At 37.8% G+C, this 72,089-nt stretch overlaps 4 protein-coding genes and 1 pseudogene across 4 annotated transcripts; 2 read left to right on the forward strand and 3 right to left on the reverse strand.

Moving 5' to 3' along the window:
• Positions 1-1,674: 1,674 nt before the first annotated feature.
• On the forward strand, positions 1,675-2,670 carry LOC146723891 (uncharacterized). The gene has a single exon (XM_085480949.1). It carries the CDS (start codon positions 1,675-1,677, stop codon positions 2,668-2,670), a length of 996 nt encoding a protein of 331 aa, XP_085337075.1.
• A 41,064-nt stretch (positions 2,671-43,734) lies between these two features.
• On the forward strand, positions 43,735-44,836 carry LOC146723892 (uncharacterized). The gene has a single exon (XM_085480946.1). The coding sequence runs from the start codon at positions 43,735-43,737 to the stop codon at positions 44,809-44,811; it is 1,077 nt and encodes a 358-aa protein (XP_085337072.1). The 3' UTR covers positions 44,812-44,836.
• A 2,310-nt stretch (positions 44,837-47,146) lies between these two features.
• Positions 47,147-48,694, reverse strand: LOC146723893 (uncharacterized). The gene has a single exon (XM_085480947.1). It carries the CDS (start codon positions 48,536-48,538, stop codon positions 47,147-47,149), a length of 1,392 nt encoding a protein of 463 aa, XP_085337073.1. The 5' UTR covers positions 48,539-48,694.
• Positions 48,695-48,942: 248 nt separating this feature from the next.
• LOC146723894 (uncharacterized) lies at positions 48,943-49,692 on the reverse strand (annotated as a pseudogene).
• A 76-nt stretch (positions 49,693-49,768) lies between these two features.
• Positions 49,769-50,884, reverse strand: LOC146723895 (uncharacterized). Its single transcript, XM_085480950.1, has one exon. It carries the CDS (start codon positions 50,882-50,884, stop codon positions 49,769-49,771), a length of 1,116 nt encoding a protein of 371 aa, XP_085337076.1.
• Between the last annotated feature and the right edge of the window lie 21,205 nt (positions 50,885-72,089).

Here is a 72,089-nt window from a genome sequence, read left to right on the forward strand (position 1 = left end):
GTGGAAAGAACAAGAGTTGGTACAGTAAAGGCAAGTAAGTAAGTACATGTAATGTATCGTATTGGCATAACGCTATATCCGCGGAGCAGATAATGTGGCTGTAGAGGTAGTCTGCAGTGCAGCTAATGTAGACGTAGATGTTGATTGAGATAATTGTCTAATATAAAATAGAATTTAAAAATTTAGTTTAAAAAGCTGTTGCATATATAAATAAAGTTTATTTTTTCTAAATTTGGAATATGTTTAATTAATTAATTTTTTAAGTTTATGTTTAATAAATTTTTTAAGTCTGTATTCAATAATTTTATTCATTTGATAAATACATGTATGTCTTTATTTTGATATGTTTAATATAATTAGAAATTCATTATTAATTAGATATGTAAACTATAAATTCATATATAATATTTGAAAATATATGTGAATATTTAAATTTTTATCTTCTCCTTCCTCTCCTTCAATCTCTTTAATATCAATATGTGTATGTGTGTACACGCGCGCACATTTGTACGTATTTATTTAATTATTGGATAGTTGAGAGTACTTAATTGATAAAAAATTATGACAATAATAATCCTTGTTTTTTTTTCTTATTATTTACTCAGATTTTTTTGTCTATCTTATAAGATAAACACTTTAGAGATTGAATATTTCAAGTAAACTAATTGTAAGTAAATTTCACATTAATGCATATAGATGTTTAATCATGAATGTACTGAATAAGTACACAAGACGAACAGTGAGTGAGTGAGTGAGAATGAGAGAGTGTGTGTGTGTGTGCGTGTGTGTGTGAGAAAGAGAGAGAGAGAGAGAGAGAGAGAGAGAGAGTTAGCCAACATAACCTCGCACGCTGCCGATCATGAATGTACTAAATAAGTACACAAGACGAACAGTGAGTGAGTGAGTGAGAATGAGAGAGTGTGTGTGTGTGTGCGTGTGCGTGTGAGAAAGAGAGAGAGAGAGAGAGAGAGAGAGAGAGAGAGAGAGAGAGAGAGAGAGAGAGAGAGAGAGAGAGAGAGAGAGAGAGAGAGAGAGAGAGAGAGAGAGAGAGAGAGAGAGAGTTAGCCAACATAACCCCGCACGCTGCCGATATGGCGGAGCGCCACTATCGCCATCTGTTGTAAAACGTGCGAGATGGACAAAATTACCACTACATGCATCTTGCATGTGTTGTGTACGTGTGATATATGTGTGCGCATGTGTTGTATACGTGTGAATACGTGTAGCACGATACTACTATGTATGCGTGGTCGATGATGATAATGATGATGATAATGATGATAATGATGATGATAATGATGACGGGGACGTTTCTTAATAGAAATTTTTCATATTTCGACTTTGCATTTATATATCTCTGCTTACAAATCACGTAGAGCAGAAATAAAGACACTTTTATTATATAATTCGAACTCAATCTATCGATTAAGTCTAGTATAAACTCGATTGCTTCAGCCATTATTGAGGATTCGAAATATTATAAAGACTCAAATGTCCGACTCGCGTTAAGATACACGGTGTCTCCGCTACGCCCTTAACTGGTCGCGAGACACTACCGTGTCTCTTGATAGCGGTAAAAAGTGCACGTATACGATATATTTTCATAAACGCCATTATTCTAAATACGTTTATTCGTGACAATAACGTTAATAGAGCGGGCGGCGATAGAAAAGAATGTCATTTCTTCACACACACTCGAGCGAGTGTTTAAAAAGCGAGCTCGATCTCTTCTCTTTACCGCCCACGCAAACTAGCATCAAAAGTTCGCAATGGATTCATTACAAATCCGTGACCTCGCTTTCGGACGACTCCCCGCTTAAATTCGTCATCCCGGGTCACGGAGAAGAATATTTAGATCTCACACACACGTTACTAAGTCTTCGGCTACGCGTAGAAATCGAGCCGTTACCCGGTCTCGCCGCCGTAGCCGCCGTCAACGTGGGCGTAAATCATTTTCTTCATTTCATCTTCAATCAAATCGACGTGTATTTCAATCAAAAGCTCGTGTCGCCTCCAAACAACGCTTATGCGTACCGCGCATACATCGAAGCGTTGTTAAATTATTCATCACCCGCAAAAACTTCCCATCTACCCTCGTGCTTATGGGACGCGGGTACACCCGGGCACATGGACGATACGGTAAGAGCGGAAGGCAATACCGCTATAGCGAGACGCGCTTGTTACATACGCGGAGGGCGAGCGCTAGATTTTATAGGTCACCTCCATTGCGACGTTTTCAATCAGGACAAATTTTTAATTAATGGCGTCGAGGTGTGGTTGAGACTCGTGCGTTCAAAAGATACTTTTTGTTTCATAGAAAGTAATTGCACGTCGAAAATTCATATATTCGATGCAAGCCTATTGATGAGAAGAGCAAAAATAAGCTCCGGAGTATTACTAGCGCATGCTAGAATGCTGAGCAAAGTTACAGCTAAGTATCCGCTTACGAGAGATGAAATTAAAACATTCACGATTCACAGCGTGGTTGTGGGTGAATCGTTAGATAATGTAATACTGGGACAATTACCGAAACAAATAATAGTAGGTTTCCTCGATAATAAAGCGTTTAACGGTAACAGAAAATTGAATCCGTTTAATTTCCAAAATTACGGAATAAATTTCTTCTTGCTATACGTCAACGGTACACAAATACCCAGTAGACTGTTATAACCGGTTTTCTCGTCTCGCGAACCGCTTTACATCGAAGCTTATTATACGTTCTTCTCGGAGACGGGTATCCATTTTTTGAACGAGGAAAATTCCATAAGTAGAGATAATTATTCTCAGGGATATACGTTATTCGCTTTTGATCTTACACCCGATCTATCCGCTAATTGCGCCGGTCATTGGAATCTCGTGAGACACGGTTAGAAGTCTACGGTTAGAAGTAAGATTCGAGAAGGCACTCACCGAAACAATTAATTGTATCGTTTACGCCGAATTCGATAATGTCATAGAAATCGACGCATCGCGTCAAGTTATCGTCGATTTTTCCGGTTAGCTTTTAACGCTCGTTCACCAGCATGTATTCATACACCGTAATGTAATACGCGATTAGAAAATTTTCCTTCTCCTCTTCCTTTGGAAATTTCGATGACGTTTTTCACGAAGTGGAAACTATGTAACGTGCTAGAATAAATTCAGTTTTGTACGAGACACGAACGAACGCGCACGTTTCACTAAAAGCTTGTACCTTACTAACAAAAATCTCGCAATATGGACATAGTCGTCAACATACAAGGTTTCTGCGATGAAGTCAATAAATTTATCGCAAAGGAAGTCGCCGTTGTCGCAATCGATGCTCCGATTGTCGAGCATTGGATTATGATGCCACCATACGCGTTTGGAAAATTACTCGCAAAAGCAAGACGAGAAAACAATTGGCTCTCACGAAATTATCACGGTATTGAGTGGTTCGACGGCTCAGTTAATCCAAAATATTTTACCTCATATCTCCGCGAAATTGCAAGACATGCACGTTGCATTTATGTCAGAGGTAACGAAAAAGCAAACTTGAGGAATTTACTTTCCAGAGATATAAATAATTTGAAGGGTACCTCGCCAGCATTTAAAAATCTACCGGATGAGGAAGATACCGTACAATATTGCCATCACGGAATTTGAAAATTCGGTACCTTTCATTGCGCGTTATACAATGCTTATAAATTAAAATGCTGGCTAAGTGCGCAAAATAATTGCAAAAACGTTTCGACCTCTACTGAAGCTACTTGTAGTTCTGACGAAAGTTGGGAAATTACCTTTGACGACAGTGACGATAAATACGAAGCTACCGTTTCTTGCGATGTAAGTAAGAATATAAGTAAAATACAAATAGAGAAGAAAAATCAGCAAAACAACGAACAGCAAATTGAAAAAGAAGTAGAGAGATTTGTGATTTCTGAATCATCATCGACGTTGACGGATAGAAACAAGAACGAAACAATTTCCATCTCGACGCAAACTGACATTGAAAATCTCTCAAAACAACTCAAGATAGAAGAAAACACATTATCGAAAGAGGCAAAAATCAGCATTGTTCAAATAATACCGTACATTCGTTTGTATTCGGGACAAAAAAATGAACTCTCGCGAAATTCTACAAGCATTGCGTCATCTCGATGCCAGACATGTTGGAATCTATGCAGCCGACAGAGTTCCGAGGGTGTGGACGAGGTCGACGGCTATCGTCGCTAACACCGACAATCACAATCGACCTGGAAAACATTGGACCGCCTTCTACCTCGATGAACACGGCACAGCCACTTACTTCGACAGCTACGAATTGCTCCCTTTGTATCTAGGATTTCTCATCCGACTTCGACGAAACTCCATTATCCATCGCTGGAATATTCAGCAATTACAAGGAATTTTTTCTAAGACTTGCGGACAATACAGCTGTGTATTTTTATATTATATGTGCAACGGTTATAATCTTAATCAGTTTCTCGCTCTTTTTTCCGAAGATTGTGAATATAACGATCGTTTAATCCTACACTTATTTCGTAAAATTTTTGCTCACAAAAAACAAGCGAATCATAACAATATATAATATGAAATTTGGTATCAATAAATGAATTTTGTTCTGTAAAAATATTTGAAATATAAAACATATTTGTACTTTTAAAACCATTGTTCGATTTTCTTTCACTTTCTCTTTCCAGAAATTTTCTCAACGTGCATGTTCCTGTTCACCTTTATTAAGCCGCGCGTTATTTTTAAATAAAATTTTATTTGCCATCTTTTCAACAATAAGCATTTTTTCTAATCTATGATGATGTATTATTTTTTACCACGACACGAGTCAGTATGCTCGCCTGAACAGGTATTTCTCGCCTGTTCTTTTTTTTTTATTACATCATTTTTTTTGCATCGTCAGCCACTACCTACCTCCGATACCCGTTCGACCGTATGACGCTTTTCTTGGTCAAACTGTTTTTACCCCACCCCGTCCAATATCGGCCATTTGATTCGACGAGCTATCCTTGCCAAACGTATACCCGAACTCACATACCGTACTCTACGCAACTTTAGCTTAAATGGCTCATCTAATCCTTAGACTAGTAAGATCTCGTTTAGCTCAGCATACTAGGACCCTGCTCGGAAACGCGAAGGTCCCGGGTTCAAATCCAGAGAAAATCAGAAAAAATAATAAAAATTCTCATCCCCCGCCTTTCGGGGCCAGTCGCTATTTTTTTTGCCTCAACACCCGCACTCGGAAAAACCAGACGCTGGTGGTGGGGGAAAGATAAACCACGTCCAGAGGGGCCGGTGGTGGAGGTTTGTTTTGACGGGCCAGAGGGGCCGGTGGTGGAGGTTTGTTTTGACGGGCCATACCTGCCACTATACTACTTATATCAACATTATAGATTTCTAAAAAAATGTGTTTATAAGAGAAATATCTTATTGATAACAAATACCTGCAACACCATTAGTACTTCTAATACTTGTCTGTATGCCACTTATATAGAAATACCTGAAATTCCAATATGTCGGGGTAGTCGAAGATAGAGAAATATGTGTTCTTGAGTAAGTATTACCACGAAAATTGCCCAACCACACATCATATCCTTGATCCGCTAATAGATAAGCTAAAATAAAAGAACAACTTGTAAAATTTATTATACTAGATAACACAAGCGCGCGCTTTGCACGCGCCAAACAAATTTTTTAATTATAACGCATAATAGAAATTCAAGAATACTTATGTACCGTACATAGTAAAAATTTGGCGAATAAATATTTAAAACATAATAGAAATTCAAGAATTAAAATTAGGTATTCAAAAATAAAATTATATACATATAGAATTTCAGCGAATTAAAATTATTTACATAAAAAAAATACGACAAATTAAAATTATATACATAATAGAAAAATTGAGCAAATTAAAATTATTTAGATAAAAGAAATACGGTGAATTATGTATATAATAGAAATTTGGAAATTAAAATTATGTACGTAATAAAAATTTGGAAAGAAAATTTATGTACATAATAGAAATTCGATAAATAAAATTATGAACATAATAGAAATTTACGAATAAAAATTGTGTACATAATAGAAATAAGAGATTTAAAATTATGTACATTACAAAAATTCGGCAAATTAAAATTATGTACATAGTGAAAACAGAATTAAAATTATGTACATAATCAAATTTTGGCGAATTAAAATAAAAATAACGCTTTCCTGTTGCGATAGCCCACAACGGTGCAAAAAATAAGTATTGTATATATTATTATATATATTATTTATTGCCTATATAAACAATAAATAATATATTATTAATAATATATATATTCTGTTTTTCTTTTGTTTATCTTTTGTTTATAAAGCTGTGTAAAGAGGAGAATTCTAACTATCAATGAAAAAAAACTAATTTGGAATAGAGGAATTTTAGTAAATAGCAAAAATCGATAATGATTAAAATATAAGGCTTAATATGCCTAATAATGAATTATAAAGATCAAATGTTTAACTCATATAAGCAATAAATAATTTATTATTAATAATCATTTTCTATTTTCTACAATTCCTCTATTACAAATTAATTTTTTTTCATTTACAATTAGAATTCTTCTTTACACAGTTTTATAAACAAAAAAAATACAGAATAACGTTTTTGTTCTGTACATTTATGCTATTAATATAAAAATATTAGACAAGGGAAATATTTAGTCTTTAAAAAATAATCCTAAAATAAAGTAATCGACTGGCATAATACATAAAATTGGGTAAATCATCATATAAATTATAAAGTTCTGCAAGTATTTTACCCGAGAAGTAAGCTTTTGCATCGCCAGATTCAGAATGCAAACTATTGTTATTTGATTGTGAACAACTAAAACGTTTAATATTAGGTGTTAGTAAACAGCTCATACGTGATTTTAAAGCCAGGTATTTCCTCAAAGGTCTCTCTACTTTCTTGTCTATGCACTTATGTTGAACTTTTATTATGTCTCGACATAAAATTAATTCATCGAATTTTTATTATGTCTCGACATAATAAAAATTCTTGAATTATTATTATGTCTTGATATAATTTTAATTCATGGAAAAATTTGATGATATTTTTACTATTATTGCATATAAGTGCATAAAAGGTTTTAGTGAGAATATTGCACAGTACATTAATAAAAACGGGTGTGATGTAATATACACTATCCCAAAAAAATTAGATACGCTTATTAAAAGAGGCAAAGTTGAGCTTGACATTCTAAAACGAACGGAGGTAGTTTATAAAATTGAATGTGCTGATTGTAATTCTATATACATTGGACAGACTAAGCGTTATTTAGAGACACGACTAAAGAACATCGTAATAACGTAATAATAAAAAAAAATAGTTTATTTTATTCTGTGGTCAGTCTGCATCGAATTCTAATGACCATGATTTTTGTTGGGATCGTCCGAAAATATTATATTATGAAAAACATACAAGAAAAAGAGAAATCGCAGAGATGTTTTACATCAAGAAGCATTTGAATGTTATTAATTTACAAAAAAATACGGAAAATTTCAGTGGGATTTATGATCGCGTTCTTGACTCTATTTGATTGTTATATATTTTTTATGCTATTAATTTTGTTTTTTATTTGACTTTGATTGTTATTTATTTGACTTTGTTACTGTAATTTAACTTTGGTGTTTTTACTGTAAGTACTTAGATCGGTTTCGAGCAGTTAACATTGTTTTAACGCTTTATCTGTAGATTGGTGCTTTCTGCAATGTTCTATGAAACGATTGTTAAAATAAGCCAGTCTGCAATAGTTTTAAATTATTCACGCCCGTCTTATGAATGTGATTCAAATTTTGTACTCTTTTTGGTAACGTAATTTACTTTTATTAATTTATTCTTTGTTCTTATATGAGTAGTGATATAAGGTGGGTTCTAACTCAGGGCCTCTAAGCGGGGTGCGGGGCGAGGGGATATCTTGAGGGCGTGAGGGATGACGTCACGCTGGGCAAGGGTTTATGACTAACTGAATTTAAAAAAGGGGCACTCCAAAATTCATAAAACCCTTTTTTTTGGGACATTTTATTGTTCCGACATACGGAAGGGAATTGAGATTTTAATGCCAACGTTGCGACGAAATGTCAAAATGTTATTTATAGGCGATACGAGTGTAAAAGCGCTGACGTTCGGCAGCTTTGTATTCTCGTGGAAAATCTTCCATAAACGGAAGAGAAACATCTTCCTTTTTTTTTACAACACATCGGCGCCAACGTTCGGCTGCCTTACTCCTCCACACATAAAACGGCAACGCGACATAGGAAACTATTTTTTGGGATACACCAAATGCTAAAAAAAGATACAGAATTAGGTGAAATATATATAAGAAGGATGAGAGCGCGTCAAGCCATAATACGATTTTGAGAATGCATAGATGCAGTGGTGCAAAAGTTTAGTGATTGCTTTCTTGCGTCAGTGGCATAATAGTGATTAAAAAAAAAAAGAACATGGAAAACGCGGAGCATATTGAGCGCAATTTATTGGAGCGGTCCCGCCAAGTCGCCACCTTGGGCAAATTTTTAGAATGGTTGCAACAGTGCGACGAATTTATCGCACAGCTTAAAGAATGCAACCGTGTCAAGCGTTCGCGACTCTCAATCGGACATAGACAATCTATGGTGGCTACAATAGTGCGACTCGAGGGTGTAAAGGTACGCTTGCAGAGACGATATATGTGTATTGGTGGTGAATACAGTGGCGGTGGCAATATCGATGGCAACAATAACGTGCAAAGACTCGTTTGGCGCGAAATTGATACGGTGTTCGAGAGTCGTATACTGACCGGTGCGGTAATTAATACAGGCTACATCAAACCGCGACAATTTTTAAAAAATGCTAAAGACATTGTAATTGAGAACGTGCAAAATATGTTGCAGAGACACATCAGTGTGAAGGTGAACACTATATTTAATGGTGAGTTCGTATCTGGTGATAACCGTGCCAATAAAAGCGTCAATACGAGAAACTTTGAACTCTTTCGCACGTCTGATTTACGCGAGTGGTACGAGCGTCGAGTTATCGAGCCCACGCTAGCATCGCTAGAAGAGTTTCAGGAACGCGATAGCGGTTGGGCATTGTCGCGAATAATCGATTTAACTATAAATATAAATAAGTACAATCCAATGCGCGCGGGATGTCGTATCAAATTACCGCGAGAAATTGTGACAAAGAGAGCGATGGTTAATGTGCAATCAGCGGACAATGCGTGTTTCGCATGGTCAATGGTGGCCGCTTTACCCTGCTGAAAGAAACACGGGTCGAGAATCCTCCTATCCGCATTACACAACAGTGCTGAATCTCCAGAACATTGAGTTTCCAGTGACTGTAAATCAAATTAAAAAGTTTGAACTTGCAAACGACATCTCCGTGAATGTGTACAGCATCGAGAACAACATTGTCCAGCTACGTCTTTTAGAGAAAAAAAAAGACAGACACGTCAATTTGCTGTACGTGCAAGACGAAAACAGCGTTGGACATTTCGCTTGAATAAAGAATTTATCTCGACTTGTCAGTGCGCAACTGAGTAAAAAGAAATGTAGAAGATATATATGTGATCGGTACGTATATATTTATTAAATTGAAAATTAAAAAATAATTTTAATTAAAATTATAATTTTTTATTTTATAGATGTTTACACTATTTCAATTCGGAAGACAAGTTGCAGACGCATACTGTAGACTGTGGAAAATTAAATGACTGCGCTATCCTATTACCGAGCGATACAGACAAGTGGCTCAGCTTCAACAACTACAACAGAAAGGAGCGGCTTCCGTTCGTGGTGTACGCCGATTTGGAATGCGTTTTGAAAAAGATGGAAGAAGAAAAAACTTCATCAACACCATCAAGTATTTAGCCTAGCTTACTATGTACATTGCTCGTACGACAATTCATTATCTATATATAATTCCCGCCGTAGTGTCGATTGCGTGGCGTGGTTTGCCAAAGAACTAAAAAATTTGACAATATGTGTAAAAAATATTTTAAGTACAAACGTCTCCATGGTGAATTTAACATCTGACGAGTGGGCAATACTTCGCAGTGCAACGCATTGTCATATATGCGAAAAACCGTTTGAGCAAGACGATGCACGCGTTCGCGATCATTGCCATCTCACCGGACGGTACAGAGGTCTCGCACACTCAAATTGCAATTTAAATTATAAAGAATCTTTTTGTATTCCGATAGTTTTTCATAATCTGTCCGGTTACGACGCGCATTTCATTATCGAGGACATAGCCACAGCGTTCGAAGGGGGAATCGAATTACTTCCGATAACGAAAGAAAAATACATTTCATTCTCGAAAACTGTTAAATTGACGCAAGACAACAATTCAAAAAATTATATTAAATTACGTTTCATAGACTCATATAAATTTCTCAGTGCTAGTCTTGACAAATTGGCATCTTTTCTGAATAAAGACAAATTCAAAATTTTACAACCACAGTTTCAAAATTTACCTAGTGAAAAATTCGATCTTTTGACACGGAAAGGCGTCTTTCCATATGAATATATAGACTGTATCGACAAATTGCAAGATGTATGTTTACCACCGCGCGAATCATTTTACAGTTCTTTAACCGGTGAAAAAGTATCCGAGAGTGATTATGCGCACGTCGAGAACGTATGGAACCGATTCTCCTTTCGAACGCTAGGCGAATATAGTGATTTATATTTAAAAATTGATATTTTGTTATTGGCAGACATATTTGAAAATTTTCGCGACAGTTGCATAAAAAGTTATGAGCTTGACCCTACGTATTACTATACTCTTCCGGGATATACATGGGACGCCATGTTAAAATATACAAATATAAAATTTGAATTATTAATAGACATTGACATGGTTATGTTTATCGAACGGGGTATACGCGGCGGTCTTAGTCAATGTTCAGGTCGATACGCACATGCTAATAACAAGTACATGCAATCGTACGACCCATCGAAACCGTCATCCTACCTCATGTACTTAGATGTAAATAATTTGTACGGATGTGCAAGCATTGCCGTATGCCGATTTTCGATGGGTCGACGATGTATCGAATTTCGACATCTCATCTATCGCACTCGATTCGCCTACAGGTTATATCCTCGAAGAAGATTTGGAGTATCCGCAACATTTTCATGATGCACACATTGATCTACCGTTTTGTCCGACACGCAACAAGCCGCCCGGCAAACAAGAGTATAAACTCCTCGCAACGCTTTACGATAAGAAGCGTTACGTGATACACTACCGCAATTTGCAGCAGTGCACGCGTCGCGGGCTTCGCGTTACAAAAATATACCGCATACTACAATTTACTCAATCAGCATGGCTTAAAAATTATATCGAACTTAATACAGAGTTTAGAACACAAGCGAAAAATAATTTTGAAAAAAATTTATATAAATTAATGAATAATGCGGTATTTGGCAAAACGATGGAAAATGTGCGTAATTATGTGGATGTAAAATTATTAACAAAGTGGGACGGACGATACGGCGCAGAGGCAATGATCGCGAAACCAAATTTTTATAGTACAAGCATATTTTCGGAAAAGGTTGGTTGCCATAGAATTACGAAAACTCGAGGTAAAACTATATAAACCAATCTATGTCGGCATGTGCATACTCGACATATCGAAAGTATGTCTTTATGAATTTCATCATGAATACATGTCACCGCTCTATCGTGACAAATGCCGGGTAATGTACACCGACACAGACAGTTTAATATACCACATTAAATGTAAAAACGTCTATGAAAATTTGAAGAGTGATATCGCTTGATTCGATACAAGCGATTACGCTATGGACAATGCGTATGGTATACCGCTTGAGAATAAAAAAGTGCCAGGTCTGATGAAAGATGAGAACAACGGCGCGATAATGACCGAATTCGTCGGCCTTAGAGCAAATATGCTTTGCGGGTCGATGGTAAAAAAGACACTAAAAAAAGCAAAAGGTGTCAAAAGTAACGTCGTAGCGCGTAGTATAACATTCGACGATTATACACGCTGCCTTAATGACGAGATTGAAATGATACGACAACAATCTTGCAAGATCGAAATTGCATAAAGTGTATACCATCCGCGAGACGAAAATTGCTCTAAGTCCCTACGATGACAAGCGGTATGTCGTAACTGATTCGACCGACACGTTACCATGGGGACATTACCGAATACCGTTGTAAATAAACTATATTTAATATATGTATTTCATATTTTTTATAAATATTGTAAGGAAAGGATGTATTAAAAATAAAAATTTAGTATATTTCAAATTCTTCATATATTTATTTTTATATATGTTGTACACATTGTATATTTTTTCTTTTTTATTTTGATTAATTAATAAATACAATATGTATGAATTAAATCATATTGTCCTTATGTATCCAAGAATTATGTAAATTGTCAAATCCCAACCATTTCACGTAAACCTCGTTACCTCTCTTGCGCAGTACTTTTTCCACGAGATACACGTTCGGATAATTTGCACAATGCAGCTCGTGCTCATAAAACGCTCCAGCGATAGATTTCTTGCGATAATCCTCGAGTAGATAGCTCACGGGATAAGTACGCTGCACTTTTACAATTTTAAACACCTCGGTTGTCCAATTTGGCGTGTATCCCTTCTCGAAAAGTTGTTTGTACTTGCTAATGCGTACCTGGTCACCTACTTTGAACTTTGCCAGACCCGCGATTTTTACATGATTGTACACGGTAGCCAAAAGTCTTTCAGCAATCGCGGGGGTAACATTGGTAGGTCGCATACCAATCGTTCGATGCTTGCGTGCGTTGTAATCCGATACGAGGCGCGGCAGCATGTCGATCCACTTGTAAGTGCCATTCAGCGTAAACATCTTCCACATATCGTCCTTTAGCGTGCGATTAAGTCGCTCGACGACCGACGCCTTCAATACCGAATATGTAGAATAGTGATTAATGTCATGTTTTCTTATAAGCCGTTGCACATCGGCATTGTAAAATTCTTTTCTGTTATCGGTTTGCATGTTTTTCGGGCATCTCTTGCTATCTCGAATTATCTCGGCGATTGCGTCAGCTGTCTCGCTTCCTTCTTTACTCTTGAGTGGAACAGCCCACGCATACTTGCTCAACACATCGATGACGGTGAGTATGTAGTGGTAACCTCTGTTGAAACGGGAGTACGGACGCATCTCGATAATGTCGGCTTGCCACAGATCATCGTATCCCCGCACTATGACATGTCTTCAAGGGAAATTTTTTCTTGCTGGAGCATGCAACTCGTTTACCAACTGCCGTCTCTCCAAATTATGTTGCTTGTTCTTTTCACTATTCATTTTGGTTTTTTTCGCGTTCTTGTCACGTTCTTTCGGGTTAAATTTTCGTTCTTTCAGGTTAGATTCTCGTTCTTTCGGGTTAGATTCTCGTTTTTTCGGGTTAGATTCTCGTTCTTTCGCGTTCTTGCCTCGTTTTTTCAGGTTAGATTCTCGTTTTTTCGGGTTAGATAGCCGTTTACTCACGTCCTTGACAGTTTCGAAAATCGTTCCTGACTCGATCGCAGCCTCGTCCCACGTCGTTTCTGACCTGTTCGAAGCCCGCCCTGGCCCGTTCGCAGCCGTACCTGAGGCGATCGCAGTCTTTAAGTACTTGTTCGTAGCCTCGTTTGCAACTTTTAGCGAGTTGTGCGTAGCCTCGTTCGCAGCAGCCGATACGCCGTTCACTGTTAGACTTTTGACTGCCGTTTTCAGCGGTCGCATAACTACCGTCGCTGCTCATTGTAGATTAGTAGTACGCTGATAATTCTTCGTAGCTGTTCAACAACTGTTTGCAACTATTCCTTCTAGCCGTTTGTGTGATAGACGTTTCTAAATCAACCGCTCATTAGATGTCTGTTTCTGAGGTAGTGTTTGGTGCACGCAGAAACTCTTTTATCACAGTCTCCAACGCTCGTACATCCTTCTCTAACGCAGCCAGCTTCTCATCTGACTCTTTCTGTTGGGTCATCAATCTTTTAATACAGGATTCCACATACAGTTTGTTGGCGGCATTGGTGGCAGCCTCAGGTTGCGCTACACGGCGAATCTTGCGCGATCTTGCGTCATAGTCCGTAACGACGCGACATAGAGCGTTTTCATGCACGTAACTTTTTACCAATCTATTCCAAGGACCGCTTATGCCGGTTCCATCATTTCTTGGTTCAAATAATCCAAATTTATTGATAGGCATTTTGATGCGAGTGACGCAGATGGACTGATTAGTTTGTCGAGACTTTGTTTAATTTATAATAATGCCCGCTTCCCGAAGTTCCTCGATGATTGACAAGATTTCATTGTCATGCGCGTTGTTGCCGGCTTGGCGCGAAGCGTCGAGCAATCGTAGGCAATTCAATTCAGATTTTGGGTAGTCCGATTCAATTCGTGTCAACGGATTATATATTTGTACTTGTCCCCCTTGCTACTCTTCACACGATCTTGCGCATCAAAATTGCGTTTATGCGCGTTTGTCGCCAATAATATGTGCTTGTATTTTCGTAAATCGTCCTCCTGGTAAACAGGCCTTCTCTTGAAGATCAACTCGTACAATCCTGGCGTTCCAATGTACCGCGTGTCGCCTATGATTATATTGTCATCTTTGTCAATCGCGAATTGCTTGTTTTCGATGCGCATTTCATTCTCGCCGAAATAGACTCTGTATACATTATCAATCTCTTTCTTTTCATCAGCACCGAGGAGAGCGTCCATGTACTCTTGTCCTAATGGCCCCAAATTCTTTCGCATCATTTGTTGGCCTTTCGACGATTTTAACCAGTTTCGAAGGGGTATTTCGGACGGGTTACGCGTGGTTTCAAAAACATTTTGGTCTACGAGTGTTTTGGGTATCACAGGTTGTGCGCTTTTCGGTGTAAAGGTTATTGGCAGTGAAACGTCCAATGGCTTCGAAATATCTTGCAGAATATCTCGATGTGCATTTAATCCTTTTCTCTTTTTCGGTATCTCCTCCTCTTCCGTCTCCTCTTCCTTCTCCTCCTCCTCCTCCTCTTTATATCGCTTAATAGTTTTATGTTTTCTCTTTTTCGATGTTTCCCCCTCATACTGCGTCTCAATATTCACACCGCCATCGTCAGTGTTAGGCTCGTTTTTCACTAAAATCATCACGTTGTCGGCAATCTTTTGTAGCGGTTCGATAAAAGGTTTAAAGTGAGTCTTGACTGCAATATCGTCATCGAGCTGACCGGTTTTTAAAGCACGATGTTTTTTGCGGATCGATTCGCTCGTTTTCGCAATCGCTTTTGCTATCTTTTCACGTTCGCGAATATTATTAGCCATGTCAGCAGAGTAAGCACTTCTCTAGAGTAAGCGTTTTAACCCTAACAGAATACGGGCAACGACTAACTGCTTTGTGGTATCGCAAACACGTTAAATTCTTTTCTATATCGCCCATTCGTAAGCGAGCTATTCTTATCTATCACTAGAAATCCATACTTTTGTTGCCAACAAGTATGATATAATTTACTGAAATCCTCGTATGACATGTCAGTATTCACGTGATCGTTGTATACGTGTTTCAAGTTGGTACCATCCTGTTTAAACAAGATTAGGTTCGCGTTGTCGCGTATAAGATGTTTCGGTATTCTTGCGTATGTTTGGCAGAGATAGAAGCAGTCGACGTTCGAATGGCGTCCCATTGAAAAGTATTCTCTTATAGTATTTTGCTTATCGCACGCAACATCATCAAAAACAAAAATCGAGTTTGGACATGCTTCGCTCGGTGGAATGACGTCGCTATTATTGGAGAATGTAAAGTAGCCGATTTCGTCAATCGACGTCAACAAATTTTCCAAATATTGATATTTTGGCTGTTGCAGTGATTTTGAGTATACGTATACGTTTTTAAAGCGGACACCGTGCGGGCTTTCTATCAAACTAATCAACACATTAGTTTTACCGCAATTCGAGGGGCCGCAAACGATCGCGCGTATAGTATTTGGTAGCATCGTACCGTGTCTACGCATCTCTACGTTGTTTCCCATTGAGCGTAATCTGACGTCGTAATTCGTCACACGTATCACCAAAGGTTGCTGCACAAATTTTATTCTTCAACTTCTGATTCGGATCAAATTCCTGCCTATTTATAGATGCGCGGAACCACAAAGTGGTCAGTAACGAAAAAATGTTTGTTGTGCTATCAAGTGCTTACGATATTCTCGAGCTTACTGTTGAGCAGTTGAAGTTTATTCCTAAGATTGTTTTACTGCAAAATTTTGGTTATTACGTAGAACATTTGTGGGACAAACTTCCAGAACGTATAAAAACGGATTCGGAGGTTCAGATCTATCGACGCTGTCTTGAACATTACAATCAACCGTGGCAGGAAACGCACATTGACGGTCCAACGCCTATGATAAAGGATTGCTGCGAATGTCAACAAAAATAGGTGGAGGTCTATTAAATCACGCGATAAACGCACTTCCGATCAAATTCCATATTCCAGGCTATCAGTTTTGCGGCCCGGGCACGCGACTACAAAAACGATTAGCCAGAGGCGATCGAGGTATCAACCAATTGGACGCGGCGTGCCGTGAACACGATATAGCGTACTCTCGGAGCAACAATCTCGCCGAGAGACACGCAGCAGATAAGATACTCGCCCAGAAAGCGCAAACTTGCATCGTTGCAAGAGATTCAACTTTCGGTGGGAGAGCCGCCGCCACAGCTGTCTGGGCAGCGATGAAGGCCAAAACAAAGTTTGGTATGGGTCTAAAAACAAGGACGAGGACAGAGAAAAAGACGGCGAAGAAACGGATATTTCCCGTAGCGAAACGCGGCGGTGTATTGCTGATTCTACCAGTGTTGGGCGCGCTCGGACCCCTGATCGGTGGAGCAGCTGGCGTAGAAAAGATGGTGAATGATAGAAAAGTTGCACAACGTCAGTTGCAAGAGATGCTACGTCACAATCGCGCCATGGAAGGTCATGGATTGTATCTCGCGCCATACAAATACGGACAAGGAGCCTCAACGAGAAAGAAAGAAAAAAAAACGTCAAAAAGACGCTAAAAATGCCGCAAGGCATAATTACCAATGTGCAATTACTGCAACTGGCAAAACGTATGCGTATTCCATATTTTAGAGGTGTTTTTATGCGTGACTCATTACCGATCGGAGGTATATATCGAAACGAGAGCGGCATCGTAAATTTGGATAACGCTGAAGAATCGGGTACTCATTGAGTAGCGTATGCAAAGAGGGGGGATCGCGCTATATATTTTGACAGTTTTAGTAATCTCCGACCACCCAAGGAATTGGTGCAACATTTAAATGTGACAAAGATAGAGTACAATTGCACTTCTTATCAAACTTACAATCAAAGCAACTGTGGACAATTATGCTTGCAGTTTCTCCGAAAGGTTGACTCATGTGAATTTAAAGACGGACATTGCACTATTTAACTCAGTATTCGTTGAATAGTTTTATCAATATGTCTATGACATTCACGCTGACTGGAAAGAGTAGTATTCTCGCGATAAACTTCTTTCCCACCGTAGATTTGAGCGATGATGAATATGAGCACGGCCTAGCGGATTTTGAGTTATCACACGATATCGAATGTAAATTCCTCGAATAATAAATTTTACTTTGGCAAAGACGACGCGAAAATTACGATTCCTGAGAGATCGTATAAGTTGCAAGCAATACACAAGTTTTTGAAACATACAATTTCATGGAAACGTCCGCCACACGCAGTTCGTGACGACGATAAAAAAACACACTAACGATGACAACTTTGAAGATGGAAAATGGCCGATAATGCTACGCGCTAATTACAATACGATGAGGAGCGAGATCAAATGCATTTACAGAATAAATTTTAGCAAGCCTAACAGTATTGGATCGCTGCTAGGATTCTCGAACCGTATACTGCAGCCGCAAAAATGGTATGAGTCGGACATGCCGATTAACATTATCAACGTGAACATCATTCGCGTAGAATGTAATGTGACCGCGGGTGCATACAGTAACGGCAAACTCGTTCACACGATACATGAATTTTCACCGAGAGTACCACCAGGATATAAGATATCGGAAACACCGGCGCACATCATTTATCTTCCGGTCATCGTTGGAGCATTACGGATTTAACGCTACGCATTGTCAATCAGAACGGGCGATTACTCGATTTTCGAGAAGAAAAAATCACCATTAGATTGCATGTACGACGGCGACAGCAATAACGTACGTGTGCGGCATATGAGATGCTTGTGTTGAACGAAGATGCGAGGAATAACACAATCTTTACAAAGCCAGTGACGACAACGTCGACATTCTCTAATATTCAATCAACTGGTTGCAATAAGAAGAAGAAACTGAATGCATCAAACATTGCGTTTTTACAATCTTTGGGATTTGTGGTACGAAACATTTGAACAATGATAGACATCCTCAACATCGGGGACGAGCCAATCTTTGACGATCACATTCTCAAGATCGAGACTCACACATACAACCCGTTTGCCAACACAACGTTTGGACATAGTGATGAGATAAGAATACCCATACAACAACAGAATTTGTATACATTGCCATACGAGAGTTTCTTATATATCGAGGGAGAACTGAAGATAAACCATCCAATTGAGGGATCCAATGTGACACTGGGAAATAATTGCATCGCATTCATGTTTGATGAGATTCGATATGAACTCGATGGTGTGAAAATTGATCGCAACAGAAATGTAGGAATAACAAGTTTGCTCAAAAACTATGTAACGATGTCATTCGATAGAAGCATAGTTATGAGTAACGCCGGTTGGAGTGATCCGATTTCTGCGAATGGATACTTCAATTTCTGCGTACCGCTCTACATGTTATTGGGATTTTGTGATGACTACAAACGGGTAGTGATTAATGCGCGTCACGAATTGATCTTAATACGATCGCATAACGACAACAATTGTCTGTTTGGAAATTCGGCGTTGGAGCCTGTAATCAACTTATTTAAAATACAATGGCGAATGCTACATGTGTTGTTGAACGAGATCAACAAGCTGTCGATGCTGCGCGCTCTGGAAAGCGGACGTTACCTCAGCATGGGTTTTCGCTCGTGGGATCTGTATGAGTTTCCACTGTTGCAGCTTACAACCAAGCATTCGTGGGCCATTAAGACTGCAACTCAACTGGAGAAGCCACGATACGTTATTTTTGCTCTGCAGACAGGCCAGAAAAATGTCATGTCCGAGGATATCAATCGATTCGACGACTGTAAATTAACCAACGTGAAACTTTTTCTGAATTCGGAAAGTTATCCGTACGACGACATGAATCTAGATTTTGATAAAAATGTACTCTGTTTCATGCGATTTACGTAGCCATAGGAATTTTTTCTTATATATGAGATATAATTTTTGGTTGAACAAAGAAAAGGAGTTGCAATGGTGATTTAAAATCTCCTGCCAGATATAAGATGGTAAAAGATTTTGGAGAATTTGGAATTGCCTTGACCGTTTTTTATTAAGTGAGTTTAATGTTCTATATAAATCAAATATCTCTATGTTAAGAATTTCAGTTCTGATATTATGTCGATATATGCAACATTCTATCAGGGAAAACACTACAAGATTCCGACATAATAGTTTCATTGGACGTTGTTTTATTATTTACTAATGTTTCCGTAGATCTTGCATTAAACGGTATCAATAATAGATGGCATTTTATAGAGTCACACACAAAGATTCCCAAAAATGAATCATAGATATGATAAAATTTATATTAACTTCTACATTTTTCACTTTCAATAACATAACTTACAAACAAATTTATGGGACTCCTATGGGTTCCCCACTTTCTCCGATCATTGCCGATATAGTCATGCAGGACTTGGAAACATTGGTAATTAGTAATTTAAATTGCGAAATGACTTTTTATTTCCGTTATGTAGACGACATTATTTTAGGCACTTCCGCTGACAATATTACATATGTTTTGAACGAATTCAACAATTATAATGATAGACTACAATTTACATGGGAAAAAGAGGATAATCGGTGTATAAGCTTTTTAGACATAATGATCAAAGTAATAGATAATAAAATTTATTTAGATTGGTATCACAAAAAGACATTCTCAGGTAGATTACTTTCATTTTTTTCAAATCATCCGACTTGTCATAAAATAGGAACAATTTATAACTTGGTAGATAGAGCTTTATTACTATCACATCCGCAATTTCACAAAAAAAATATAGAGAAAGCTATTAACATTTTGCTATCCAACGGTTATCCTCTTGATCTAATTTTCATAAAAATAAAACGCAGATTAAAAAATCTCTCAACTAAGAAATTTAACAAGCCTAATAACAACAATATAACAGATACTAATAATACTAATACTAACATTAAATATTTTGTCATACCATATATAGAATCAATATCTGAGAAAGTTGCTTCAGCAATAAGAAGACCTGACGTAGTGGTAGGATATCGTTGCATTAAAAAATTAAATGACTTCATAAAAGTTCAAAAGGACAGAAATAATTGCCCCACGAATTCTAACGTTATTTATAAATTGAATTGCAACGATTGTGACGCCACATATGTCGGACAGACAAAAAGACAGTTAGGAACGAGACTTAAAGAACATAAAAATAATATTAAATTAGACTCTGCTAAACATTCGGTTGTCACGGAACACATTCTAAACGAACAACATACATTTGACTGAGACAATATTAAAATTATGGATCATGAAAAGAATTATCATAAAAGGCTAATATCTGAAATGATCCACATTAAAGAACAGAAAAATGGAATTAATTTAAATAAAGACACCGAATTGTTAGACAGTAGTTATTTTGACATACTTAAAAAATTTGCTGAATCATAGTTTAGAAAAAACATTGGTAATAAATAAATACATCACGCTCTCTACTTTGACATTTGTTATTCAGACTTCGCAACACACACTTGAAATATCGGGAAAAAGGACTTGTTAAAACGATAATGTAAGTTGAAAGATTTTTTAATTTTCTCTGACATTGATTTAATTCGCGTATTATATCCGCAGCATGTTTAAATGTCGCATAACTTGGCATCTCAGACCAATCGCCTTGCACATCTATTGGTCAACAGCGGAGAATTGTTTTAATTTTATATTTTAATATTTAACTAACTTTGTATTTTTAACATTTAACTTCGTATTTTAATATTTAACTTTTATGTATTGATAAAGACTGTAGTGCAGTTGAAACGTTTACGATTTATATTGTTTCTGTAACGGAATGTTAATTTAATTATTTAACTATCAATAAATTTTTACATCTTATTTATTTGCTCGTTCAGTTGGCCTACTATATTTGATTTGTTTAATTTTAAAAATTTTTTATTTCTTATTTACCCTTCCCATTCTTTCCTATTTCTAAGAATTATCTTTAAACGAGCGATGTCTCTCCCTTCTCCTAAATTTCAGAGCGCAAGACGCAATCTCCCCACCACATTTACCCCTACTATCTTTAAGAAATCAATATTCTAAATTTTTTTATTAGATCTTTAATGTTGTCCGAGTGATGTCTCTCTCTCTCTCTCTCTCTCTCTCTCTCTCTCTCTCTCTTCTCCTAAATTTCAAAGCGCTAGAAATACCCCCAATAAGTCTCCCACTACATTTATCCCCACTATCTTTGAGAAAATAAATATATATTCTAAATTTTTGTACGATCAGTTTCACGTTAACCGTTCGAACCATAGTTCACATTTTCGGAACATAGAAAAATGTACTCCAACAAAAGAAGCTGCAGCGGCAGTTGCATGAATTATTATGTGTCGAGTCGTGCTAAAACTCCATCGTTTGAGAACAAATGTGACGAGTATGTTTAACTTTTTTCTATTATATATTATACACTTCTATTTTTTTATATTATTAGAATTGCTTTTATTTTTTTAATATTAGTTTCATTTTTCTACAGCATTTCGCAGGAGCGTTGTGCGGCTCGTATACTAGGAAGACGATACGCATTGACAGCCACGGAATTCAAATTCCTAGAAATTGATATCAAGGTGGCTCCACCGAGTTAGTGGAAATCGTCATAGGAGATCATCGGGGAAAACAACTGATACTATCCATCGAGACTTGGAAGGGACTTTACGAGCAGCGTCACAATATTCTTCGGAACGACTCTACTAAAGATGTATATAATTTTATAAATGTTGTACCGCTAACAGTGCGATTTCACACGATTAACGACACCAAACTCGTAAGTCTCGAATCTGCAGATGTACGCATGATGATGATCGAATCGACGTTACAACGTATGTTTGATCTCGATCTATGCATCGATACAACATTCGATCGATTGACTAGACTTACTGGAACAATCGATATCAAGTATACACAATTCTCCAATATCGCGTCTACTGTAACGAATCCTAAAAAATTAGCAAATGTAATACGCGCTAGCGATGCCTTCAACAAGCATCAACTCATTGATTGCGAGCTGATAGCTTTAGTTTTTTAATCCATAATACACAAGAAAAAAATATGTATAATAAATATATATAAGAAGAATAAAGTTTTGTAAGTCTATATTATGGTGTAATTTCTTCACACGCATTTCCATTCTCCATCCTTTTCCCACCCTTAAACGGCCCCAACTCTTATACATAGCTCCCAATAGTTGTGTAGTCCTGGCGGGAGATGACGTCACGCGAGCAAGGGGATCGTGAAGCTAGGGACTGCGAGAGCTAACGTTTAGAAGGAGAGATGTCATGGTGTAGACACGTAAGAAAGAGATAGCTCGAGATGCATGCCAAGGAAAGAGATGGTGCGGCTAGATATATGAGAGAGAAAAAGAAATAGCTTGAGGCGTATGCAAAGAAAAGAGAGAGATAATGCGGCGAGATAATATTTTAATGTATTTTATAAAATTTTTTTATTAATATTTTTAAAATATTTTTTTTATATTTTTTTATTGGAAAGAGAGAGAGGTTTTTTTTTAAAAATGACAATTTTTTACATGTTAAAAATGTTTTTTATTTATAAAACGTGTGTGCATGTATTTACAAAAGTGTGTGTGTGTGTGTATGTGTATTTACAAAAAGTGTGTGTTTGTGTGTGTGTGTTTAAATTTGAAAATTTAATGAATATAAAAATATAATAAATGTATAAAAATGTAAAGTATAAAAAAAGATAAAAAAATATATATGGCTACACATACATGTATATAATAAATGAATAAGAATACATAAAAAGATAAAATCGATACAACCATACAAATATGAATAGATAATATATATAAAAGAATCAGTGGGGGATGACGGTGCGGTGGTGATGGCACTTGTGAGCAGTGTTGAGGCGGCAAACGGTGGTAACGAGTTTTATGACAGCCGGACGGGACTCCTGCATAACATAGAAAAAACAATATTAATTTTTGTGAATTTTTTTTTTTTAATTAATACTTACAATTTCGTATCTGACTCTTCAATTTCTTGGTCTGAATTTGTATCATATTCCGATGATTGCGATTTACATGACGTCAATGGTGAAGGCATATGCATTCTACCAAAATAAAAGTTATCTACATTAAAATAATCGACACAATTTTTGTAGCGACGCTAAAAACATGTGACTCGCGTGTGTCGTTTAGACGATCTGGTGCATTTATATAAACCACCAGTTGTTCTTAAAATGTTTTCGTGAATTTCCAGGAAATCGGCAACATCTCTTGTATGTGATTTTTTAACACCAAGTTCGCGATTTCTTAAATATTGAATGATCGAAGTCACAGAAATGTTTTTCGATTTTTCCCGAGTCGCCATCCTCACTTTAAACGTTTCAGTCTTTAAAAATTTAATATTTTAGTGTTCACAAATAGGACACAGACTCCACAATTGTAGCATTTATCCCCTATCAGTAAACCGCAAGGTCCTGTCATGTGATCACGCACAGCACGAACACGTGAAAACATATCGTTTACTCGGAGAAAGCAATCCGTGCAAAATTTTTCACCAACATTGTTTTGAAAATAAAAAGAAACACTGCACATTACATGGAGATAGTCAATTGCACGAATTTCTTGCTTTTTCAAAATCTGCACCTTTTTCTTCTTATAACGACTGTGGCCACTACTTAAACCGTTAAAATCCGAATCTGTTGAAATTGCTGATGCTGATGATGATGATTCGTCCATTTCACTTTCCATCACTTCTTCTTCAATCGCTTCTTCATTGTCTACTTCCATATCCTCGCCATCTATTAGAATTTCATCTTTCTCATCTGGGATAATAATAATTTCAGGTTCTTCCTCATCTGGGACAATAATAATTTCAGGTTCTTTCTCCATTTAAGACACTTCTTCACTCCGCAAATATCGTAAATAGACACTTCTTCACTCCGCAAATATCGTAGATTTTATGACATCGTGGACCCGCTCTCCATAAGTTTCAGCATCTCAAAAAATCTCCACAAAGGCCTATCATAGTGATAAAATCGGCCTCTACCTGTGTTTAATTGTTTACACATTCGAGCAGCCCGAACGTTGGCGCCCACGTGTCACAATTAAAAAAAAATAAGGAAGTTGTTTCTCTCCCGTTTATGGGAGATTTTCTCAATTCCCTTCCGTATGTCGGAACAATAAAATGCCCCCAAAAAAAGGGTTTTATGAATTTTGGAGTGCTCCTTTTTTAAATTCGGTTAGTCATAAACCCCTGCCCAGCGTGACGTTATCCCCCGCGCCCTCAAGACATCCCCTCGCCCCGCACCCCGCGAACATTGGCACCAATGTGTTGCAATTAAAAAAATTAGGAAGTTGTTTCTCTCCCGTTTATGGGAACTTTTCCGCGAGGATACAAAGCTGCCGAACGTCAACGCTTTTACATTGCACTATCTATAAATAACATTTTGACAGTTCGTCACCACTTTGGCGCTAAAATCTCAATTTTCTTCCGTATGTCAGAACAATAAAATGCCCCCAAAAAAAGGGGTTTATGAATTTTGGAGTGCCCCTTTTTTAAATTCGGGCAGTCATAAACCCCTGCCCAGCGTGATGTCATAAACCCCTGCCCAGCGTGACGTCATAAACCCCTGCCCAGCGTGATGTCATCCCTCCCACCTTCAAGATATCCCCTCGCCCCGCACCCCGCTCAGAGGCCCTGAGTTAGAACCCGCCTTATATCACTACTTATGTGTTGTAATTATATTTTTTAATTTTTAATTTTTATAGTGATTAATATTCGTAGATTTACTTGAGAAGGACCGCATTGATGGTCGAAACGTCGTATGTAGATTAAACATTAAATAAATCATTGCCAGTCTGGTCGACTTCTTCAGTTATTATTAAACACATTTATTACAAATACCTATAGATATAAAGATGTAAAATATCTACCGTCTCTCTCTCTCTCTCTCTCTCTCTCTCTCTCCCCTCTCTCTCTCTCCCTTCACTCTTCCTCTTCAACGTTTTAACTTCGTTTATCACTAACTCCTTTCTCGTAAAGTTTTACGCCTTCGACTCCTTTTTTGTTGTGCTAATTTCATTTATTATAATATTTTCTATTTTATTTGATCTATTCATTATGACATTTAACGTAATAAAAAGAGCTGGAAGAGGCCGAGAACGCGGACGCGGCCGTGGACGCGAACGTGGTCGCGGACGCGAAAATACAATTATTAATTACATTAACATGTAATAATATACATATATAAATATATTATATATACATAAAAAATGTATTATCTCTCTCTTTAGTCTCCTTTTCTTTTATTATTTATTTATTAGTTTTTAGTTTTATTTTTTGTTATTTTTATTATTTATGATGTTTATTTCTTTTTATTTATTTTTATTAATTAATTTTTGTAAACTATAATTTTTTTATATAATTTATATATAGAATTATATAGAATTTAATTATTGATATTATATTTGGGCATATCTCAAACAAATTTTATATTTATTTTATTAATTTTGAAATAATAATTAGTGTATAAAAATTAAAAAAAAATAGCGAACTTTATTAAATAATTAACTAATAACAATTTTTAATATATAATTTTTATTAAATATCTAAACATATAAAAAATACACATTTAAAGATTAATTAATACATATTTAAAGATTAAATAATTATTTTATATCAAATTATATTTTTTTTATTTTTTTATTCTTTTTTTCATCATTGTCATTATTATCTTCTTTTCGCTTTTTAGTTTTTTTATGAAATTTATCTTTAAATTCATCATTTACACGCTCCTCCTTCTTCTTACATCCTCCTTCCTCCTTCTTTTGCTCCTCTTGTTTTTCAAATTCTTCTAATGCTTTTATCAACAAATTATCTAGCCCATCTTCAAGTACTAAAATTTTTTAATAAAAAAATATATTAAGTTATATATAGATGTGATAATATTAATTTAAATAAAATATATTAGGTTATATGTTATATATTTGATAATATTCATTTAAATAAAACGATTGATATAAATAAAAAATATTATTTTATTTAAATAAATAAATTATTATATTATTTATATTTATCATTTTGAAATTCTTCAATTTCTTTTTCTATTTCCTTCGGTATATTATTTTCTTCCATAATTGTATTTTTAAATTGATTTATATTCGTTTAATCAATGATGACATTTAATATATGAAACCAGCTACTTATATATATAGATAGTCATTTATAAAATGACATGTTAAAAGAACTCATATCACCACCTAAGGGATAATTTTTATAAAAACTCACTAAAAGTAATTTAAAAATTTTTACGATTAAAAAGAAACAATATATTAATAAATGCTCTTACCTAATAATGCCATTTAACAATCACGCCACTACCAAAAGATGATTTTATTAAAAATATAAAATATGTTTCTTTTTCATAACTACATACATTTTTACATAAAATAACATTTTTTAAATACGCGCACGCGTGGGTAGATGCGTGGGTGGGTTAATGTGAGTGTAAAACAAAAAATCAAATTCTCGCCATCCCTAAAAAATTACAACATTTTAATACCAATTTAATAAAAATAGGTCCATTCTCATAAAAATTTATAAAATTTTGGTCCCGATTTCGTGCAAATCAATCCATAAATACGCGCGCGCATGGATGGATGCATGAGTGTAAAATTTAATTAAAGAAAACAGCAGGCTTCTCAGAAAAATTTGTAAAATTTTGGGACCGATTAACACGATCCATAAATTGGATCGCGCGCATGTGGGTGAGTTCATGGGTGGATTAGTTAAAGTGTAAAACTTAAAAAAAAATTACATAATAGTCATTCCAAAAAAAAATTTGCAAAATTTTGATATCGATTTCGTGCAAATCGGTTCATAAATGCACGCGTGCGAGGGTGAATGCGTGGGTGGGTGACGTAGGTGTAAAATTAAAAAAAAATTAATAGCAGACTTCTCATAAAAATTTTCAAAAATTTAGTACCGATTTTATTCAAATCGGTTCATAAATACGCGCGCGCGTGGGTAGATGCGTGGGTGGGATAAAACTTTAAAAAACCACTTAGTAGTAAAAAAAAATTAATAACAGGCTTTTCAGAAAAATTGCAAAATTTTGGTACTGATGTCGTGCAAATTGGTCCATAAATGCGCGCATGCGTGGATAGACAAAACTAAAAAAATCAAATATTATCCCCGAAAAATTAGCGAAATTTTAGTACCGATTTTGAGAGAGTCAATCAATTAAGACATGAATGCATGGGTGGGTGCGTGGGTGAGGCTGTAAAATTAAAAAAACCACCGAGTAGTCATCCTCGGAAAATTTGCAAAATTTTAATAAGTTTTGGTATCGACTTCAAGAAAATCGGTCAATTAAGACGTGAATGCGTGGATGGGTGCATGAGTGGGGATGTAAAATAAAAAAAAAAACACTTAGTAGTCATCCCCAAAAAATTTACGATGTTGTGTGCCTCGGGAGAGACACTTAAGGGTCGCGCCAAATTGGGATGGGAATCCGGGGCGTCAGGACTTGTCGGGTGTTTGTAGAGAAATGCACTACACTTTTTGTATTAAAATTCTTTATTCAACTTCAACCACTTGGTCTTTATTTTATTTCACTATCAATACACTGAAGCTTTACGAGTATGCGGCACTGACTTTAGATTACTCCGCGTATCGCGTACAACTGCGAGTCGATGCTAAGTGCGCGCGCGGTTAGCGAGATCGTGGTTAGAGCGATTATTTGTGTCTGCGACTGAGCGAGCTGTCGCGTCTCTACTCTCTTTTTATATCGTTGTTTTTTGGAGTTTTCCCGATCGGAAGGGGTGCCTGGCAACAGGTTTCCCCGGTCGAGAATCTAGGTGCAAGCGAAGCAGATTCAAAGTCCTTCTGCTTTGCTTGCACGTTGACCAATTTCTGTTCCGCGTATATCTCGCATTGTATGCGTTTTTAACGCGGTCATTATCTGTCGTAATTCTGATTTCGCGTATACCTCGCATCGTATGCGCTTTTTAACGCGGTCATTATCTGTCGTAATTCTGATTCCGCGTATACCTCGCATCGTATGCGTTTTTTAATGCGGTCAGTGTCTGTCGTAATTGCAAATGCAATACGAGTACCCATTTCTTAATATTAGTTAACTTTTAATAGTTATATCTATTGTATATCTTTGGGGAATATAACAACGAAATTTTCGTACCAATTTCGTGAAAATCTGCCAATAAATGTATAAGTGCGTAGGTGGGTGTGCGTGGGTGGATAGTAAATAAAAAAAAACACCTAGTAGTCATCCCCGAAAAATTTGCGAAATTTTTGTACCAATTTCGTGAAAATCTGCCAATAAATGTGTAAACGCGTGGGTGGGTGTGCGTGAGTGGATGGAAACTTGAAAAAACCACACAACAGCCACTCCCGAAAAATTTGCAACATTTCGGTACCAATTTGATGAAAATTGGTCCATAAATGTAAAAGTAGTTCGCGGTCATACAGACAGACAGACGGTACTTACGGTCAATAAATGTATGAGTACGTAAGTGGGTGGGTGATGATGTAAAACTTTAAAAAAAAACCACATATTAGCCATCTCTGACAAATTTTCAAAATTTTGGTTCTATAATAATTTCTAAGGAATCGATCCATTAATGTGAAAGTGCGTGGGTAGCGCGTGGGTGGGTAAGTAAGGGTATAAAAAAAATTATTAAACTTAAAAAAATCTTTTTTTGCAATATTTCTGAACATTCTAAACACATTGGCGTAGAAAGGACCCTGCACATTTCTTATGGAAATTGGCTTTTAGTCGAATTGCTTGAAATTGAAATATGTTGTAGTTTTGAGGTCCCTGATGAAAAGTCTCCATAGGCACAACCGAATCCTATGGCTAGTTTCAGAGATGTGGGCGGTCAAAGTATCCTCCGCCGATGTGCACTACATACGCGTCATTGTCGATTCTTTAGGGCTTTATTTCTATTATATATGAGTTAAATAGTTACAATAACAATAATTGTAATAAATATTATAATAATTATAATAAATATAATTATAATTATAATTAAAATTATAACTATAATTAAAGGACATCGTACGTTTCTTATGGAAAAATTGGCTCTCAGTCGAAATGTTGCTCAGTTGCTTGAAATTGAAATATGTTGTAGGTGATAGTATCCTGAATAAATGTTCTCATGGGTGCAACTTCTAAAAATGGGCAGTTTACGAGCTAGAACCTGCTTAATCTACCATTTTGTAATTAAATAAGATAAATGTAAAACATATGAAATGCGTACGTTTGTAGACTATTTCAAGTAATATAATAAGTATGCACTCTCTTACACTTCCTCCAAGTCACAGTTATTCCCTCTCAAGCCACCCCAAAGGGATCACATACCCAAAACGTCCACGTCGTTGATCCTGGATAACGCAAATCTTGGGTAAAGTATGATAAAGTGCAAGATAATATCATTTAATTATTTAATGGAAAATATTCTGTAACGGTTCACCTTTCCCGACGCCGCGGATCGGCTCGCCGGTTCCAGGATTTGGGAGGAAGGGGGAGATTCAGACTCGCTTATTCCTTATTAACAATGCTTTGGTTTATTCAAAAAGAAACAAGTAAACAAAAAGTTTGTTGGCATAAAGCCTAAATAGAGAAACTTATTGACTACCCGGTATAAACAAAATGTTTGTTGGCATAAAGCCTAAATAGAGAAACTTATTGACTACCCGGTATAAACAAAATACGGAGGCGTATAGCCTGTAGCGGTGTCCGGAAAAGATTTACAAATTACCCGGTATAACTTAGAGATACGGTGTACGGAGGCGTATAGCCTATAGCAGGAAGAAACCGGAAACCGGGAAACCCGGCGTAATGACGAGAAACCCGTCACCCGGTGTATAGCAGGAAGAGACCGGAAACTGGGAAACCCGGCGTAACAACGAGAAACCCGTTGCCCGATACTAAAGGTAGGAGGCCAGAAACCGAGAAACCCGGCGTAACAACGAGAAGCCCGTTGCCTGGCTAGGAGGTCCGGAACAGGACTGGTGCCGGCTCATCCGTCGAGCCGGCTTATATACCCTGCCGGCGATTCCCCCACTCTACATCGAGACTGTGGTGGGGGTAACGCCGGCGTCGTAGTGGGGCGCCTCTGGGGGTTGTAGTGGGGCGCCCCTGGGGTAGTGTGACCCGTGTATCGCTTGTGTTTTTGTGTTTAGGGGCGCCTTAGGCGCCATAGCCTCAAGTGGCGGGCGGGTGATCGGCCCGCGAGGCGTTAGTAACGGCCACGCCGTTACAATTCTTACACGCACACACTTAAACAGTAATATACTCTGCATTCAAATGTATACACGCACGCATGCGCACGCGCACGCGCATACATACACAATTTTTCCATTAGAAACGTACGATGTCTTTTAATTATAGTTATAATTTAATTATAATTATAATTATATTTATTATAATTATAATATTTATTACAATTATTGTTATTGTAACTATTTAACTCATATATAATAGAAATAAAGCCCTAAAGAATCGACAATGACGCGTATGTAGTGCACATCGGCGGAAGATACTTTGACCGCCCACATCTCTGAAACTAGCCATAGGATTCGGTTGTGCCTATGGAGACTTTTCATCAGGGACCTCAGAACTACAACATATTTCAATTTCAAGCAATTCGACTAAAAGCAAATTTCCATAAGAAATGTGCGGGGTCCTTTAAAAAAAAATATTTTTCGCAAAAACATAATCTCCTCTGAGGAAAAAAAAATAAAAATTAAAAAATTAAAAAAAACCCCACAGCAGCCACCTCCGAAAAATTTACAACATTTTTAATTAAATTAAAATTATGTCAAGACATAATAATTCAACAAGTTGTATTATGTCGAAACATAATAAAAATTCGATGAATTAAAATTATGTCAAGACATAATAATTCAAAAATTTTTATTATGTCGAGACATAATAAAAATTCAATGAATTAAAATGATGTCGAGATACAATTAAAATTTGATGAATTACAATTATCTCGAGACATAATAAAAGTACGATGAATTAAAATTATGCCGAGACATAATAAAAATTTGATGAATTAAAACTAAGTCAAGACATAATAAAAATTCGATGAATTAAAATAATGTCAAGATATAATAATAATTCAAGAATTTTTATTATGTTGAGACATAATAAATCAAAAAATTAAAATTATGTTGCGACATAATTTTAATAAAATAAACTATTTATATAATATAAACTAAATAATTACAATAATAAAAAAATTCTTGAATTATTATATCTCGGCATAATTTTAATTTATCTAATTTTAATTGTCTCGACATAATTTTAATTCATCAAATTTTTATTATGTCTCGACATAATTTTAATTCATCGAATTTTTATTATGTCTTGCCTTAATTTTAATTCATCGAATTGTTATTACGTCTCGACAGAATTTTAATTTATCGAATTTTTATTATGTCTTGACTTAATTTTAATTTATCGAATTTTTATTATGTCTCCACATAATTTTAATTCATCGTTATTTATTATGTCTCGAGATAATTGTAGTTTATCGAATTTTTATTATGTCTCGACATAATTTTAATTTATCGAATTTTTATTAGGTATGTCTCAGCATAATTTTAATTCATTGAATTTTTATTATGTCTCAATATAATAAAAATCCTTTATTCTAGACTTTATATTAGTGATATCTAGACTTCAGATTATATGCAAATTGCATATTTGTTACTTTTTGCACATTTTACGACAGCATTGATAATGTAAAAAAATTATAATAGTTTCAACTAATTAATGTTTATTAATTTAAAAAATTATAATTTATTCAAATTATTAATGTTCTTATAGAATATGCAAAAATAACAAATATGCAATTTGCATATAATACGAAATCTAGTGATATCCAACTTATTTTCTAAATTCACGAAGCTATCATTTTCCTTATTACTCTTGAAAGATTGATTTGACATGATGACTGAATTCCAGAATTGTACTTTCCATCTTTTTCTACAAGTTTCGTTAAATAAGTATCAAGCGTTTTATAAACTTCTTTCGGAATATAACTGTCTTCAATATTAATATTATTGCTAATCGTACATAGCGATTTTGTGTTTGAATCATTCATTATTTCTATATTTATTATTTAAATTTTCAATCATTTCCTTCAAAATCTTGTCAGTATTATAGTTATCGGTTTCCTTTGTTGTTATATTTAATATAGATAATAAATTTGTATTGGTAGTAAATATTGATTTCAAATTCGGTATTATATCTTATAATGGAAATACGTACATAATCTAAAAATCTAAATTACCTGAATTTCTACATATACATAATTTTAATTTACCGAATTTCTATTTCTTTTTCTAAGAAACTGAGAAACTGTAATCGAAACCACTCAATCACAAAATTAAAAAACACTTATTTATCAGATTTAAGGGGATGCCGGAGCGTTAGCCGAACTCCGACGGGTTAGCGCCCTCATTTGAGTGGAACTAAAATTGTCGATAATTATCGATAATTTTAATTCCGCTATTATCGATAATAATCCATATATGTCAAAAAGCTATTTTAGTGTGTTCAACATATTGAAATCAGACAATATAATATATTTTTACTGTCGAATCATCTCGCACACGCATCTAAGCGTCAATGACAGTAAAACATACATATATAAATGTGTCTCTTTATGACATAGTTGAACACAATTTCAATATTGCTCTTTTATATATTTTGATGAGATATGCATATTTTCATGTATTTTTCAAAGGAAATATACAATCTACCATATATATATATATATATACAAGGTGGTTCTAAAGTCCGGCAACGGTCAATTATGTCCAAGAAATAGTGGTCTTATGAATAAAATATAAAAATTGCAGGGTTCAACCCGGAAAAAATTTTTTATATATAATTATATCTAAATAATTATAGTAGGAATACTAGGGGGGTTCTAACCCGGGTCCTCTGAGGGGGGTGCGGGGCGGGGGGGTTTTCGGGGGCGAGGGGGTATGACGTCACGCGGGCGGGGGGGTCTTATCAGCAGATAAGCTTATCTATGTTTATAAAAAAAAGATAAACAATATCTATTACAAAGGGCTGCCGACATTCGGGGGGTGGGGGGGGGGGGGGTTGCGTTTCTTCTCTTCATACGTTTATGTTTATAAACAAAAGATAAACAATATCTATTACAAAAGGGCCGCCGACAATCAGGGAAGGGGGGGGGGTGCGTTTCTTTTCCTCATACGTTTATGTTTATAAACAAAAGATAAACAATATCTATTACAAAGGGCTGCCGACAATCAGGGGAGGGGGGGGGGGGTTTGCGTTTCTTCTCCTTATACGTTATCTGTATATTTCTAAGAAATATAATCAAATTCTAAGAAGGGCCACCGCTTGGCATACGCCGACAATCAAGGGGGTTGCGTTTCTTCCCCCATACGTTATCTGTATATTTCTAAGAAATATAATTAAATTCTAAGAAGGGCCGCTTGGAGCCGAGCGCCGACAATCAGTTCTCTGAAAATCTAAGATAATCAAATTCTAAGAAGGGCCACCGCTTGGCATACGCCGACAATCAAGGGGGTTGATACATGATCTATACGTATATTTCTAAGAAATACCAGCGCCGATAACCAGCGGCTGCAGGAATTTATAAACAAAACAAGCGCCGAAAATTTACGTCATCTAAATTTTTCTCGTTCGTACGTTGACGAACAAAGGGTTGATTGGGATATATAACGAGGACCGATGCCGCTGCCGGGCCATAGTACCACTGGCGAGCGCACGCTTTCCTCAAGGAAAAATAGCTGTGAGAAAAAAAAGTTTAGTGTGCAATTAAAGTAGTTATTTCTGTGCAGTACAAGTGAATTTTTACAAAATGGAGAGCGCACCGCAAAATCATGCAGAGTGTCATGAGAAGGGGTGTTATAAGGCTGCCGAGAGATGGTATAGACATCTCGATGAATGCTATTATGATGAAAAAAAAGATGACCCGTTTGATTTTAAACGTGAAGCGGTGACTTCAGTTGTGCAATTCGTAAGAAATCGCGAACTTGGTGTGCAAAAACCGCATACAAGTGATGTTGCCTATTTCCTGGAAATTCACGAAGACATTTTAAGAGTGACTGGTGGGTTATCCAAATGCACCAGATCATCTAAACGACACAAGCGAGTCGCATGTTATCAGCGTCGCTACAAAAATTGCGCAGAATATTTTACTGTGGACAACCTTTATTTTGCCGACATGGATATGCCTTCACCATCGGTATCATGCAAAACACAATCATCTGATTATGATTCGGACCAAGAAATAGAGGAGTCAGATAGGAGAGAACCGTCACCACCGCCATCGTCGTCATCGTCATCATCGCCAGATTTCTTGTCGGCAGCCTATTTATCTTTTCTGTGATAAAATAGGTGTACAATATATGCGAAGAGTATAGCAGTGTTTATGAGATAAGTTTTATCACGCGTGAAAGAGAGGATTGTAGTAAATGTGTCAAGACATATTTTCACGAGGTGTAAACAAAACAATAATCAACTGCTGCAGCGGCTGCTCTTTTACGACCGATCATCTTTCTTTCTGAGATAAGTTCGATCGCATGTGAAGCACAAAGGGCTGAACGAAATATATATATTGAGGACCTATGCGCTCTCAAAAATCATCCAGTCTAGGATTTGACAGCATCCTGATCAGTCCGTGAAAAAAGTCTAGTGGCTATACTTATTTACGGAAGTGCGGAAAAAATTCATTGACTTGTATCATAATTGTGCAAACGCGTGTTGAAAAAAAAAAATGGAAAAAGACATTGCGATCAACGTTTCTGATGACGAGATGGAGGTCATCACGATCTCCGACAGCGACAGCGAGAGCGACGCCGAGATGTACGACCCTGTGTACGACAGGGAGGTGAATATCATCTTAGATGATATAGAAGAAATGGAGGGTGATGTCATACCAATTGTTGAGCAAGAAGAAGCAGAAGAAGAAGAGGAGGAAGAAGATTTGCATGACGATGGGTACGAAAGCGAAAACGCTGTTCGGGAGTCGTGCCACTCGCGTACGTTAGATGTACGAGCAGTTGCATCCCTCGACGAAGATACATGGGTATGCGTTATAACAGCATACGTCTCACCAGGAGGGTCAGTGAAAATCTGCATTCCCTGTTTCATGAGAAACAGGGAAAGATTCGCAGCAACTACACTAACGCACAGGCACGTGACGATGCGGTACAGGGATGTACCGCATCTTTATTGCATCGATTGTTTAGAAAGAGTGTTCGTACTCTTCCTGGCCAACTTGTGCCCAATCTGTCAAGGCTGTAAGTATATATATATTAAAATACCAAAAAATCTATAAAATAGTATAATAATTTATTATATTTTTATGTGCAGATGCCGAGACACAGTCTGACAGCGATGGTTAACGCGACCCCCTCTCTCGCAGTCGCAGCAGGCCCGCTGGCTCTCTCTCGCCGCTACCTCGAGCCGCCGGCTCTCTCTCGCCGCAGGCCCGAGCCGAATTTCTCTCGCCTCCGACGGCTTTTTTTTATATATATATTTTATATAATTTTATATAATTTTATATATTATTTATATGTTTATTTTATATAATTTTGATTTCATATATCTTTTTTATATTTGTATCTTTTTATAATTTTATAAATTTTATATTATAAATAATTACACACACACACACACACACACACACACACAAATTTTGTAAATTTACACATATTTTATAGATTAAAAAAAATATTATTATCAAATGAGTGTATTTATTTTAGATTAAAATGTCTTCCTTACCTCTTGTTCCCTTTTAAATATTAGGAAAATATAAAGAAATTATTAAAAGCTCTCTCTTTTTCTCTCTCTCTCCTTCACATTTCTCTCGCGTCTTATTTCGACGTCTCTCTCTCAAAACTCGTATATCTCTTTTTCTCTCACGCGATGTCTCTCTCTTTTGCATCTTCTCTCACTGTCTCTCTCTCGCGCTGTCGCCGCTGCGGCTCGTTTTCTCTCTCGCATATGCACGGAAGAGCGCGCGCCTCTCCACGTGTCCCTCGCATGGATGCGACCCACCGGCTCTCTCGAACGTGAGATGTAAACATTCGACACTTGGAATGTTTTTTGAAATAGATATAGTTCTTTGTGAAGATTTTTTAAGTGGGGTACAGCCTGTGGAGAGCAGGGCTGTCTCTGCAATCATAAAGTTTCGAACGGTCCTCAACGAAGTGTCGGGACATTACAACGAAAATGGTAGTGCTTTTTAAGTGCGAAAATATTATTTAATAGTGGAGGAAAAAATATATTAATATTAATATTTTTTTGTAGTTTGCCCTCTGTATTATTTGTTGTTGTTGGGTGATTAAGGACCTCGTTTATGATATATTAAGGGATGCAGAATGGGAAAATTATTCAGATGACGACTTTGAAGAATGGATAGGGGATGACGAATGGGACGGTAAGAATAAAATTTATAATATTGTATTATATTTTTTAAATGAATAATGTTATGTTTACATTTCAATAATGGTTCCAGATATGTGTGATTGGGATTGGGACCCATATATAAGAGACGATGACGGCGATTTCTATGATTGGGGTCTGGTGTGGCTGTTCGAGCCGGAACCTGTACCTGTGTATGAAAATTGGGACGGTAAGAATAAAATTTATAATATTGTATTATATATTTAAATTAATAATTGTTATATTTTTAAATTAATAATTGTTATGTTTACAGATGAACCATACGTTCCAATAATGGTTCCAGAGATGTCGGATTGGGACGCATATTTAAGAGACGACGACGAAGCTGATTGGGGTCTGGTGCAGCTTTTCACTCTACCAGACCCGTATGATGTTAGGCCTCAGCCTACACCGCCGCCACGCCGTCGCCGTCACCGCCGCCGTCACCGCCGCAATCACCGCCGCAATCACCGCCGCCGTCACCGTCGCCACCCCAATCGTCCATAATGTAAACTATTTTATTTTTTTATTTTTCATTTATATCCTTATTTTTATATATTTTATATTTTATATTTTTATATTTTCTATTTTTCTATTTTTTAATTTTTTATTTTTATATTTTTTCATTTTTAATTTTACACACACACACACACACAAATGTAAATGTACACATATTTTATAGATTAAAAAAAATATTATTATCAAATGAGTGTATTTATTTTAGATTAAAATGTCTTCCTTACCTCTTGTTCCCTTTTAAATATTAGGAAAATATAAAGAAATTATTAAAAATTATTTTAAAAGCTCTCTCTTTTTCTCTCTCTCTCCTTCACATTTCTCTCGCATCTTATTTCGACGTCTCTCTCTCAAAACTCGTATGTCTCTTTTTCTCTCTCTCGCGTACGTCTCTCGCTGCAGCCCGTCTTCTTTCTCTCTCTCTCGCGTACGTCTCTCGCTGCAGCCCGTCTTCTTTCTCTCTCTCGCGTCTTAATTCGCCGTCTCTCTCTCGCCGCGAGCCGCCGAATCTCTCTCTCTCGCCGCCACATCCGACTTCTCTCTCGCGCGCTGTCTCTTTCTTTTCTAGTGGTTGCTCTCTCGCAAAGTATGTAACGGGTGGCGCGCAAATAAGGTACACCATGATATACATATAAGTATTTATTTGTCTTATATTTAATACATAATTATATATAAAGTTTTATTACATATTAAAAACTAAAGCCACCAGCTCGCAATCGACAAGTTGGTGCATGTCGAAGGCGTTGCTAGCGCGTATCGCATTCGGCAATTCTCTCGCATTCGTTACAGTGGATGCAATATTGGAGAATTGCGTATGTTTGATATCGACCGTTGCGATGAGCATCGTCAATCGATCGAACATTATTTCGATGCATGAATCGAGCTCGAACATACGACGTAACGTCGATTCGACCATCATCATGCGCACGTCCGCCGATTCGAGACTTATGAGCTTGGTGTCGTTTATCTTGTGAAAACGTACTGTTAGTGGCCCGACACTTATGAAGTTATACACATCGTTGTTGAGAGAGTCATTGTTCAAATAATTTTGAATAGTGTGACGTTGCTCGTAGAGTCCTTTCCACGTTTCGAGAGATAGTATTAGCTGTTTTTCCCGATGATCTCCTATGGCGATCTCCACGTAACTCGGCGGATCCACTCTGATGCCGATTTCGAGGAATATGAATTCCGTGGTCGTCAATGCGTATCGTCTTCCAAGTATACGAACCGCACGAGACTCCAGCGAAACGCTGTAAAAAAATTAGGAAAAAAAAATTAAAACTAAATTAGGAAAAAAGAAATTATAACTCATAAAAAAATATAAAAATAGAAAAAATATAAAATATATAAAATAGAAAAAGTTATACTTACTCGTCGCATTTCTTCTCGCACGTTTCATCGCGTCTCGGCATGTAGTAATTCATGCTGCTGCTTTTTTGGTGCAGAATATTCTTCTCGAGGGTATTAAAAAGTGAACCACCAGTCAGAACAGTCGACGAGAGACTGATCGTACAAAAGTACTAATAATCGAGTAACACTTATTTTTAAAATATTAGGAGAAGGGGATTCCTAGAAATATATATCTGGAGGGGAACAAAGAGAAATATTTAAAAATATTAGGAGAAAGGATTTCTTAGAAATATATATCTGGTGAGGGAGAGAAATAACAAAGAAAATAGTATGTAAACAATATGTTTATTCAAAAAAACGGATGATCGTCGGATCCAAGCCTGGATTTTGCGGCCGACCACCAATTGAATAATTTAAATACATTTTGTAACGCACAATTTTTTACATGTTTATTACATCGTAGAGTATATGTGGGATCTAACTTATTTAATGCAGGTACATCTTCATATATGGCATCCAAGGTCTCAATGGTGAAACCGCTGCTCGCATCGTCCATTATTTCGGCCAGCCATTCTCGCTTTTCGAGTCCTTTTACATACACGAGAGAGGACTCTTCATCGTCTTCTTGCTCATTTATGCCAACGATAGCCGCCGTAATTAAGCGCTGAGCCATGCCGTATGGAACATTTCCATCCTCCCATTGTAAGCTGTGATGATGTTGAGTTAGCCACGAGGCCTGATGCCTTTCCGACTTTATAAGCACGCTCCATGGCACAGGGCATGCGAAGAAATAGTGCGACAGGATATATCCTCTTCTCAGGATTGCCGCTTCCTTTACGATAAATCGTTTGTTTAGTATAAATCCTTGCAGGCCGACAAACGTTGGTGCGGACATGATCTCTTCGATGCGAGTCAGTCGAGAGGTATTACTTCACTAACATCAAACATCTCACATCATCTTGATTATGTATCCTCCTCCTCCCCCTCTTTCACACGCGTATTTGTGTAAACATTTTTTAGGTGATTTTGCGCACAACGTTGGTCAACGGGTTGTACTGGATCACACGATCGTGTATAATGAGGCAGTACGCAGTGGTATTATTAGGCACGTTTTCCTTACACTCAAATTCCAATCTCACATCCACCGTTGCGCTCTTGATCGATTCGTTTTGTCGAGAACAATCGATAATCACAAACGGACCGTTTTGTAAAAACCGTGTGATGGTGAGATTGGGCTCGAGGTATTCGTATCCGTAATAGTTCTTGCAGAAACGTGTGTAGGTGTCGTACAGAATTGACCATCTGTTTTTATCAAAATCCAGATTCATGTCGTCGTACGGATAACTTTCCGAGTTCAGAAAGAGTTTCACGTTGGTTAATTTACAGTCGTCGAATCGACTCCTATCCTCGGACATGACATTTTTACGCCCTGTCTGCAGAGCAAAAATTACATATCGCGGCTTCTCCAGTTGAGTCGCGGTCATAATGGCCCACGAATGCTTGGTCGTACGCTGCAATAGCGGAAATTCGTATAGATCCCACGAGCGGAAACCCATGCTGAGGTAACGTCCGCTTTCCAGAACGCGCAGCATCGACAGCTTCTTAATCTCGCTCAACAACACGTGTGGCATTCGCCATTGTATCTTGAATATGTTGATCACAGGCTCCAGTGCAGAATCTCCATACAGGCAATTATTGTCGTTGCGCGATCGTATTAAGATCAACTCATGACGCGCATTAATCACTACTCGTTTGTAGTCATCACAAAATCCCAGCAACATGTAGAGCGGTACGCAGAAATTGAAATGTCCACTCGCAGAAATCGGATCACTCCAGCCAGCTTTACTCATAACCATGCTTCTATCGAATGATATCGTTACATAGTTTTTGAGCAAACTTGTTATTCCTACATTTCTGTTGCGATCAATCTCTACACCATCGAGCTCATAGCGAATTTCGTCAAACATGAATGCGACACAATTATTTCCCAGTGTCACATTGGATCCCTCAATTGGATGGTTTATCTTTAGTTCTCCCTCGATATATAAGAAACTCTCATACGGCAATGTATATAAATCCTGTTGTTGTATGGGTATTCTTATCTCGTCGCTGTATCCAAGTGTTGTGTTGGCAAACGGGTTGTATGTGTGAGTCTCAATCTTGACGATGCGATCGTCAAAGACTGGCTCTTCCTCGATGTTGAGAATCTTAGTCATTGTTCAGATGGTGCGCACCGCAAATCCCAAAGATTGTAAAAACGCAACGTTTGACGAGGTGAGTCTCTTCTTCGTAGTTGATTTGATATTAGCGAATGATGTTGCTGCTGGTCTGATTGTGTTCTTCGTGTCTTTATTCAACACGAGCATCCCGTCGCACGAGGGTGGCCCGCCGTCGTACGTGCAATCTAATTGTTATCTCTTCACCGCGAAAATCGAGCAATCGTCCCTCCTGGTCAGTAACGCGTAACACTAAAGCAGTAATGCTCCGTACGAAGATCGGCAGGTAAATGATCTGCGCCGGCGTTTCCGATATCTTATATCCTGGTGGTACCCTCGGTGAAAATTCGTGTATCGTGTGAACGAGTTTATATTTGCTGTATGCACCCGCGGTCACGTTACACTCTTTGCGGATAATGTTCACGTTGATAATATTAATCGCCATGTTCGATTTGTGCCATTTTCGCGGTTGCAGTATACGATTCGAGAATCCCAGCAGCGATCCAATGTTGTTGGGCATGCTAAAGTTTATTCTGTAGGCACACTTGATCTCGCTTCTCATCGTATTGTAATTAGCGCGGAGCACGATTGGATAATCTTCATCGTCGACACCTTTATCGCTAACAGCATTATGTTTTCGGGAAAGTGCACGTTTCAAAAATTCATGTATCGCTTGCAGCTCGTACGATCCCTCGGGAATCGTAATTTCCGCGTCGTCTGTACCGTAGTAAAATTTATTATTCGAGGAATTCACATTCGATATAGTGTGATAAGTTTCAAAATCCGTCAGACCGAGCTCGTAGTCCGCGTCGCTCAAATCTATGGGCGGAAAGTAGGTCGCCGCGAGGACGCTACTCTTCCCAGTCAATGTTAGTGTTAGCGACATGTTGACAAAACTGAGTTAAATAACGCAATGTCAGTCTTTAAATTTGCGGCGAGAAATCTCGGAGAAACTGCAAGCACAACTGTCCGCAGATACTCTGATCATACGTTTGATAAGAGGTGTAATTGTATTCCAATTTCGGCACATTTAAATATCGCACCAATTCCTCGGGTGGTCGAAGATTGCCAAAACTGTCGAAATAAATTGCGCGATTTTCTCTTTTTGCATACGCCACCCAATGAGTGCCAGGACCGTCTGTACTGTCTAGATTAACGATACCACTCTCATTTTCTCGCGCGCCATTTATCGGTAAATTATTGCGCATAAATACACCTCTAAAGTATGGAATGTGCATACGTTTTGCAAGTTGTAACAATTGCACATTTGTAGTTACACCTTTCGGCATTTTTAACGTTTTTTTGACGTTTTTTTTTTTTCTTCGCTCCTCGTCCATATTTGTAAGGGGCGAGATACAGTCCGCGACCTTCCATGGCGCGATTGTGGCGTAGTATCTCTTGCAACTGACGTTGCGCGGCTTTTCTATCGTTTACCGCTTTTGCTACGCCAGCTGCTCCGCCAACCAGGGATCCGAGCGCGCCCAGCATTGGTAAAATCGGCAAAAATCCGCCTCGTTTCGCTGTCGAAAGTATCCTCCTCTTCTTCGTCCTCTTTTTCGTTTTCAAGCCCATGCCGAGCTTCGTCTTGGCCTTCATCGCTGTCCAGACAACTGCGGCCGCGGCTCTCTCACCGAGACTCGAGTCTTTCGCGACGATGCGAGTTTTCGCTTTCTCGGCGAGTACCTTATCCGCCGCGTGTCTCTCGGTGAGTTCGCTGCTCCGAGAGTACGCTATATCGTGTTCACGGCACGCCACGTCCAATGGGTTGACACCTTGATCACCTCTAGCCAATCGCTTTTCCAAACGAGTTCCCGGGCCGCAAAATTGATAGCCGGGGATATGAAGCTCGACCGGAAGTGCGTTTATCGCACGATTTAATAGACCTGTGCCTATTTTCGTTGACATCCGTTGCAATCTCTAGACATTACTGAGCAAAGCGCGAGTCCGCGCAGCTATAAATAGGCGGACGTTGGAGGTCAAATCGGGAGTGAGAAAATGAAATTCGTGCAACAACCTCTGACGATACGAGTGATGAATTACGACGACAGAGTACGCTGCAGCGTGAACAAAGGTGTGCGCAAACACGGTACGATGCTACCGACAACTATACGCGCGATCGTTTGCGGCCCCTCAAACTGCGGTAAAACCAACGTGTTGATAAGCCTGCTGGAAAGTCCGCACGGTGTGCGTTTCGAGAACGTGTACGTGTACTCTAAATCGCTGCAACAGCCGAAATATCGCTATTTGGAAGATTTATTGACGCCGATTGACGAAATCGGCTACTTTACATTCTCCAATAACAGTGACGTCATTCCACCGAGCGAGGCTTATCCAAATTCAATTTTTGTCTTTGATGACGTGGCATGCGACAAGCAAGATACGATAAGAGAGTACTTCTCAATGGGGCGCCACTCGAACATCGACTGCTTCTATCTCTGTCAGACATACGCGAGAATACCGAAACATCTTATACGCGACAACGCAAACCTGCTAATCCTGTTTAAACAAGACGCCACCAATTTGAAGCACGTGTACAACGATCACGTGAATACCGACATGTCGTATGAGGATTTCAGTGAGTTATGTCGTACTTGTTGGCAGCAAAAGTATGGATTTTTAGTGATAGACAAGGACAGCTCGCTTACGAACGGGCGATACAGAAAAGGATTTAACGAGTTCGCGATACCGCAGAGCCATTAGTCGTCGCCAACAATCCTCCCAGTCGAGAGAAACTCTAGAGAGAGTGCTGCCGACATGGCTGATAATATTCGCGAGCGTGAAAAGGTTGCCAAGAAGATTGCGAAGACGGCCGAATCGATCCGCAAGAAACACCGCGCTCTGAAGACCGGAAAGATCGATGATGATATCGCTGTCAAGACTCACCTTAAACCTATTATCGAGCCGCTACAAAAGATTGTTGACAACGCGACGATTTCGGTGAAAAACGAGCCTAACACCGACGACGACGACGGTGTGAAGATCGAGACACGGTATGAGGGGGAAACACCGAAAAAGAGTAAACATAAAACCATCAAGCGATATAAAGAGGAGGAGGAGGAGACATTGAAAAAAAGAAAATATGATATTTTGAAGCCATTGGACGCTTCATTGCCGACAACATCTACACCGAAAAACGCACAACCTGTGATACCCAAAACACTCGTAGACGAAAATGTTTTCGAAACCGCGCGTAACCCGCCCGAAATATCCCTTCGACACTGGTTAAGATCGTTGGAAGGTCGACAAATGATGCGAAAGGATTGGGGGCCATTAGGACAAAAGTACATGGACGCTCTCCTCGGTGCTGATGAGAAAAAAGAAATTGATAATGTATACGGAGTCTATTTCGACGAGAATAAAATGCGCATCGGAAACAAGCGATTCGCGATTGACAAAGATGACAATATAATCATAGGCGACACGCGGTACATTGGAACGCCCGGATTGTACGAGTTAATCTTCAAGAAAAGACCTGATTACCAGGAGGATGATTTGCAAAAATACAAACATATATTATTGGCGACAAATGCGCATAAACGCAACTTTGATGTGCAAGGCCGTGTGAAGAGTAGCAAGGGGGACAAGTACAAATATATAATCGCACCGTTGACGCGGGTGAAATCGGACGACCCAAAATCTGGCATGGGAATGCCTCGCGCTATGACGCTAACCAACAATAAGATTGATTACGTGCACTGGGACGACCCCAACGAGCTAGTGGATCGCCTACGATTGCTCGATGCTTCGCACCAAGCTGGCAACAACGCGCATGACAACGAGATCTTGTCGATTATCGAGGAACTGCGGGAAGCGGGCATTATTATAAATTAAACAAGGTTCCCGACAATCTATTCAGTTTATCGTGTGACACTTTACAAAGCATTGAAAAAATGTCTATCAATAAATTTGGATTATTCGAGAGGAGAAATGATGCAACCCCTGGCACAAACGATCAATGGTATAGATTGATTAGAAAATGCGTGCGCAAAAACGCTCTGCATCGCGTCGCTACAGATTATGACGCGAGATCGCGCAAGATTCGCCGTGTAGCGCAACCTGAGGCGGATACCGATGTCGTCAACAAATTGTACCTGGAAGAGTGCTTTAAAACATTGATGATCCAACAGAAAGAGTCAGATGAGAAGCTGGCTGCGTTAGAGAAGGATGTACGAGCGTTGGAAACTGCGATAAAAGAGCTTCTGCGTGCGCCAAACACTACCTCAGACACAGGCATCTAATGAGCGGTTGGCTCAGAAACGTCTATCAAACAGTTGTGAAACGTCTAGAAAGGATTTTCGAGTGGTTGCAAACAATTGTTTAACAGCTACGGAGGATTATCAGCGTGCTACCAAACAACAATGAGTGGCATCAGTGACCGACCTGGAAGCAGCAGTGAACGACCCGGAAGCAGCAGTGAACGACCTGGAAACGGTGGTGAACGCGACCGCTACAATCGAGGTTACGATCATGTCAAACAGGGTTGCGAACGAGGCTACGAACAAGTCCTTAAAGGTTACATAAAAGGCTATCAACAACTCAGTAAGGGTTGCGAACAGGTCAGGGACGGCTGCGAACGGGCCAAGGCGGGCTACGAACGTATCAGAAACGACTTGGGACGAGGCTGTGATCGAGTCAGGAACGATTTTCGAATGGGCCAAGGACGTGAGTGAACGAACGTGAAAGAACCCGAAAGAACTCGAAACAACGAGAATTTAACCCGAAAGAACCTGAAAGAACAAGGCACAAACCCGAAACAACGAGGCACGAAACCGAAACAACGAGGCACGAACCCGAAAGAACCCGAAACAACGAGGCACGAACCCGAAACAACGAGGCACGAACCCGAAACAACGAGGCACGAACCCGAAAGAACCCGAAACAACGAGGCACGAACCCGAAAAAACCCGAAAGAACCCAAAAGAACGAGAATTTAACCCAAAAAAAAACAAGGCACGAACCCGAAACAACGAGAATTTAACCCGAAAGAACCCGAAACAACGAGGCGCGAACGCAAAAGAACCCGAAACAACGAGGCACGAACCCGAAAAAACCCGAAACAACGAGGCACGAACCCGAAAGAACCCGAAAGAACGAGAATGAATAGTGAAAATAACAACGAGCAACATAGTTTGGAGAGACGGCAGTTGGTAAACGAATTGCACGCGTCAGCGAGAAAAAATTTCCCTCGAAGACATGTCATAGTGCGAGGATACGATGATTTGTGGCAAGCCGACATTGTCGAGATGCGTCCATACTCCCGTTTCAACAGAGGTTACCACTACATACTCACCATCATCGATGTGTTGAGCAAGTATGCGTGGGCTGTACCACTCAAGAGTAAAGGAGGAAGCGAGACAGCTGACGCAATCGCCAAGATAATTCGGGATAGCAAGAGATGCCCGAAAAACATGCAAACCGATAACGGAAAGGAATTTTACAATGCCGATGTGCAACGACTTATGCGAAGACATGACATTAATCACTATTCTACATATTCGATATTGAAGGCGTCGGTCGTCGAGCGATTCAATCGCACACTAAAGAACGATATGTGGAAGATGTTTACGCTGAATGGTACTTACAAGTGGTTCGACATGCTGCCACGTCTCGTATCAGATTACAACGGACGCAAGCATCGAACGATTGGTATGCGACCCGCCGACGTTACCCCCGCGATTGCCGAAAGACTCTTGGCTACCGTGTACAATCGTGTAAAAATCGCGGGTCCGGCAAAGTTCAAAGTAGGTGATCAGGTACGCGTCAGCAAGTACAAACAACTTTTCGAGAAGGGATATACGCCAAATTGGACAACCGAGGTGTTTAAGATTGTTAAAGTGCAGCATACTAATCCCGTAACATATCTACTCGAGGATTATCACAAGACATCTATCGCTGGAGCGTTTTACGAGCATGAGCTGCATCGTGCAAATTATCCGGATGTGTACCTCGTGGAGAAAATACTGCGCAGGAGGGGTGACGAGGTTTATGTAAAATGGCTGGGATTCGACAGTTCGCACAACTCTTGGATACATAAAAACAATGTTATTTAATGTATTTTATTCAATCATTGTATAACAATATATATATTGTATAACATATGAAATATATGAAATATATAACAAAATATATATAATTCTCATTAATACGTCCTTACAATATAATTTATTTACAACTGTATTCGATAATGTCCCCACGGCAAGGTGTCGGTCAAATCAGGTACGACATACCGCTTGTCGTCGTAGGGACTTAGAGCAATTTTCGTCTCGCTGATGGTATACACTTTATGCAATTTCGATCTTATACATGACTGTTGACGCGTCATTTCAATCTCGTCATTAAGACAGCGTGTATAATCGTCGAATGTTATACTACGCGCTACGACGTTACTTTTGACACCTTTTGCCTTTTTAGTGTCCTTTTTACCATCCACCCGCAAAGCATACATTTTTGCTCTAAGCCCGACGAATTCGGTCATTATCGCGCCGTTATTCTCATCTTTCATCAGACCCGGCACCTTTTTATTCGCGAGCGGTATACCGTACGCATTATTCGCGGCGTAATCGCTGGTATCAAATCGAGCGATGTCGCGTTTCAAATTTTCATAGACATCCTGACATTTAATTTGATATATTAAACTATCCGTGTCGGTGTACATTACTCTACAATAGTCACGATAGAGCGGTGACATGTATTCGTGGTGAAATTCATAAAGACATACTTTTGATACGTCGAGTATGCACATGCCGACGTAGATTGGTTTGTAGAATTTAACTTCGAGTTTGCGTAATTCTATGGCAACTAATTTTTCCGAAAATATGCTTGTACTATGAAAATTTGGTTTAGCGATCATTGCCTCCGCACCGTACCGTCCGTCCCATTTTGTTAATAATTTTACATCCATATGATTGCGCACATTTTCCATCGTCTTGCCGAATACCGCGTTATTCATCAATTTATATAAATTTTTTTCAAAATCGTTTTTCGCTCGTGTTCTAAACTGTGTGTTAAGTTCGATGTATTTTTGAAGCCACGCTGACTGCGTGAATTGTAGTATGCGATATATTTTTGTTATGCGTAGCCCGTGGCGCGTGCACTGCTGCAGATTACGATAGTGTATTACGTAGCGCTTCTTATCGTAAAGCGTTGCTAGGAGTTTATATTCCCGCTTGCCGGGCGGCTTATCGCGCGTCGGGCAAAACGGTAGGTCAATGTGCGCGTCATGAAGATGCTGCGGATACTCTAAATCTACTTCGAGAACATAGCCTATAGGCGAATCGAACGCGATAGATGATACGTCAAAATTCGATATATCGTCGACCCACCGAAAATCAGCATATGGCAATGGTTGACACATTGCCCATCCGTACAAATTATTTACATCGAAATACATGAGGTACGATGAGGGTTTCGATGGGTCGTACGATTGCATGTACTTGTTATTAGCCTGTGCGTATCGGCCTGAACATTGACTAAGGCCACCGCGTATACCTCGTTCGACAAACATAACCATGTCAATGTCTGTTAATAATTCAAATTTTATATTCGTATGTTTTAACATGGCGTCCCATGTATATCCGGGGAGAGTATAATAATACGCGGGATCGAGTCCGTAACTTTTTATACAACTATCGCGAAAATTCTCAAATATATCGGCCAATAACAAGACATCAATTTTTAAATATAAATCGCTATATTCGCCTAGCGTTCGAAGGGAGAATCGGCTCCAGACGTCTCGGCGTGCGCGTAATCACTCTTGGATACTGTGTCGCCGGTTAAGGAACTGTAAAATGAGTCGCGCGGCGGTAAACGTGTGTCTTGTAATCTGTCCACGCAGTCTATGTATTCGTATGGAAAGACACCCTTTCGTGTCAATAAATTGAATTTTTCACTAGTTAAATTTTGATATTCCGAATGTAAAATTTTTAGTTTATCTTTATCCAAAAATGACGTTAATTTGTCGAGACTAGCACTGAGAAACTTATACGAATCGATAAAGCGTAATTTGATATAATTTTTTGCATTTTTGTCTTGTGTCAATCTAACAGTTTTCGAGAATGATATATATTTTTCCTTTGTTATCGGCAGTAATTCGATTTCCCCTTCGAACGCTGTGGCTATGTCCTCGATAATAAAATGTGCGTCGTAGCCGGACAGATTGTGAAAGACTATAGGGATACAAAATGATTCTTTGTAATTTAAGTTACAATTTGAATGCGCAGGACCCCTGTACCGCCCGGTGAGATGGCAATGATCGCGGACGCGTGTATCGTCTTCGTCAAACGGTTTTTCACAAATGTGACAATGCGTCGCGGTGCGAAATTTTAACCACTCGTCAGGCGTTAAATTTACCATGGGGACATTGGTTGTTAAAATATTTTTTACGCGGATTGCTAAATTTTTAAGCTGTTCGGCGAACCATGCGACGCAATCGACACTACGGTGGGAATTGTATGTGGACAACGAACTGTCGTACGAACACTGTACATAGTACGCGATGCTGAACACTTGATGGTGTTGATAATTTTTGGCATCTTCGGTCTTTGCCAAAACACACTCGAGGTCGGCGTACACTACAAACGGCAGCCGCTCCTTCCTCGTGTAGTTGTCGAAGCTGAGCCACTTGTCCTTGTCGCTCGGCAACCGAATAGCACAGTCGTTCAATTTTCCGCAATCTTCCGTATGCGCTTGCAATTTATCCACCGCTCCGAAATAATGTAGGCATCTGTAAAAAATAAAAAATTTAATGAAAATTTAATTAAAATATAATTTACGTGTAATAAATATATACTTACCGATCGCATATAAATTTTTTACATTTCTTTTTGCTCAGCTGTGAGCTCACGAGGCGAGACAGATTTTTTATCAAAACAAAATGCCCGACGCTGTTTTCGTCTTCCACGTACAGCAGATTGACGTGCCTGTCCTTCTTTTTTTCCGAAAGACGCAACGGGACGATGTTCTCGTTCTCGATGATGTACACATTCACGGAGATGTCGTTTGCAAGTTCAAACTTTTTAATTTGATTCACAGTCACTGGAAACTCAATGTTTTGGAGATTCAGCACTGTGGTGTAATGCGGATAGGAGGATTCTCGTTCCATATGTCTTTCAGCGGGGTACAGAGCGGCTACTACTGACCATGCGAAACACGCATTGTCCGCTAATAGCACATTAACAACCGCTCTTTTTACCATAATTTTTTGCGGTAATTTGACATGGCATCCAGCGCGCATAGGATTATACTTGTTGATATTTACTGTCAAATCTATTATCCGCGACAATGCCCAGCCGCTATCGCGTTCCTGGAACTCTTCTAGCGATGCTAGCGTGGGCTCGATTACGCGGCGCTCGTACCACTCGCGTACATCGGACGTGCGAAAGAGTTCAAAGTTTCTCGTATTAATACTTTTATTGGCACGCTTGTCACCGGACACAAATTCGCCGTTGAAAACAGTGTTCACTTTTACACTGATGTGTCTCTGCAGCACATTCTCCATGTTCTCGACTACAATGTCTGCTGCATTTTCCAAAAACTGACGCGGTTCGATATAGTCGACGTTAATTACCGCACCGGTAAGTATACGGCTATCGAACGCCGTATCAATCTCGCGCCAAACGAGTCTTTGCGCGTTATTGCCGCCGCCGCTGCCACTAGGTATGGATCCACCACTAAACATGGATTCACCGACATACTGTCTCTGCAAGCGCACCTTCGCACCCTCGAGTCGCGCTATTCTCGCCACGAGAGATTGCCTATGTCCAATCGAGAGACGCGGACGCTTGGCACGGCTGCGTTCTTCCAGCTTTTCGATAAATTCTTCGCACTCTTGCAGCCATCCGAAATATTCGCCCAAGGTGCCGACTTGGCGGGAACGCTCCAACAGGTCGCGCTCAATGTTCTTCATTTTTTATGTCTGGCACTTTTTCACACTTTTAACCTCAGCCTATTTTCGCTGACATTCGCTGCAATCCCTGATCATCGGTGCTGGACCGTCAATATGCGTTCGCATCCACGGCCGATTGTAATGTTCGAGGCAGCGACGATATGTCTGAACCTCCGGATCCGTCTTGATATGCTCTGGAAGCTTGTCCCACAAATGCTCTACGAAATATCCACACTTTTGTAGTAAAACAATCTTCGGAATATATTGTAACTGTTCGGCACTTAAACTGAGAATGTCGGAAGCACTTGATAGCATGACAAACATCTTGAATGAAGAGAGCGTGCGCTCGCCAGTGGTACTATGGCCCGGCAGCGGCATCGGTCCTCGTTATATATCCCAATCAACCCTTTGTTCGTCAACGTACGAACGAGAAAAATTTAGATGACGTAAATTTTCGGCGCTTGTTTTGTTTATAAATTCCTGCAGCCGCTGGTTATCGGCGCTGGTATTTCTTAGAAATATACGTATAGATCATGTATCAACCCCCTTGATTGTCGGCGTATGCCAAGCGGTGGCCCTTCTTAGAATTTGATTATCTTAGATTTTCAGAGAACTGATTGTCGGCGCTCGGCTCCAAGCGGCCCTTCTTAGAATTTAATTATATTTCTTAGAAATATACAGATAACGTATGGGGGAAGAAACGCAACCCCCTTGATTGTCGGCGTATGCCAAGCGGTGGCCCTTCTTAGAATTTGATTATATTTCTTAGAAATATACAGATAACGTATAAGGAGAAGAAACGCAAACCACCCCCCCCCCCTCCCCTGATTGTCGGCAGCCCTTTGTAATAGATATTGTTTATCTTTTGTTTATAAACATAAACGTATGAGGAAAAGAAACGCACCCCCCCCCCTTCCCTGATTGTCGGCGGCCCTTTTGTAATAGATATTGTTTATCTTTTGTTTATAAACATAAACGTATGAAGAAAAGAAACGCAACCCCCCCCCCCCACCCCCCGAATGTCGGCAGCTCTTTGTAATAGATATTGTTTATCTTTTGTTTATAAACATAAACGTATGAAGAGAAGAAACGCAACCCCCCACCCCCCACCCCCCGAATGTCGGCAGCCCTTTGTAATAGATATTGTTTATCTTTTGTTTATAAACATAGATAAGCTTATCTGCTGATAAGACCCCCCGCCCGCGTGACGTCATACCCCCTCGCCCCCGAAAACCCCCCCGCCCCGCACCCCCCTCAGAGGACCCGTGTTAGAACCCTCCTAGTATTCCTACTAATTATATAATTATACATAATTATATGTGAAATATGTTTATTTTATATATAATTAAATTTATTTATATATAAATTATGAAGTTCATGTATAATCTCATGTCAAGTTATATATGAAACATTAGATATATTTATATATGTGAATACTTATTTATTATATATATATATATATATATATAAATTTATATAAGTATATGTGTATATAAAAAGCTCTTTTATCTAATTATATATAGACATATTTTTTTGCAATTATATGTATAATTTTATATATTTCTATATAATTTTATATTGTTATATATAAAAATTGTTTCTAGGAAAAATAAGATATTTTATGGTGACCTTGACTTTGACGTAGGAGTCAAATTTAGAGGTCATTTCAAGATCAACTTTTATTAAACAAAACCCTCTATTTTTATTAGATATTCTTGTAGCTTATCCCGAGAATTTTCCAGAACACTAATAAAATATTTTTCGATGTACTTATTGAGTTATAAAGGTTTGAAGTGAACAATTCTTTTATAAAATTGACAATATCTTGTAAAACATTCAATTTTCATTATACATTTATACTTTTTATGCACGGAATAATAAGACCAATCAATAGGTGCAAAGAAAACACAGTTGCAAAAGACGTATGTAGTTTGCAAGAAGCAACTGCCCAGCAAACATTATAATTGCTATATAACACGTAAATAACGTGCATGTAACATGTAACATACACGTTAGTTGTAATTTCCCACTTATGGATTCTATTATTTATTGTAATTATAGATAGGATAGTGACTTAGCGAAAGATTATCTTTCGGCATCCTACAATATCGATGCTATCTGGGATGTAATTACAATATATAAATAACATATGTCATATTACAAATGTTACATCTATGAATGAGAAATTACCGTATATGTTACATGTAACATGCACGTTATATAGTATTATATACATGTAACATAGCAGTTATATTTTGTGTTTGCTGGGTGCATTTTCTTTACACCAAATTGGTCTCATTATTATGTGCATAATAATAAAAAGTATGATAACGTAAAACTGAATATTTTACAAAGATATAATTTTATGTCAAACAATTGCTTCGAATCTTTATAATTCAAAAAGTACTTCATAAAAAAATATTTTATTATAATGCTTTGGAAAGCTGTCGAGATAAGCTACAAGAATATCTAATAAAAAATAAAGGTTTTTAAAAAGTTGACCTATAAATGATCTCAAAATTTGACACCTAGGTAAAAGTCAACACCTTTAGTATTTTTTTCATAAGACCACTATTTTCGGAGATAATTGGCCATTGCCAGATTTTTTAATCACCATGTACATATTATATACTATATAAATTAATACAATTGTCGCTCGTATATTGAAAACAAAGTGATAAATATAAGGCCAACTTATCGAGCTGAATATTCGAGATGTTCAGTCAACTACCATTTATTACATGTATAAATTATAAAACTACAGTCATTATATTAAAACTAACGCAAATTACAATCATTCTATAAACGTTTCGACCGCACGCGGTCTTCTTCAGTATAATTATTGAAATATAAATTCTTACAATTCACATAATATCGAAATTTAATTATAGTTATTCAGAATCAAGAGTTTTTGAGCAATTAACGCGTGTTTCAATCCGTCCTGTCCAACAATGTTCGCCTCAATATGATCCCTGATTTTGTTCAGATCTCGGATAGTTTCATCGTTAATATGCGAGAAATTAACCCGTTCCGTAGGCGCTGCGATTAATAAAAAATTACCGATCAACGTATGTCCAAATTATAATATGTATCCCCTACAATTGGTAGTATGCTTACCTATCATCGTTCTTCTTGACAATTTTGCTACTAGAAGGTTTTTGCCGCATTAAATTTAACGTTTTTCATCACAGATCGATCAGAAGACTAGATAGTATGTTGTACAAATTCAAAACAAATGCGATGAGCATTGAAATCTTTGATTTGCATAGACAGGTAGAGTCATTACAAAATAGGATTTTTCATCTCACCAGCGGGTTATTTAATCGTTTACCTGTACTCGCGTGGAATAGAATTTTCGAACATCATAACATTGCTTTTAAAAATTGCCACAACAGATTGGTTACTGCACACGAAAAGAAATTCAATTGGCTTAAGAGAAAACAATACTATAAGTATATCAACAGCATCAAACCTATAGATATACATTGTTCTTTACATTTTGAAACTTCACAACCGACAAAAATATCACAAAATTCTCTCAGGGCAATCACTAATGATGCCAAGGAGATCAATATACACATAGAAGCCAATAAATTTCTCAATGATACAATTAACCCTTTGGAAAATACTAATAAAAAATGGTTTGTTAATCTTTCCAACACAGACATTCCGCCTAACGTTTCTAATCTGTTGCAAATGGGTGATAAATTCTGTCTTCCGAATATTAGTAAAAAAACAGCGATACATGAATTCATCAAGGACATAGAGAGTAATAGCAAACGAATTTTTGGGGGGTATAAAATTCATATTGACTTCTACATATTTTACATTTGATGACATAATTTATAAACAGACGTTTGGGACCCCTATGGGGTCACCGTTATCACCAATTATTGCAGACCTGGTTATGCAAGATCTTGAGGATACAGTTCTCAAAGCGTTGAATTTGGAATGTTTGTTTTATTTTCGTTATGTGGATGACATAATAGTGGCCACCTCTATGACTAATATGACTCAAATTGTGAATAATTTTAACAACTATCATGAAAGACTTAAATTCACGGTCGAACAAGAGGTTAACCATAGCTTGAATTTCTTAGATTTATCACTTAAAATTATTAATAACAAAATATATATAGACTGGTATCAAAAAGAAACCTTCTCAGGAAGGACGTTATCATTTTATTCAAACCACCCATTATGCCACAAAATTGGAATAATATATAACCTTGTAGACAGATGTCTATTGCTATCACATCCACTATTTTTTAATAAAAATTTGGAGTTAATTATTAATATACTCAGAAGCAATGGTTACCCTCTTGATCTGATTTTTAACAAAATTAATCATCGGATAGAACACATCATATCTAAGGGGAGCATTATAGAGAGACAGGCCAACATAGAAAGAACAAAAAGTATAGGAAATGACTCGGTCAATAAAAAATTCTTTGTCATTCCGTATATAGATGGGATCTCAGAAATGATTGTTTCCTCGGTAAAAAATAAAAATTGTATGGTAGGGTATAGATGTCTCAACAAACTGGATAATATTATTAAAGCGCAGAAAGATAAAACTAAACATCCATGCAATTCGAATGTGGTTTATAAGATCAGTTGCAATAATTGTAATGCATCTTATGTAGGCCAAACAAAGAGGCAATTGCAGACGCGAATGAAAGAACATAAAAATAATAGTAGATTGGACTCAACGAAACATTCAGTAATTTCTGAACACATAATAAATGAACATCATACTTTTAATCGGGACAATGTTAAGATCATGGACAAGGAAAATAATTATTATAAAAGACTCATTTCTGAGATGCTACATATCAAGGAACAAAAAAATGGACTAAATTTAAACAAAGATACTGAGTTACTTAGCGAGTCGTATTTTGATATTTTGGATATATTAGCGAACAAGAAATAATAATAGGACAAATAGGACATTAACGAGTAAAACATAGATATTAGATCATATATAAACACGCACGCTCTCCGATCAAGTAGAGTTTAAAATGAGCTGTCTTTCTGTATTGTTGGTTTGTTATGTGTCATCCTTAATAACTGTTAATAAGTAGCAAAATTGTCAAGAAGAACGATGATAGGTAAGCATACTACCAATTGTAGGGGATACATATTATAATTTGGACATACGTTGATCGGTAATTTTTTATTAATCGCAGCGCCTACGGAACGGGTTAATTTCTCGCATATTAACGATGAAACTATCCGAGATCTGAACAAAATCAGGGATCATATCGAGGCGAACATTGTTGGACAGGACGGATTGAAACACGCGTTAATTGCTCAAAAACTCTTGATTCTGAATAACTATAATTAAATTTCGATATTATGTGAATTGTAAGAATTTATATTTCAATAATTATACTGAAGAAGACCGCGTGCGGTCGAAACGTTTATAGAATGATTGTAATTTGCGTTAGTTTTAATATAATGACTGTAGTTTTATAATTTATACATGTAATAAATGGTAGTTGACTGAACATCTCGAATATTCAGCTCGATAAGTTGGCCTTATATTTATCACTTTATATACTATATGTTTACGCATGGATATATGCATCTATATACATGTATATATATGTATATATTTCTTACATATATAAATGCATGCATAAATGCATACATATACATATACAAATACATATACACATACATGTATACACATACGTGTATGGTACGTATATTGATATTACCTGTAATTTTCTATAAATTACAATGTATGCAGTACGCACAATTCGCTTTTCTTCTCTTATCAATAATTGAGAAAATAGCAAATATATTCAAATAACTAGCTGTATATTTTTATATAATATAACAGAATATTATATAATATACAAAACATTTTTATGCATATATAGAATGAAATGGGCCCCTCCATCGCCCATTCCCGTGAGAACGCAACCATAATATATGTATTTTTTTCGTCTCTCCGATTTTTGCAAATGAGACATTTGTATTAGACACTTTTTTGCAACAATATTTATTAGTATAAAAAAACTGTTAATCTCGGCTCGAATTATTGTGTTACAATAAAAATAAAATCTCGATGGCAATCGGAGCCTGTGCGGATGACATGCACAAAATTAATAAATTAAAATGAGATCTCAAATCAAACTCATTTATTAAATTCTAAACGTTTCGACCCACTTCGGGTCTTCTTCAGTAGCTGCAAAATACAAAGAAACAAAAATAGAAGATAATCGGTACAATCAGAAAATTATAAAACTCGTATACATACAATCCGCAAATAAATTAAATATCATTCTTGTTATATCCCCCAAAGATATACAGGGTTTGTCCGGAAAGTAATGCGTCGCATTTTTTTGTGACGCGACTATACATCGCAGAGCGATGGGACCGGTTGGGGAGGAAGGGGGGTACCCTTAGCTTTCCAACGGTAGGTCGCTCAATTGTTTCCATGCGCTTGGAGGGTTAGGACGGCTTATTCTGTGAACCTCTGCTTAGTGGTCGCGTCGAACTTGTGATGGAGAGAACGATAGAGCAACGCTATGCGATAAAGTTTGTTATTACGGCCTACCTGACCCGGATCGGTGTGGCAACGGTGCCGCAGCCGCCCTACAGTCCCGACTTGGCCCCGGCGGACTTTTTTTTATTTCCTCGGCTGAAAAGGGAGCTCAAAGGACAACAGCTCGAGTCGGTTGACAACGTACAAGCTACTTCGACGGCCTCCCTGAACAGCATCCCAGTCAAGGAGTTCCAGAAATCTTATGACGCATGGAAATCGCGTTGGCAAAAATGTATTGACGCAGAAGGGTCATACTTCGAACAATTTTAAGTTGTTTTACCTATGCGATCAATAAATTCTTTTTTAAAAAAATGCGACGCATTACTTTCCGGACAAACCCTGTACAATAGATATAACTATTAAAAGTTAACTAATATTAAGAAATGGGTACTCGTATTGCATTCGCAATTACGACAGACACTGACCGCGTTAAAAAACGCATACGATGCGAGGTATACGCGGAATCAGAATTACGACAGATAATGACCGCGTTAAAAAGCGCATACGATGCGAGGTATACGCGAAATCAGAATTACGACAGATAATGACCGCGTTAAAAACGCATACAATGCGAGATATACGCGGAACAGAAATTGGTCAACGTGCAAGCAAAGCAGAAGGACTTTGAATCTGCTTCGCTTGCACCTAGATTCTCGACCGGGGAAACCTGTTGCCAGGCACCCCTTCCGATCGGGAAAACTCCAAAAAACAACGATATAAAAAGAGAGTAGAGACGCGACAGCTCGCTCAGTCGCAGACACAAATAATCGCTCTAACCACGATCTCGCTAACCGCGCGCGCACTTAGCATCGACTCGCAGTTGTACGCGATACGCGGAGTAATATAAAGTCAGTGCCGCACACTCGTAAAGCTTCAGTGTATTGATAGTGAAATAAAATAAAGACCAAGTGGTTGAAGTTGAATAAAGAATTTTAATACAAAAATTGTAGTGCATTTCTCTACAAACACCCGACAAGTCCTGACGCCCCGGATTCCCATCCCAATTTGGCGCGACCCTTAAGTGTCTCTCCCGAGGCACACAACAATTTGGTGGCAGCGGTGGGATTGCGCCGAAGGACCGTCAGGAACTACTCGGAGGAAGACCTGAAAAATACAGCAGTATTAATAATCAGGCACGTCGAACATAATAATCGACGGGAAACGAACAAAACAGAAGCCAACGTATAAGCAGCAGCGTGCCGTACGTACAAGAAGACACACACACACACGGACAACGCATCAGCCGTCGGAAAGTAGGCCATCACCTAAGGACGCGACCTACGACAACACGGACAACGCATCGCACCGTACAACGACCCGCAGGATCACCTTACAACACCGGACCGCCAGCCGTATCAACACTGCCGAGCGATGATCTGCAGCGTCAGCAAGCGAGCGATAGTAACATTAATGTAAGTCCGAATCAAACTTTTATAAATACTGCATGAATGTCGGAGGAAAGCGAAACACCCCGACAAGCGATAGCGAATAATTCGTGGTTACATAGCGACTCAGCCGAACGATCAATCAAAGCACTACCGATAACCTTAGAAAACCTCGGAAAAGTGCGGATAAAACTAGAAGCATATTATTCAGGAGAGAGCGACTCCGAATCATATACTCACGGGAAAGCCGAACGCGAATTTCCGTTTAACATTTTTGACGAAAGTTTATTTGAAGAAGGGGAAACCAACACCGGTAAAAAATTAAGAAAAAAAAGTAACGAACGCGTGAGACGAACTCCTAGCAACGGGTCACAACACGGGGAATCTTTGCTTACATCATACGATAGTAGTATTTTCGATCCGAGCGAGTATCAGGACATGCTGCGAACACCGCCTAACGGTGGCATGGATGTGTCCGAGGGTGCCATCGACCGCGAGATTGACCGTCTACACGGTACAATAGCTCGCGACAACACTCGACTGGTGGAAGCCGACGTACATGCACCACCCCCTAATAGCGAAATAGGAACAACTAACCCCCGCGATACCAGACGATACATAGATAGACGCATTGACGAAATCGAGGTGCGCGAAACTCCTAATTATAGGGAGGCCGGAATAGATAACCCTATGCTACGTGAGATAATGAGAGGCATGCGAGAACTACGTAGGGAAATGCTCACGGAAATAGACATATTACGCGAACAAATTCGTGATATTAGCACATACGCGGACGAACGAGGTCGAATCCGCCGGGACACACACACCCGCGAGAGGGAAACGCAAAACCCCTGACTAGATTGACAAAAAAGGGCGAAATCTTCGGATGGAACAGCGAGCAACAAATTGCGTTCGATATTTTAAAAGATAAGTTAATAACGGCACCGATATTACAATATCCAGATTTTAATAAGGAATTTAATGTAACTACAGACGCGTCCGATTATGCAATCGGAGCCGTGCTCTCACAGGGGCCCATAGGCAATGACCGCCCTGTTGCTTACGCAAGCAGAGTGCTATCTCGCGCGGAGCAGAATTACAACACAACGGAAAAAGAATTATTAGCGATTGTATGGGCCGTAAAACATTTTAGACCATGCGTGTACGGGACCAAATTCAAAATCATTACGGATCATAAACCATTGGTATGGCTATTTAACGTGAATGACCCCGGCTCAAGGTTGATTCGCTGGAGATTAAAATTAGAAGAATACGATTACGAAATCATACATAAGGCCGGACGAGCGAACGCAAACGCTGATGCATTGAGTCGGAACGTAATCCGAAACGCTGACTCAAGCGAAAGGACGGAAGATATATGCAAGATAGAAAAAGAAGAGGTAAACGATGCTAAGAATGAAAGGATGTACACCGAAGAGGAAAAACAACAGATACTGTATGAATATCACGATGCGCCCATTGGAGGACATCAGGGAATAGAAAGAACAATTAAGAGAATTCGTTTAGATCATGATTGGCCGGGTTTAACAAAAGACGTCGAGAAATACATCGCCAAATGCGAGTCATGTCAAAAAAATAAATTGTCGCGGAAAAATAAAGCACCATTAATAATTACAGATACGCCTGATAAGCCATTTGAAAAATGTGCGTTGGACATTGTAGGGCCGCTAACAATAACTACGAATAGGAGTAAATATTTACTAACATTCCAAGACACCCTAACAAAATTTAGTAAGGCGATTCCAATACCGAACCAGGAAGCTGGCACAATCGCAAAGGAGTTCGTAACAAAAATAATCCTAGAACACGGGATACCGGAGAAAATTTTGACAGATCAAGGGACAAACTTTTTAAGTGAAATATTTAAGGACACATGTAAACTGTTAAAAATCAAAAAATTACAAACAACCGCGTATCACCCGGAAACAAATGGGGCACTCAAACGATCACATAGGACATTAGCAGAGTATCTTCGCCATTATGTTGACGCTGATCAAACAGACTGGGACGAATAGACACCTTATGCAATGTTTACTTATAATACGACCCCGCACAGTGCAACGGGGTACACGCCGTTTGAATTAATTTACGGACATCAGGCCAACCTACCGACGGCATTAACAAAACCACCGAGGGCCACATACAGTTACGACGATTACGCTCAAGAGCTTAGGGAAAGATTAAGGGCCACACAACAAATTGCAAAGGATCGCGTAAACGAAGAGAAAATCAAATCGAAAAAATATTATGATAAAGACGCGAAAGAAATAAAATTTAAAGTCGGTGATAAAGTACTTATATACGACGATACGCTACGACGCGGACGATCAAAGAAACTTGACGCCTTATGGGCAGGACCGTATACAATAATCGAAAAGAACTACGACGTCAACTACACAAGAAAGAAAGGAAGAAGAACAATACGCATACACACAAACAGACTAAAATTATTTATCGAAAATTGAGACTTACCTATTCCGGTATCGCGAATCGGTCAAGGCTGGTCGTCCCCACCAAAACCACCACTTCACGCACTACTCGCGTATCGGTGCGCGTATCAAGGGTGACGTGCAAAGAATGCGGCTCACCCGCCCTCCGGGACACATTCGCCCACCGGAGCACCACATCGTACGCCCGGGTATACTCGTCCCCCGTTATTTCGGGCCCCACAACAGGGGCGCGGGCGCGACAGTAGGGACACAACAAATCGTCCAAATGCGAATAAGCATTGCATCTAATACAATTAAAACGAAAATACATGTTAATATGTCGTGCCGCACGTAACAAAAGTTGTCCTAAGACTGAAGAAACGACAGAAGATATAAAAAACGAATGCTCCGCTTTCTTGATAAAAAATTGCATACAAAAGTATAAAATAGTAAGGGGAATTATATATATATTACAGAATGATCATATTCAATGCCAACGCAGCGACATTAAGACGGTCAAGCCAAGAGCCATACGAACTCGAGGAATTCACCAACGAACCAGGGATACATTTTGAAAAAATAGGCCATCTACATTGTTCCAAAAGCACGTGGAAACTAGTAATAAAACTAGACCTAGCAACATTAACTGCGAAACAGGGTTACATACGAAATTATATAGAGCGTACGGAAAAAGCGTGCAATGTGTTAACGCAACAAAACACATGCCTTAATTTAGTTAGTATTATAAAACAAACACTAAACTATTTGGAAAAAACGATAATACAAATAAATACACTCTACGACAGACATACAGACAAACGTAGGGGAATAATTGACGGGATAGGAACAGTGGCAAAGACATTGTTCGGTACCATGGACGCCGATGACAAAAAACGCATAAATGAACAACTAGAATTAATAAATAGCCGACAGAGCACGTTACAACACACAGTTAAACATCAACTAACAATAATCAACGATACGGTAACACATATAAGTAAGTTAGAGAATACAATAAAACAGAGTGAAAAACTCTTACAGGAAAATGTAGCGCAATATATTACGTTAGAAAAGATACAGGGACAATATGAAATAATTATGGCAGCATTAACAGACGCCATTAGGGACGCGGAAAATATTATAGAATACTTAGCGCAAATCGAGGAAGGAAATATACATCCAAAATTAGTACCATTTGATAACATTGTCGCACACTTAAAGGAAGCCGCAACACAGTTAGAACAGGGATATTATTTTCCGTTTAGAACACACGCAGTAAACTGGCATGAAATAAAGAAACATGCAAGCGTAAGTGCATACGTAAGCAAAGAATATAATTTATATACAATACTGCGGTTCCCGATAATATCACAGCCTAAATATAACATAATAAAGGCAATTGAATTCCCCGTGGCAGCATACAATAAAACATTTAAAGGTATACAAGTAGAAAACAATATGTTTGCCATAGATAACCTTAGATTAACATATTTAATTCTAACAAATGAGGATTTACAAAAATGTAGTAAAATAAACTCTAATTATATATGCGAACATAGCATGCCGACTTATCGCGTAAACACGAATATACCGTGCGAATTACAAATGTATACGCAACGAATGCAAGATAAGCATGAATGTAAGGTACGCTATCGGGTAACGAAAACGACAGTATGGATCCCGTTACATCAAACACACACATGGTTGTACTCAACAGCTAAGGAAGAAAAAATAAATATAAAATGTGACGGATACACAGAAAAAAATTTAGTAATAAAAAATACCGGCCGACTAACCTCACGAGGAAACTGTCAAATTAAAACGGAGGATATGACATTGGAGACAAAAGAGACGACTTACGTAACGAACATAGATACATATTTACCGAATTTTAATATTGCACCGTCACAAGACGAGGACATGAGAATACTCGACACATTAAATAATCTAACACAAAACAACGCAGAACTAATAGAATTACGAACGAAAATAAACAACATAGACAATGATTTACAGGATAATGAACAAAAGTTTTATACAAGAAAACAATTTATTTATCCCATGACCTCGAGCGGGTTAGTAATAATCATAATTATAATATTTATCATTGTCATTATAATTTGGAAAGTAAAAAATAGAAAAGACATTAAAAGAAGACCAAGAGTGACGATACTCAACGATGACTGGGATGTACCTAGATCTATATTAAAAAGGAGTAATAGTACGCGTTTTTAGGAAATAGGAAACGATTATAATTATATTGTGAACGGGATAAACATTTGTAAGCTTTAGTTGTAAGCGAAAAACTTCATGTCTTCGTTTTTCTTCTTTAACGGGGGAGGGATGTTATATCCAAAGATATACAATAGATATAACTATTAAAAGTTAACTAATATTAAGAAATGTGTACTCGTATTGCATTCGCAATTACGACAGACACTGACCGCGTTAAAAAATGCATACGATGCGAGGTATACGCGGAATCAGAATTACGACAGATAATGACCGCATTAAAAAGCGCATACGATGCGAGGTATACGCGAAATCAGAATTACGACAGATAATGACCGCGTTAAAAACGCATACAATGCGAGATATACGCGGAACAGAAATTGGTCAACGTGCAAGCAAAGCAGAAGGACTTTGAATCTGCTTCGCTTGCACCTAGATTCTCGACCGGGGAAACCTGTTGCCAGGCACCCCTTCCGATCGGGAAAACTCCAAAAAACAACGATATAAAAAGAGAGTAGAGACGCGACAGCTCGCTCAGTCGCAGACACAAATAATCGCTCTAACCACGATCTCGCTAACCGCGCGCGCACTTAGCATCGACTCACAGTTGTGCGCGATACGCGGAGTAATATAAAGTCAGTGCCGCACACTCGTAAAGCTTCAGTGTATTGATAGTGAAATAAAATAAAGACCAAGTGGTTGAAGTTGAATAAAGAATTTTAATACAAAAAGTGTAGTGCATTTCTCTACAAACACCCGACAAGTCCTGACGCCCCGGATTCCCATCCCAATTTGGCGCGACCCTTAAGTGTCTCTCCCGAGGCACACAACATTCTCCTCCCTATTCAAACCGTCCGGCCGTCGGAGTGTCTCCCTAACGGTGACCATCGTCAGGAAGGAAGCAGAGCAGTGACTCCCTTACCAACACTAATCAACATGGTATAAATTAAACGTAGAACAATTCACAAGAATTAAAAATTAAAAACCGGGAAGAACACTCACCCCGACAGCAAAAACAGAGAGAAGACGATGCTACACGTGACACATCACTCTAACGACTGTGCGGTATTCTACCTCGACACAGTCGATACATATATACGCAAAAAACAAATATAAAAATAAAATATGAAAATAAAAATAAAAATAAAAACAACTAAACTAATCGGCACTCATGTCAAAAGTCTAACAAAAAACCCGGCTATGTAAAATCACAAAGCTAGATTTTGGTAAATTTTTCTATTAACAGATCAAGATTCTCGTTTAATTTATCAGTGTCGCTATGTAAATTTAAACTATTCCTCTGACGTTTTATGTGGATCATTTCGGATATCAAACGTTTACCTAAAAAAGGCTCCTCGTCTAAGACTTTTACATCCTCCCAATTAAATTCATGGTTCAATAATCTATGTTCCGATATGACTGATAATTGTGACGCGTTTCTTTTTATGTTGTTGCGATGTTCTTTTATCCTAGTTTTCAACAATCTACCCGTCTGCCCTACGTACGACGCATCACAATCCATACAATCAATTTTATAAACTACATTATTATGGAGTTCCCTTGGTAACTTATCCTTGTGTACTTTAATGAATTTACGGAGACTGTTAATTGCTGTATATGATGGAATGACATCCAAATCACGTGTAATGTCCTCGATTCTCTTCGATACATTATTAATATACGGAATATTAAAGTACGAAACTTTTTTCTGCGTTAGAATCTTGTCATTGCATATATTTGCTCTATTGTTATGCAACTTATTATTATAGCGGAAGAACAACTTTTTTAACCGCGCTTGCAAAGTATGAAATATCAAATTGAGAGGATAATTATTAGACAAAAGAACTCCAATCATAGACTCAAAGTTACCTTTATGGAATTTCGGATGAGATAGCCAAAAAACTCTATCTGTGAGGCTGATAATGGTGCCTTTTTTATGACAGAGAGGATGCTGCGATTCAAAATTTAAATATCTACCTGAATACGTCGGCTTATGAAACAAATCAAACTCAATGCTCCCATTATTTATAATAATGGTGACATCTAAAAAATTCAATCGGTTGTCAACCCCCTCCTCCATGGTGAACTGCAATCTAGGATGGAAAGAATTGAAAGTGTTTAAAACTATTTTAAGCATGGAGGGTGGGGCCGCCAACGCGATATCGTCAACATATCTAAAATAAAATGGAAATGACAATGGAATCGCAGCAATCGCTCTACTCTCCAAATCTTGCAACGTGATATCCGCAATGATCGGTGAGAGGGGGGAACCCATAGGTGTGCCAAAAGTCTGTTGATAACATACATTATTAAACATAAAATAAGTCGAGTTCATAATAAAACGAATTGCCAATAAAAATTCATCTCGTGGAATAATACACTCTTTTTCAATATACCCCCATCTGTTAATTAAACTATCAATAGCCATATCCAATGGTACGTTGGTGAACAATGATGCAACATCTAGTGAAACTAGCTTCACATCACTATCCACACATAAACCATTTAATTTGTTCACTAATTGGAAACTATCAGAAATAGCCGAATCAGGTTTCGGAATTGCCTTATATATTATCTTATGTAAAAATTTTGCCAAGTAATAAAGAGGTGTATTCCTAGATGACACGATGACACGTAAAGGGCAATTCGGTTTATGCACCTTCGGCAGACCATACGCTCTCGGTAAAACCCCGTCCGTGCAGTTCAGGGATTTATATGTTGTTGAAGAAATGTAATTCTTCGTTTTCCATCTCATTAAAATTCCGTGTAATTGATTAATTAGGTTCCTAGTCGGATCTTCTAGTCGAATATTTATTAGAATTACACATTTCTAGTATAATGATAAAATTTTATTAGTTAGGAAAAGGTGACAGTTTATTTTCTGCTATTATTTTTAAGAAATGTTGTCTCATACGTTTAACATCAGCAGAATATGTCTCATTACAAGGATTTTCTCCTAAAGCTATAGTTGTAGCAAATGCGGCAGCAAAGATTCCACAACATATACCATCAGGTTGTGTTTGAACGTTTTCAAATATTATATTATTTTTATTTATTTGTGGATAACGGCGATGAATGTAATTTTTTTCTTTAGCCTTCAATGTTTCGTATGTACAGCCAGATAGATTGTCATACACTCGAAGCTTGGTGCCGTCAAAAGAAATACATCGCCAGTGATTACTGCAATTTTCTCCAATAATTTGTAAGCTTTTGTCGTTACAACTTGCTTCAATTATATGAGGATATAAAATATCTTTTTTTAATAACTAGAACGCACATGCAAATCGTTCTGGGAGAAGATATTTTAGAAACAACTAACAGACGAATAAATCGTCTCTGATATAAAATATCTTTTTTTAATAACCAGAACGCACATGCAAATCGTTCTGGGAGAAGATATTTTTAAAGCAACTAACAGACGAATAAATCGTCTCTGATGTAAAATATCTTTTTTTAATAACCAGAACGCACATGCAAATCGTTCTGGGAGAAGATATTTTTAAAGCAACTAACAGACGAATAAATCGTCTCTGATGTAAAATATCTTTTTTTAATAACCCACACGCACATGCAAATCGTTCTGGGAGAAGATATTTTTAAAGCAACTAACAGACGAATAAATCGTCTCTGATGTAAAATATCTTTTTTTAATAACTAGAACGCACATGCAAATCGTTCTGGGAGAAGATATTTTAGAAGCAACTAACAGACGAATAAATCGTCTCTGATGTAAAATATCTTTTTTTAATAACCAGAACGCACATGCAAATCGTTCTGGGAGAAGATATTTTAGAAACAACTAACAGACGAATAAATCGTCTCTGATATAAAATATCTTTTTTTAATAACCAGAACGCACATGCAAATCGTTCTGGGAGAAGATATTTTAGAAGCAACTAACAGACGAATAAATCGTCTCTGATGTAAAATATCTTTTTTAATAACCAGAACGCACATGCAAATCGTTCTGGGAGAAGATATTTTTAAAGCAACTAGCAAACGAATGGATCATCTTTGGCATGAAATATCTTTTTTTGTTACTACTGCAACTTTATAACTATTATTATTACTATTGTACTATTGTAACTATTATTTATTATTACTATAATATTTTTACTACTAACAACTATTTAAAATAAGCAAAAGACTTCTTTATTTTTCAGAAATTGTTACTTTTAGAAAATATGTATATATATATTATGTAAAAAAAATTTATAACAATTGAATCCCATAAATATTGAATAAGAATGAAGGAGGTGTCATTAGAATATCGCAAAAATTTTATAGATGGAGAAAATCTTGCAAATTTTAAAATTATCTTTATTTTTCGAATAATCTCAAGAATACAAAGTTTCACTGTGGATATCACGTTGCAGGACATCCTGCGTATATATACACATACATACATACATTCATATATACATATATATATATATATATATATATATATATATATATATATACAGGGTGTCCCATAATTCGCGAACCACCTCGAATGGGCAGATAGAGCGTGTTGAACTGAATAGAAAAGTCCTGTATCATTTTGCGATATTCGCAATAATTATTAAGTTATTTATTAAAATATTAGAATAAGCAGGTAGAAAGCATTATTTGATCGAGAGGCGGCGTCATGCAGCAAGCGGCGACCAATGTAGTGGCGCCGAAAAGTAAGATGATACTTTTGATACTAAGCGGCATATAACAAATAAGTCATCCGACATGCACACCGAGTCCGGCCTACCGCTTTCTACCCGCTCATTCGTTTAGATATTTTAGTTAATAACTCAATAATTATTGCGAATATCGCAAAATGATACAGGACTTTTCTATTCAGTTTAACACGCTCTATCTGCCCATTCCCGGTGGTTCGCGAATTATGGGACACCCTGTATATGAATGTATGTATGTATGTATGTATGTATGTGTATATATACGCAGGATGTCCTGCAACGTGATATCCACAGTGAAACTTTGTATTCTTGAGATCATTCAAAAAATAAAGATGATTAATTTGCAAGATTTTCTTTATCTACAAATTTTTTGCGATATTCTAATGACACCCCCTTTATTCTTATATATTATATATATATATATATATACACACGCGCGCACACACACACACACACACACACACAAACACGCGCGCGCGCGCGCACACACGCACACAAACACGCACACGCACACGCGCACACGCACACGCGCACGCACACGCACACGCACAGGCACACACATATATATACAGGGTATCCCAAAAAGATCGGAACACTGAAAAATCTCGAAAAGTATACGTTTTACAGAAAAAAGTTTTAGACAAAGGTTATAAAAAATCTATTCATTGATCTGATCAGTTTGACCTTGGACAGTGTTACCAAGGTCAGAATAAGGTTACCTTAAATTTCTTAGATGGAATCCTATATTTTTTATTACATATTCTTGTAGCTTATCTCGAGGGCTTTCCAAAACACTATAATAAAATTATTTTTCATAAAGTGCTCTTTGAGTTATAAAGGTTAGAAGCTAACAATTTTTTGACATAAAATATATCTTTATAAAATATTCCATTTTCGATAATCATACCTACTTTTTTGCACAGTATAATAAAAAATCAATTTATTAAAGAAAACAGATAATTGAATATGTAATATTCAATATGCAGCAGCATACTTTTTTTATAAGCAACTACAGGGTTTGTCCGGAAAGTAATGCGTCGCATTTTTTTGTGACGCGACTATACATCGCAGAGCGATGGGACCGGTTGGGGAGGAAGGGGGGTACCCTTAGCTTTCCAACGGTAGGTCGCTCAATTGTTTCCATGCGCTTGGAGGGTTAGGACGGCTTATTCTGTGAACCTCTGCTTAGTGGTCGCGTCGAACTTGTGATGGAGAGAACGATAGAGCAACGCTATGCGATAAAGTTTTGCGTGAAGCTGGACAAGACGCCGCTGGAAACTTTTGAAATGCTCAAGAAAGTTTTCGGGGACGATTGCCTTTCCAAATCGCAGTCAAACAGATGGCACAAGATGTTTAGAGAAGGTCGGAAGGAGGTCGCCGACGAGGCCCGCGCAGGACGCCCGTCAACATCGCGAACGGACGACAATGTGACTCGTGTGCGCCAATTATTGAATTCAGACCGTCGAATGAATGTTCGCTTAATGTCGGAATTATTGAACTTGCCGAAAACGATTGTTCACGAGATTGTATCGGAAGACTTGGCCATGCGGAAGATTTGCGCAAAACTTGTGCCCAGAGTGTTGACCAATGCGCAAAAGCAACACCGAGTGGAAGTTTGTGAAGAACTCAAGCAACTCTGTGCAGATAATCCCAATTTCCTGAACAACGTTCGGCGGACTTTTTTTTATTTCCTCGGCTGAAAAGGGAGCTCAAAGGACAACAGCTCGAGTCGGTTGACAACGTACAAGCTACTTCGACGGCCTCCCTGAACAGCATCCCAGTCAAGGAGTTCCAGAAATCTTATGACGCATGGAAATCGCGTTGGCAAAAATGTATTGACGCAGAAGGGTCATACTTCGAACAATTTTAAGTTGTTTCACCTATGCGATCAATAAATTCTTTTTTAAAAAAATGCGACGCATTACTTTCCGGACAAACCCTGTATGTGTTTTTTTACACCAATTCATTGGTCTCATTATTCCGTGCAAAAAAGATATGATTACCGAAAATGGAATATTTTACAAAGATATTTTACATTTTATGTCAAAAAATTGTTAACCTTTATAAATCAAAGAGTACTCCATAAAAAATAATTTTATTAGTGTTTTGGAAAACTCCAGATAAGCTACAAGAATATGTAATAAAAATTATAGGATTCCATCTAAAAAATTCAAAGTGACCTTATTCTGACCTTGGTAACGCCGTCCAAGGTCAAACTGATAAGATCAATAAATACATTTTTTATAACTTTTGTCTGAAACTTTTTTCTGTAAAACGTATACTTTTCGAGATTTTTCAGTGTTCCGATTCTTTTTGGGACACTCTGTGTATATATATATCAAAATCGAAAATCGAATATACGTAACCCGCGGAAATTCAAAATTCGCGATACTTTTTGAACACACCTCGTATATATATATATACGAGGTGTGTTCAAAAAGTATCGCGAATTTTGAATTTCCGCGGGTTACGTATATTCGATTTTCGATTTTTTTGTGGCGTTATGTTGGTACTCATGTTTCTCATTTATGCCGACAAGTACGGCTATTTTGAATGTTCAGTTAATTTTTGACAGCTGCTTTGCTTGCACGTGTTTTGGCTCGTCTTCGATTTTTGCCTATTCCAAAAAATGGATCAAAGAATCTGTATCAAATTTTGTGTGAAAAACAAAATTAAGTGCGCGGACGCATTCCGAATGTTGACTGTGGCATATGGTGAAGCTACCTTGGACCGAAGCAACGTTTATCGGTGGTACAAAATGTTTTCCGAGGGCCGAGAAGATGTGAACGACGAAGAGCGTGCCGGACGCCCGAGCACGTCAACAACAGACGAAAACATTGATGAAGTGAAGAAAATAGTATTGGTCAATCGTCGAATCACCGTTAGAGAAGTTGCTGAAGACCTAAACATATCGATTGGCTCGTGCCATTCGATTTTTACCAATGATTTGGGCATGACACGGGTCGCCGCGAAATTCGTACCAAAATTGCTCAATTTCGACCAAAAACAGCATCGCATTAACAACACACTAATAATGCCGCAGCCACCGTATTCCCCAGATCTGGCCCCCTGTGACTTTTTCTTGTTCCCGAAACTGAAGAGGCCCATGAAAGGACGACGCTACGCTACGATTGAGGAGATAAAGACGGCATCGAAGGAGGAGCTGAACAAGATCACAAAAAATGATTTTTTGAAGTGCTTCGAAGATTGGAAAAAACGTTGGCACAAGTGTATAATATCTGGTGGGGATTACTTTGAAGGGGACAAAATAGATATTCATGAATAAATAAATAATTTTTGAAAAAACACAAAATTCGCGATACTTTTTGAACACACCTCGTATATATATAATATATATACACATACCTATTGATTTATTTAGCAATCTGTCTATCTATCGAACTATCTATCATCTATCGATTAACCTATCTATCTATCTATCTATCGATCTATCTGTCTCTTCTCTCTTTTCTACATTGCATTCTTTTATATATGCACACGTATATAATAATTTTTTTAAAATATTGTACATTACAAAAGTAAAAATAATTAAATTTATAATCTAAAAATATATAAAAATTTTTTATGAATATAATGATTACAAAGATTTAGTAAATAATTTTTTGTAATAAATAAATTATTTATATGATTTAGTTGTATCTAACTACTGCTCTGTTTTGATAATAATAGCATTATTATGTATTCAATCTCTAAAATACTTGTATATAAATCATTTATTACAAAGAATTATTTACTTTATAATCAATTATAATTATTATAGATAGGCCTGTTTATACACATACACACACTTACACACAATATATATGTGTATGTGTATAAACAGGCCTATCTATAATAATTATAATTGATTATAAAGTAAATAATTCTTTGTAATAAATGATTTATATAAAAGTATTTTAGAGATTGAATACA

The sequence above is a fragment of the Nylanderia fulva genome, unplaced genomic scaffold (genome assembly GCF_048542155.1).
Source record: "Nylanderia fulva isolate GAGA-0341 unplaced genomic scaffold, ASM4854215v1 Scaffold161, whole genome shotgun sequence".
In the NCBI taxonomy this organism is placed as follows: Eukaryota; Metazoa; Arthropoda; class Insecta; order Hymenoptera; family Formicidae; genus Nylanderia; species Nylanderia fulva.

Bases quoted from the DNA above. Each gene is read 5' to 3' on its own strand.
- LOC146723891 (XM_085480949.1), top strand. From the start codon at position 1,675: ATGTCATTTCTTCACACACACTCGAGCGAGTGTTTAAAAAGCGAGCTC.
- LOC146723892 (XM_085480946.1), top strand. From the start codon at position 43,735: ATGGCTGATAATATTCGCGAGCGTGAAAAGGTTGCCAAGAAGATTGCG.
- LOC146723893 (XM_085480947.1), bottom strand. From the start codon at position 48,538: ATGTTAAAACATACGAATATAAAATTTGAATTATTAACAGACATTGAC.
- LOC146723895 (XM_085480950.1), bottom strand. From the start codon at position 50,884: ATGAAGAACATTGAGCGCGACCTGTTGGAGCGTTCCCGCCAAGTCGGC.